General features: G+C 53.3%; 5 protein-coding genes and 1 non-coding gene across 11 annotated transcripts in view; 2 read left to right on the top strand and 4 right to left on the bottom strand.

Annotated features, from left to right (window-relative positions):
• Positions 1 to 11406, top strand: part of CNOT3 (CCR4-NOT transcription complex subunit 3) — a 23332-nt gene extending 11926 nt beyond the window's left edge. For 2 of the 3 annotated variants that reach the window (XM_038752435.1, XM_038752436.1), the window contains exons 5-18: positions 1445 to 1534; positions 1799 to 1927; positions 3164 to 3259; positions 3357 to 3576; positions 3727 to 3860; positions 4061 to 4117; positions 4242 to 4554; positions 4662 to 4785; positions 6665 to 6857; positions 7818 to 7917; positions 8016 to 8214; positions 8337 to 8562; positions 10194 to 10319; positions 11159 to 11406. In XM_038752435.1, coding sequence (XP_038608363.1) covers positions 1445 to 1534; positions 1799 to 1927; positions 3164 to 3259; positions 3357 to 3576; positions 3727 to 3860; positions 4061 to 4117; positions 4242 to 4554; positions 4662 to 4785; positions 6665 to 6857; positions 7818 to 7917; positions 8016 to 8214; positions 8337 to 8562; positions 10194 to 10319; positions 11159 to 11257 — 2106 coding nt within the window. In that variant the 3' untranslated portion in view covers positions 11258 to 11406. The remainder of the gene's footprint in view (positions 1 to 1444; positions 1535 to 1798; positions 1928 to 3163; positions 3260 to 3356; positions 3577 to 3726; positions 3861 to 4060; positions 4118 to 4241; positions 4555 to 4661; positions 4786 to 6664; positions 6858 to 7817; positions 7918 to 8015; positions 8215 to 8336; positions 8563 to 10193; positions 10320 to 11158) is intronic. The other variant, XM_038752437.1, reaches the window with a different exon arrangement.
• Positions 11407 to 11547: 141 nt separating this feature from the next.
• Positions 11548 to 21605, bottom strand: LENG1 (leukocyte receptor cluster member 1). 2 transcript variants are annotated; one of them, XM_038752809.1, is made up of 5 exons: positions 21470 to 21605; positions 14576 to 14652; positions 13460 to 13553; positions 12141 to 12394; positions 11548 to 11827 (listed from the first exon to the last, which is right to left on the bottom strand). In XM_038752809.1, the coding sequence occupies exons 1-5, from the start codon at positions 21599 to 21601 to the stop codon at positions 11614 to 11616; spliced, it is 771 nt and encodes a 256-aa protein (XP_038608737.1). In that variant the 5' UTR covers positions 21602 to 21605; the 3' UTR covers positions 11548 to 11613. The 2 variants fall into 2 exon arrangements, with proteins under 2 accessions (XP_038608737.1, XP_038608736.1); XM_038752808.1 differs by lacking the exons at positions 14576 to 14652; positions 21470 to 21605 and having other exon boundaries at positions 13460 to 14387.
• Positions 21606 to 24458: 2853 nt separating this feature from the next.
• Positions 24459 to 43785, bottom strand: TMC4 (transmembrane channel like 4). 2 transcript variants are annotated; one of them, XM_038753260.1, is made up of 15 exons: positions 43581 to 43785; positions 43094 to 43286; positions 42557 to 42711; positions 41997 to 42250; positions 40702 to 40835; positions 40377 to 40524; positions 38639 to 38806; positions 35686 to 35849; positions 35455 to 35581; positions 31219 to 31316; positions 29716 to 29899; positions 29433 to 29563; positions 27501 to 27656; positions 25738 to 25816; positions 24459 to 24733 (listed from the first exon to the last, which is right to left on the bottom strand). In XM_038753260.1, the coding sequence occupies exons 1-15, from the start codon at positions 43654 to 43656 to the stop codon at positions 24683 to 24685; spliced, it is 2118 nt and encodes a 705-aa protein (XP_038609188.1). In that variant the 5' UTR covers positions 43657 to 43785; the 3' UTR covers positions 24459 to 24682. The 2 variants fall into 2 exon arrangements, with proteins under 2 accessions (XP_038609188.1, XP_038609189.1); XM_038753261.1 differs by lacking the exon at positions 31219 to 31316.
• A 2878-nt stretch (positions 43786 to 46663) lies between these two features.
• MBOAT7 (membrane bound O-acyltransferase domain containing 7) lies at positions 46664 to 54915 on the bottom strand. 2 transcript variants are annotated; one of them, XM_038752444.1, is made up of 9 exons: positions 54881 to 54915; positions 53200 to 53279; positions 52871 to 53000; positions 51436 to 51562; positions 48785 to 48944; positions 48619 to 48703; positions 48080 to 48440; positions 47708 to 47884; positions 46664 to 47586 (listed from the first exon to the last, which is right to left on the bottom strand). In XM_038752444.1, the coding sequence occupies exons 2-9, from the start codon at positions 53273 to 53275 to the stop codon at positions 47062 to 47064; spliced, it is 1641 nt and encodes a 546-aa protein (XP_038608372.1). In that variant the 5' UTR covers positions 53276 to 53279; positions 54881 to 54915; the 3' UTR covers positions 46664 to 47061. The 2 variants fall into 2 exon arrangements, with proteins under 2 accessions (XP_038608372.1, XP_038608373.1); XM_038752445.1 differs by having other exon boundaries at positions 47116 to 47586; positions 48619 to 48658; positions 48825 to 48944.
• A 2084-nt stretch (positions 54916 to 56999) lies between these two features.
• Positions 57000 to 67316, top strand: TSEN34 (tRNA splicing endonuclease subunit 34). The gene is made up of 3 exons (XM_038753032.1): positions 57000 to 57260; positions 62099 to 62570; positions 66863 to 67316. Exons 1-3 carry the CDS (start codon positions 57000 to 57002, stop codon positions 67048 to 67050), a joined length of 921 nt encoding a protein of 306 aa, XP_038608960.1. The 3' UTR covers positions 67051 to 67316.
• Positions 59705 to 59778, bottom strand: TRNAI-AAU. The gene has a single exon. It is a non-coding gene; the product is annotated as a tRNA-Ile (tRNA).
• Positions 67317 to 68135: the final 819 nt, after the last annotated feature.

The following is a 68135-nucleotide window of genomic DNA, read 5'->3' as shown; positions in this document are numbered from 1 at the left end:
GAGGGAACTGAGGCCCAGAGGAGGGAAGTGACTTGCCCAAAGTCACACAGCTGACAGTTGGCGGAGCCGGGATTTGAACCCCTGACCTCTGACTCCAAAGCCCGGGCTCTTTCCACTGAGCCACGCTGCTTCTCGCTTAATAATAATGGCATTTATTAAGTGCTGACTATGTGCAAAGCACTGTTCTAAGCACAGGGGAGGTTACTAGGTGATCAGGTTGTCCCCCGTGGGGCTCACAGTTTTCATCCCCATTTGACAGATGAGGTAACTGAGGCCCAGAGAAGTTAAGTGATTTGCCCAAAGTCACACAGCTGACTAGTGGCAGAGCCGGGATTTGAACCCATGACCTCTGACTCCAAAGCCCGGGCACTTTCCACTGAGCCACACTGTTTACTTGTTTTGACGTCTGTCCCCCCGCCTCCTTATAGACTGCGATCCTGCTGTTGGGCAGGGATTGTCTCTGTTGCTGAATTGCACTTTTCAAGCACTTAGTACAGTGCTCTGCATTCATTCAATCGTTTTTGTTGAGCGCTTACTGTGTGCAGAGCACTGTACTAAGCGCTTGGGAAGTACAAGTTGGCAACATATAAAGACGGTCCCGACCCCAAAACGGGCTCACAGTCTAGAAGGGGGAGACTGACAAGAAAACAAAATACGTAGACAGGTGTCAAAGTCGTCAGAACAAATAGAGTTCAATCCCATTTGCTTGTATCTACCCCAGCACTTAGTACGGAGAGGCAGCGTGGCTCAGTGGAAAGAGCCCGGGCTTGGGAGTCAGAGGTCATGGGTTCAAATCCTGGCTCCGCCACTAATAATAATAATAATAATAATGGCATTTGTTAAGCGCTTACTATGTGCAAAGCACTGTTGTAAGCGCTGAGGGGGATACAGTGTGATCAAGTCGTCCCACGTGGGGCTCACAGTCTTAATCCCCATTTGACAGATGAGGTCACTGAGGCTCAGAGAAGTTAAGTGACTTGCCCAAGGTCACACAGTAGACTTGTGGTGGAGCCGGGATTCGAACCCATGACCTCTGACTCCCAAGCCCGGGCTCTTTCCACTGAGCCACGCTGCTTCTCTGCTTCGCTGCTTCTCACTTGTCAGCTGTGTGACTTTGGGCAAGTCACTTCTCTGGGCCTCAGTTGCCTCGTATTTTGCCGAGGTTCCCCTGCGGCTCCAGGCCCGGCAGCCTCCCGGTCTGCCGGCGCCAAGCGCTCAGTAAATACGATTTCTGGACTGTGAGCCCACTGTCGGGTAGGGGCCGTCTCTATATGTTGCCGGCTTGTACTTCCCAAGCGCTTAGTCCAGCGCTCTGCACACTGTAAGCGCTCAATAAATACGACTGAATGAATGAGTGAGTGAAAGGAGAAGGGCACGGGGGGTGGGGGCAGGAAGGTGGTGACCCCCCTGCCCCGCGCGACTTCATCCGCTTCTCTTTCCCCAGCGGCTGAGGGACCAGATCAAAACATGGGTGGCTTCCAATGAGATCAAGGACAAACGGCAGCTTATCGACAACCGCAAGCTCATCGAGACGGTAGGGGCCGGGGCCTTGGACCCCCCCGGGGGGCGGAGGGCAGACCCCGGGACTCGGGGGACTTGGAGGGGGGCTTGCAAGTAGCTCGTTGGGGGTGGCATTATCGTCCGTAGAACTCACCGGCCCTCTGTGACGCGCTGAGCGCGTGTAAGCAGGGAGCGGAACGGTTCCCGGCCTGTTCCCGTGATCTCTTCTTCTCCTCCTCCTCCTCCTCCTCGTCTTCCCTCCCTGCCCCCTGACTCCCCCTTCCCGTCCCCCCTACAGCAAATGGAGCGGTTCAAAGTGGTGGAGCGCGAGACCAAGACCAAAGCGTACAGCAAGGAGGGGCTGGGGCTGGCCCAGAAGGTGGACCCTGCCCAGAAGGAGAAGGAAGAGGTCGGACAGTGGCTCACGGTCAGTGGGGAGGCGTCGCCTATGCCGTCATCCTCATCAGTCGTATTTGTTGAGCGCTTACTGCGTGCAGAGCGCTGGACTGAGCGCTTGGGAAGTCCAAGTTGGCAACGTATAGAGACGGGCCCTACCCAACAGCGGGCTCATAGGCTAAAAGGGGGAGACAGAGAACAAAACCAAACATACTAACAAAGTAAAATAAATAGAATAGATATGTACAAGATAAATAAATAAATAGAGTAACAAATATGTACAAACATATATACATATATACAGGTGCTGTGGGGAAAGGAAGGAGGTAAGATGGGGGGGTGCCCTTCCTCTTCATATCAGACGATCACTCACACACGCGCACCCCCCCCACCACTTTCGGAGCCTCGTCGAAGGCCCATCTCCTCCAAGAGGCCTTCCCTGACTAAACCCTCCTTTCCCCTTCTTCCCCTCCCTGACTTGCTTCCCTAATTCACCGCCCCAGCCCCATGGCACTTAACGTACAAAGCCATAATTCAGTCATTTACGTTAATGTCTCTCTAAATCGTAAGCTCCTTGCAGGTAGAGAATATGTCTGTTAGATTAATAATAATAATAACGTTGGCGTTTGTTAAGCGCTAACTACGTGCAAAGCACTGTTCTAAGCGCTGGGGGGGCATACAAAGTGATCGGGTTGTCCCACATGGGGCTCACAGTCTTAATCCCCATTTTACAGATGAGGTAACGGAGGCACAAAGAAGTTAAGTGACTTGCCCAAGGTCACACAACAGACATGTGGCGGAGCCAGGATTCGAACCCCTGACCTCTGGCTCCAAAGTCCGTGCTCTTTCCACTGAGCCACGCTGCTTCTCAGTAGATTGTTAGATCGTTGCGTTGTACTCTCCCAAGAGTTTAGCATTCATTCGGTTGAATTTGTTGAGTGCTTACGGACCAATCAATCAATCAGTTGTATTTTTTGAGCGCTTACTGTGTGCAGAGCACTGTACTGAGCGCTTGGGAAGTCCAAGTTGGCAACATATAGAGACAGTCCCTACCCAACAGTGGGCTCACAGTCTAAAAGGAGCAGAGCGCTGTACTAAGCGCTTGGGAGAGTACAGTAGAACGGTGGACAGGCACATGGGCTGCCCACGACGAGCGCCTCACGCACCGTCAGCGCGCCGTAAGCGTGATGGATTGAGAGCGAGTTGACGGGCCGAGGCGTAGCGGATCCCGGGCGCTTCTCTCCTGACGGGCCCTTCCTCCCTCCAGAACACCATCGACACCCTCAACATGCAGGTGGACCAGTTTGAAAGCGAGGTGGAGTCGCTGTCGGTACAGACCCGCAAGAAGAAGGGGGACAAGGATGTGAGTGGGGCCGGGGGTGGGCGGGGAGGGGGCCCCGGCCGCCCGCCCGCCCGCCCTCCCGATGGATGTCTGAGCCCGGGCCCCTTGGGACCAGCAGAAGCAGGACCGGATCGAAGGGCTGAAGCGGCACATCGAGAAGCACCGCTACCACGTGCGCATGCTGGAGACCATCCTGCGCATGCTGGACAACGACTCCATCCTGGTCGACTCCATCCGCAAGATCAAGGACGACGTGGAGTACTACGTGGACTCCTCCCAGGACCCCGACTTCGAGGAGAACGAGTTCCTCTACGACGACCTCGACCTCGAGGACATTCGTAAGAGCCGGGGGAACGGGGCTGCCGGCGGAGAGGGGGGCCGGGGGGGGGTGGTCCTCGGGGCCGTAAAGGGGCTGGGAGTGGCGGGGGGTCGGGGGGCTGCTGGGGCCCTGGATTGACCCCGTCCTCCTGCTGCGGCCCCCACCCCAGCACAGGCGCTGGTCGCCACCTCCCCCCCAAGCCACAGCCACATGGAGGATGAGATCTTCAACCAGTCAAGCAGTACGCCCACCTCCACTACCTCCAGCTCCCCCATCCCCCCCAGCCCCGCCAACTGCACCACGGTGAGCTTGACGGGGCTGGACCCCGCGGGCCCGGAGGGGAGCTGGGGGCTGGAGGCGGGAGAAACGGGGGTCCGGAGCCCGAGGGTTAGGATTCTTGGGGTCTGAGGACGGCGGGGTCCGAAGGCGAGCGCGTCCGAACGACCCTGACGGTCCCCTCGTCCGCCCCCCGTCCCTCTGGGCCTCCGTGTCGCCGCTTCCAGGAAAACTCCGAAGACGATAAGAAGAGGGGCCGGTCGACGGACAGCGAAGTGAGCCAGGTGGGAGCCTGGGGAGAAGGGCGTCCCGGTGGGCGGGGACGGGGAAGGGGCCGGAGCAGCTCGGGGGCCCGGACACGTGGATCCCATCCTGATCCTCTTTCTTCCCATCCCGCCTCCCTCTCAGTCTCCGGCCAAGAACGGCTCCAAGCCCGTCCACAGCAACCACCACCCGCAGTCCCCAGCCGTGCCAGCCAGCTACCCGCCCGGCCCCGCTCCCGCCGCCGCCCCCGCCCTGGGCAACGGACCGGGCAGCAACGGAGCCCCCGCCCCCTCCGGGGGGCCGGGCCCCAAGGCCAACCCGGCCCCGGGCCACAGTGCCGGCACCCCCACTCCTTACGCCCAGGCCGTGGCCCCTCCGGCCCCCAGCGCGGGCTCCGTCCAGCCCCGACCCCCCAGCGTCCAGCCTGGCGGCGGTGCCAAGCAAAACGGGGCCACCAGTGAGTTGGGGAAGCGGAGCGCTGGGCGGCGGGGAGGGACGGCGGGACGGCGGGACGGACGGCCTCCGGCCGGGCCCGACCCCCTTCCCCGTCCAACCTCCCACCAGGTTACAGCTCGGTGGTGGCGGACAGCACGGCAGACGCGGTCCTCAGTAGCAGCGGCGGAAGCGGCAATAGCGGCCAAGCGCTGGGCCCCCTGACCGGCCCCCACAACGCCCCGCCGAATGCCACGTGAGTGTCGGAGCCCCAGAAAGGAGGCAGACCTCCCCATCCTTCTCGCCGGAATTCATTCGTTCATTCAGTCGTATTTATTGAGCGCTTACCGTGCGCACAGCACTGGACTAAGCGCTTGGGAAGTCCAAGTTGGCAGCATATAGAGACAGTCCCTACCCAACTGCGGACTCACAGTCTAGAAGAGGGAGACAGATGACAAAACCAAAAGAATTAACAAAATAAAATAAATAGAATAAATATGGACAAATAAAATAGAGTAATAAACACATACAAACACATATACAGGTGCTGTGGGGAGGGGAAGGAATGTTCCGAAGGCCTCGGAATATTCCAAAGAGCCTCCCATTATTGTCCTGTTGGTACAGTTCCCTGGAATGCCCTTCCCGTTAGTACAATCCTCTGGAACGCCCCCCCCCCCCCCCCCCCCCCAACCTCCTTTTGGTTCAGTCCTCTGGAATTCATTCATTCATTCAATCGGATGTACTGAACGCCTACTGTGTACTGGGCTCCTGGGAGATAATAATAATAATAATAATGGTATTTGTTAAGCGCTTACTATGTGCAAAGCCCTGTTCTAAGCACTGGGGAGGTTACAGGGTGATCGGGTTGTCCCACCGTCGGGGTTCACAGTTTTCATCCCCGTTTTACAGATGAGGGAATTGGGGCCCAGAGAAGTGAAGTGACTTGCCCAAAGTCACACAGCTGACCGTTGGCGGAGCCGGGATTTGAACCCATGACCTCTGACTCCAAAGCCCAAGCTCTTTCCGCTGAGCCACGCTGCTTCTCCGGGAGAGTACAATGCAATAATACTGGCTCCGCCACATGTCTGCTGTGTGACCTTGGGCAAGTCACTTAACTTCTCTGAGCCTCAGTTACCTCATCTGGAAAATGGGGGTTAAGCCCGTGAGCCCCACGTGGGACAACTTGATCATCTTTCAGACTGTGAGCCCACTGTTGGGTAGGGACTGTCTCTATATGTTGCCAGTTTGTACTTCCCAAGCGCTTAGTACAGTGCTCTGCACATAGCGCTCAATAAATACGATTGATGATGATGATCACCTTGTATCCCCTCCCAGCGCTTAGAACAGTGCTTTGCACAGAGTAAGCGCTTAACAAATGCCATCATTATTATTATTATTAATAATAAACAGATACATTTGCTGCCTACGATGAGCTTACGGTCTAGAGATGGGGAAACTGTGAGCCGCTCAGTGGAAAGAGCCTGGGCTCTGGAGTCAACCTGTACTTCCCAAGCGCTTAGTACAGTGCTCTGCACACAGTAAGCGCTCAATAAATACGATTGAATGAATGAATGAATGAAACGGCCATCAATACAAATAAATAAATTACCGATAGGTCTGTAAGTGCCGTGGGGTTGGGAGGAGGGAGGAATCGAGGGAGCGAGGAAGGGGGAGAAGAGGAAAGAGGGGGGCTTAAGTCTGGGAAGGATTATTGAGCGCTTACTGTGTGCAGAGCACTGGACTAAGCGCTTGGGAAGTACAAGTTGGCAACATATAGAGACAGTCCCTACCCAACAGTGGGCTCACAGTCTAGACTAAGGCTCTGAAGCCGGGGGAGAGTCATTGTCGGATTTGAGGAGGGAGGGCGTTCCAGGCCGGAGTCAGGACGTGGCTGGGGGTCGGCGGCGAGGTGGAGGCATGGTGTACCCCCCGCCCCCCGTCCCCCCAATCCTCCCAGTGGTCCAGTTGAGTCCTTCTCAGAGCCCCTTTCTCTCTCAGTTGGTCCCCTCTCCCTCCCTCCCCCCCTCCAGCTGTTGTTCAAGCGCTTAGTCCAGTGCTGTGCACATAGTAAGCGCTCAATAAATACGATCGATGATGATGTTGAGCGTCCCCCTCTCCTCTGCCCTTCCCCACAGGAAGGAGGCCGGTGGGGTGGCCCCAGCTGGGGGCGGAGGGGGCGGAGGAGCAGGGGTGAGCGCGGGAGGGCCCAGCCTGCTGGTGCCCCTGCCCGTCAATCCGCCCAGCTCGCCCACCCCCAGCTTCAGCGAACCCAAGGCCTCTACGAACCTTAACGGCCCCCCGCAGTTCAGCGCCGCCCCCGACAGCAAGGTAAGCTGGGGGTCCCGCCCGTGCCACGGGCGAAGCCGGAGAGGGAAGCCCACGGGGAGAAACGCTCGTACGTTAGGTCTTCGCCGCCGGGGTGGGCGCGTGGCGTCGTCATCATCATCATCAATCGTATTTATTGAGCGCTTACTATGTGCAGAGCACTGGACTAAGCGCTTGGGAAGTCCAAGATGGCAACATCTAGAGACAGCCCCTACCCAACAGTGGGCTCACAGTCTAAAAGACGGCAATCCAGGAGAGCGGGGGCCCCAGTGCCCCGTTTTCCAGAGGAGGAGCCTGGGGCCCGGAGAGGTTAAGCGACCTGCCCAGGGTCACCCAGCGGGCAAGGGGCAGAGCTGGGATTTGAACCCAGAACTCCCGACTCCCAGTCCCGTCCCGTCCCCGCCCCGTGTTCTTTCCATCAGGCCACGCTGCCTCGCTAGTAGGAATCCTGAAGGTGCGGCAGTTAGGGCCGGGGGAGAGAGAACCCAGAAAAGTCCAGGTGGACGGGAAAATGGGTGGCCAACAGATAAATTGGAGGAGCAGCGTGGCTCAACGGAAGGAGCCCGGGCTTGGGAGTCAGAAGGTCGTGGGTTCTAATCCCGGCTCCGCCGCTGGTCAGCTGGGTAACTTTGGGCAAGTCACTTCACTTCTCTGGGCCTCAGTTCCCTCATCTGTCAAACGGGGGTGAAGACCCCCGTGGGACGACCCGATCACCTTGTAAGCTCCCCAGCGCTTAGAACAGTGCTTGGCACATAGTAAGCGCTTAATAAATGCCATCGTTATTATTATAAATGCACAAAGGGGCTGAGGGAATGGTGTGCCTTGACCTCCCTCTCCCTCGGCCCCCTCCCTGTGCCAGTCAACCCGGGACTGTGCCCATTTTGCCCTCCCATCGGTCCTCCTCCGCCCCTCGCGCCAGCGCGGGGTGCCCACCGAGCCCCGGATCTTCCTTGTCCTCCGCAGGCCCCCGAGCCCCTGAGTAGCCTGAAGTCGATGGCGGAGCGGGCGGCCATCGGGTCGGGCATCGAGGATCCGGTCCCGGCCCTGCACCTGGCGGAGAGGGGTGAGGCGGAGGGCCGGGGGCCGGGGGCGGGAGGCGAGAGAAGGGGAGCCCAGCCCGGTCGGTAACCCGGGCCGCCCGCCCGCCCCCGTCTCCCCCAGACATCATCCTGAGCACCACGGCGGCGCCCCCGGCCTCTACCCAGCCCCCCTTGCAGCTGTCGGAGGTGAACATCCCCCTGTCGCTGGGCGTGTGCCCGCTGGGGCCCGTGCCCCTCACCAAGGAGCAGCTGTACCAGCAGGCCATGGAGGAGGCCGCCTGGCATCACATGCCCCACCCGTCCGACTCGGAGCGGATCCGGTGAGACCCCCCGAAGGGGAGGAACGGCGGGGGCGGGGGGGGCGTCCGCAGGGCGGAGCCGAGGGGGAGGGGGGCTCCCCCCGCCCGGCCCCTCACGGCGCCCGCTCCTCTCCCGACCGCAGGCAGTACCTCCCTCGGAACCCCTGCCCCACCCCCCCATACCACCATCAGATGCCGCCACCCCACTCGGACACTGTGGAGTTCTACCAGCGCCTGTCGACCGAGACCCTGTTCTTCATCTTCTACTATCTGGAGGTACAGAAGGGTCCCTGGTGCAGGCTCGAGCTCTCGGGCGTGCCTCCCTGCATCGCCGCCACCGCCGCCGTCCCCTCGGGCTGGAGGGGCGAGGTGGGTGACCACTGCGGCCGCCGGGCCCCGCCCCCCCCCCCCCCTCTCCCCCACGCATCCCCCACGGTGGGCCGCCCCACGTTTCCCCCTTCCTCGGCCTCTCGGCCTACACACGTGCCCGGGACCCTCCCCGCTCCTCCCGGTCTCCTTGGATACGCTCCCCCGCCCCCCGCCCCGCCTTTTGGAACAGCCCCCTTCGGTATTTATTCATTCATTCAGTCGCATTCATTCATTCAATCGTATTTATTGAGTGCTTACTGTGTGCAGAGCACTGGACTAAGCGCTTGGGAAGTCCAAGTTGGCAACATATAGAAACGGTCCCCACCCAACAGTCTAGAGTCTTCCGGACCGGTCCACGTTGGCAGCTGGCTCGTTCCATTTATATACACATATAAATATGTATATATGTTTGTACATATTTATTACTCTATTTTACTCGTACATATCTATTCTATTTATTTCATTTTGTTAGTATGTTTGGTTTTGTTCTCTGTCTCCCCCTTCTAGACTGTGAGCCCGCTGTTGGGTAGGGACTGTCTCTAGATGTTGCCAACTTGGACTTCCCAAGTGCTTAGTACAGTGCTCTGCACAGTAAGCGCTCAATAAATATGATTGATGATGATACATATAAATATGTATATATGTTTGTACATATTTATTACTCTATTTTATTCGTACATATCCATTCTATTTATTTTATTTTGTTAGTGTGTTTGGTTTTGTTCTCTGTCTCCCCCTTTTAGACTGTGAGCCCACTGTTGGGTAGGGACCGTCTCTAGATGTTGCCAACTTGGACTTCCCAGGCGCTTAGTACAGTGCTCTGCACACAGTAAGCACTCAATAAATACGATTGATGATGATACATATAAATATGTATATATGTTTGTACATATTTATTACTCTATTTTACTCGTACATATCTATTCTATTTATTTTATTTTGTTAGTATGTTTGGTTTTGTTCTCTTGTCTCCCCCTTTTAGACTGTGAGCCCACTGTTGGGTAGGGACCGTCTCTGTATGTTGCCAACTTGTACTTCCCAAGTGCTTAGTCCAGTGCTGTGCACACAGTAAGCGCTCAATAAATATGATTGATGATGATGATGATATATATAAATATGTATATATGTTTGTACATCTTTATTACTCTATTTTACTCATACATATCCATTCTATTTATTTTATTTTGTTAGTATGTTTGGTTTTGTTCTCTGTTTCCCCCTTCTAGACTGTGAGCCCACTGTTGGGTAGGGACCGTCTCTAGATGTTGCCAACTTGGACTTCCCAAGCGCTTAGTACAGTGCTCTGCACACAGTAAGCGCTCAATAAATACGATTGATTGATTGATTCCCGCGGGCCCCTTTCTCCACGAGCATCGATCTGCTCCTCGACGTTCCCCCTACGCCTCTGGGACCCCGCGAGCCCCTCAGTTGGCAGACGTTGGGTAGCCCCCTGCGGCCCCGCCTTAACCGGCCCCAAAGGGGGGGTCGGGTTGCCCAGCAACGCTCCCCGCCCCCCTTCTCCACTCCCACCCCCTTGTTGGGGGGGCCCTGGCCAGGTCCCTGGTGCCCGCTCCCCCTTGGCCCGGGGCCCGGGGCGCTCTGACACCGGCGGCCCTTCTCTGTCTCCCCAGGGCACCAAGGCCCAGTACCTGGCAGCTAAAGCCCTGAAGAAGCAATCGTGGCGCTTCCACACCAAGTACATGATGTGGTTTCAGAGACACGAGGAGCCCAAGACGATCACGGATGAATTTGAGCAGGTGAGAGGGACGCGGACTCGGGGGGGGGGCCCCCCCATCTGCCCTCCTGCTGCCATTTCCACATCTCCCCACCCACCCAGCGCCGCACGTTCGAAGCAGCGTGGCTCAGTAGAAAGAGCCCGGGCTTTGGAGTCAGAGGGCATGGGATCGAATCCCGGCCCCGCCACTTGTCGGCTGGGTGACTTTGAACAAGTCACTTCACTTCTCTGGGCCTCAGTCATCGGTTAAACGGGGGTGACGACTGTGAGCCCACCCCGTGGGACAACCTGATCACCTTGTGAGCTCCCCAGCGCTTAGAACGGTGCTTTGCACGTAGGAAGCGCTTAATAAATGCCATCATTATCGGCGCTTAGAACAGCGCTTTGCACATAGCAAGCGCTTAACAAATGCCATCATTATCGTGATTACGTCCCAGAAACAAAGCCGCAAGGGAGGCGGCATGCCCGCACCTTCCCCGAGGATCGTCCACTCCAGGGCCGGTGGGGAGTGGGGAGAGGGCGGCGATTCCCGCGGCCTATCCCCTCACCCCCACCTCAGCTTCTAACCCCCCAGGGGGTGATTGCCAGGGGGGGCTCCATCTCCCTGCCCCTTATCCGACGCACGTGGCGGCTGTATTTGAAGCACCCCGTTGCCCACGCTGCCGGGAAACGGGGGGATGGGGACCCACCCCGCCAACCCCCCAGCAGTCACGGTTGGACTTTCTAAAGCCCCGACGGCTTCGGCCCACGCCAACCGCCGCGGGCTGGCCGCATCCCTCCCTCCCACTTCTCGCCTCGGCGGGGTCCGGTCCCAGCCCTGCCCCCGCCAACCGTCCTGCCCCCGCTCCCCTCCCACCCCAGGGCACCTACATCTACTTCGACTACGAAAAGTGGGGGCAGCGCAAGAAGGAAGGCTTCACCTTTGAGTACAGATACCTGGAAGACAGGGACCTGCAGTGACCCGCGGCGGCGAACGGCGCTGCCCTTGACCCCGGCCCCTGGCCCGCATGCCGCCCTTTAGGTCAGGGCCCTGGGAGAGGGGGCCCCCCCTGCCCGGGTCCCGCCTCCCCTCCCCTCCCTCGTCATCTCTTCCCCCCCGCCCAGGGGGTGACGGGGGGGCCCTGGGGGAATCCAGGCTCCCCCCCCACCCCGGCCCCCTCCTCCTCTCAGGCAGGAGGGGCGATTTTCGTAAAACCTATTTTCATTTTGGAAAATATTTATGAATAAATAGTTTTATACGATGTCTTCCGAGCCGCGCAGCCAGCACGCAGACCCCCCCCGCCCCGCCGCCCCGTGCCTTTGTGCCGGGGCGGGCGTCAGCGCCGGGGAGCCTTGTCGTGGGCGCGCGGGGGCCGGGCCAGCTCCGGGTGGAACTGGGAGTTGTAGCGTCTCCGCCTCTCGTCCGGCTCCTCGTCCGGCTCCCGCGGCTGCGGGCCCCGTCCGCCCCCGGCCAGCAGCGCCTCCGCCCTGGCCCGCTCCGCCGCTTCCCGCTTCAGCCGCTCGGCCCGCAGCTGTTCCAGGGATGCGGGGCTGGGGAGGGACAGATTGGGGGTGGTTGGAGCAACACCTGCCCCGTCCCCGCCGGTTTCTTAGCAATAATTATCGGATTTGCTAATCGCTTACTACGTGCTAAGCACCGCGGGGGTCCCTGTCCCACCCGGGGCTCCCGCTTCGTCCCCCATTTTCCAGGTGCGGGACTGAGGCCCGGAGGAGTGACTCGGCGGAGCTGGGATTAGAACCCGGGTCCTTCTGCCGCCCAGGCCTGTGCTCTAACCTCTGTCCAACCCTCCCTCTTCCGTGGGAGCCTAAGGGCACTTTCCCTTCTCAGTGGCATCCTCCTCACCCCTGCAGCGGTCCTCCCGCGGACCCCTTCCCGTCCGGCTCCCGCTTGCGCTTCTCGCCGCCGCCCTTCTTCTTGCGCAGCTGCCGTTCCAGCTCCCGCAGCGGGTCCAGCCGCCCCTTGAGCTTGTCCTCCTTGGGGCCGGGGGCGGTCCCCCCGCGCTCCGGGGGCTTTTGGTACCAAGGTGGGTTGGTCTGGGCCTCGGCTGCGCTCTGGCCCAGGTAGGTCAGCAGCCCCAGGGCCTTCTCTTGCCGCTCCTGGGGACAGGTGGAAAAGAGAGAGGAGCTGGGGGGGGGGGCGGGCCCTACCTAGAAGCCATCGGGGCCCACGCCAAGCCGTGGATCAGTGCTCGGTTCCCACCTGGGCAGGGTTTGGAGGTTGCAGGGGTGGGATGGAAGAGCGGGAAGAGCTGCAAACACTAACCTTTTGTCGCTTTTCCTCTTCATGCTCCTTGTTCCCGCTCAGCACCCCCCGCCCGTCCTCCAGCCCCCGAAACAGGTCCACATGGCTGGAGCTGCACACACTGACCTTCTCCTGTCGCTTTTCCTCTTCCTGCTCCTTGTTAGGGCCCCCCGCCCGTCCTCCAGCCCCCGAAACAGGTCCACATGGCCGGAGCTGCACACACTGACCTTCTCCTGTCGCTTTCCCTCTTCATGCTCCTTGTTAGTGCCCCCCGCCTATTCTCCAGCCCCCGAAACAGGTCCACATGGCCGGAGCTGCACACATTGACCTTCTCCTGTCACTTTTCCTCTTCCTGCTCCTTGTTCGTGCCCCCCGCCCGTCCTCCAGCCCCCGAAACAGGTCCACGTGACCGGAGCTGCACACACTGACCACCTCCTGTCGCTTTTCCTCTTCATGCTCCTTGTTTGTTAGGGCCCCCCACCCGTTCTCCAGCCCCCGAAACAGGTCCACATGGCCAGAGCTGCAAACACTAACCTTCTCCTGTCGCTTTCCCTCTTCCTGCTCCTTGTTCGCGCCTCCAGCCCCCGAAACAGGTCCACGTGGCCGGAGCCGCACACACTGACCTTCTCCTGTCGCTTTCCCTCTTCATGCTCCTTGTTCACGCCCCCCGCCCGTCCTCCAGCCCCCGAAACAGGTCCACGTGGCCGGAGCTGCACTCACTGTCCTTCTCCTGTCGCTTTCCCTCTTCCTGCTCCTTGTTAGGGCCCCCCGCCCGTCCTCCAGCCTCGGAAACAGGTCCACGTGGCGGGAGCTGCACACACTGACCTTCTCCTGTCGCTTTTCCTGCTCCTTGTTCGCGCCCCCCGCCCGTCCTCCAGCCCCCGAAACAGGTCCACGTGGCCGGAGCCGCACACACTGACCTTCTCCTGTCGCTTTTCCTCTTCGTGCTCCTTGTTCGCGCTCAGCGCCCCCCGCCCGTCCTCCAGCCCCCGAAACAGGTCCACGTGGCCGGAGCTGCACACACTGACCTTCTCCTGTCGCTTTTCCTCTTCCTGCTCCTTGTTAGTGCCCTCCACCCATTCTCCAGCCCCCGAAACAGGTCCACATGGCCGGAGCTGCACACACTGACCTTCTCCTGTTGCTTTTCCTCTTCCTGCTCCTTGTTCGCGCCCCCCGCCCGTCCTCCAGCCCCCGAAACAGGTCCACGTGGCCAGAGCTGCACTCACTGTTGTCCTCCTGTCGCTTTCCCTCTTCTTGCTCCTTGTTAGTGCCCCCCCGCCCATCCTCCAGCCCCCGAAACAGGTCCACGTGGCCGGAGCTGCACACACTGACCTTCTCCTGTCGCTTTTCCAAACCATGCTCCTTGTTCACGCCCCCCCGCCCATCCTCCAGCCCCTGAAACAGGTCCACGTGGCCGGAGCTGCACTCACTGTCCTTCTCCTGTCGCTTTCCCTCTTCGTGCTCCTTGTTAGGGCCCCCCGCCCGTCCTCCAGCCTCGGAAACAGGTCCACGTGGCCGGAGCTGCACTCACTGTCCTTCTCCTGTCGCTTTCCCTCTTTGTGCTCCTTGTTAGGGCCCCCCGCCCGTCCTCCAGCCTCGGAAACAGGTCCACGTGGCGGGAGCTGCACTCACTGTCCTTCTCCTGTCGCTTTCCCTCTTCCTGCTCCTTGCTAGGGCCCCCCGCCCGTCCTCCAGCCCCCGAAACAGGTCCACGTGGCCGGAGCTGCACTCACTGTCCTTCTCCTGTCGCTTTCCCTCTTCCTGCTCCTTGTTCGCGCCTCCAGCCCCCGAAACAGGTCCACGTGGCCGGAGCTGCACACACTGACCTTCTCCTGTCGCTTTTCCTGCTCCTTGTTCGCGCCCCCCGCCCGTCCTCCAGCCCCCGAAACGGGTCCACGTGGCCGGAGCCGCACACACTGACCTTCTCCTGTCGCTTTTCCTCTTCGTGCTCCTTGTTCGCGCTCAGTGCCCCCCGCCCGTCCTCCAGCCCCCGAAACAGGTCCACGTGTCCGGGGTCCCGCGGTACGTCTTCTGGCCCCGGGGAGGCGGCCCCTCCGGCCTCTTCCCCCAGCAGCTCCCTCCGGGCCTTCTTCCGCAAGAAATCAGTGCGGGCCTGGGTCGGGGAAGAAACGAGGCAGGTTAACCGCTCCCTTCATCATCATCAATCGTATTTATTGAGTGCTTACTATGTGCAGAGCACTGTACTAAGCGCTTGGGAAGTACAAATTGGCAACATATAGAGACAGTCCCTACCCAACAGTGGGCTCACAGTCTAAAAGGGGGAGACAGAGAACAAAACCAAACATACTAACAAAATAAAAAATAGAATAGATATGTACAAATAAATTAAATAGAGTAAAAAAAATATGTACAAACATATATACAGGTGCTGTGGGGAAGGGAGGGAGGTAAGATGGGGGGATGGAGAGGGGGACGAGGGGGAGAGGAAGGAAGGGGCTCAGTCTGGGAAGGCCTCCTGGAGGAGGTGAGCTCTCAGCAGGGCCTTCGCCCTTGTTCATTCATTCAATCATATTTATTGAACGCTTACTGTGCGCGGAGCACCGTACTGAGCGCTTGGGAAGTCCAAGTCGGCAACATCTAGAGACGGTCCCTACCCACCAGTCTAGAAGGGGGAGATGGACAACCAAACAAAACACGTCTCTAAACTTTCAGCTCGCTGTGGGCAGGAAATCTGTTAGAGTGTTACTTGCTCTCCCGCTTAGTACAGTGCTCTGCACAAAGTAAGCGTTCAGTAAATACAGTTGGCCAGAGTCAGTCAGTCCTACTTGTGACCTGAGAGGTAGCTGAAGGCTCTGTGGGCACTGGGTGATTCTTGGTGGTTATAACCACCAAGCGATGGGATCTATTGGGTGCTTATTGTGTGCAGGGCACTGTAGTAATCAATCGATCAATCATATTTATTGAGCGCTTACTGTGTGCAGAGCACTGTACTAAGCGCTTGGGAAGTCCAAGTTGGCAACATATAGAGACGGTCCCGACCCAACAGTGGGCTCACAGTCTAGAAGGGGGAAGCACTTGTGCCAAGCTGTGGTGGAGGGCGGGGGATAGATACAGGATAATAATATTGATTTTATTTGTACGTATTTATTCTATTTATTTTATTTTGTTAGTATGTTTGGTTTTGTCCTCTGTCTCCCCCTTTTAGACTGTGAGCCCACTGTTGAGTAGGGACCGTCTCTATATGTTGCCAACTTGTACTTCCCAAGCGCTTAGTACAGTGCTCTGCACACAGTAAGCGCTCAATAAATACGACTGAATGAATGATCAGACACAGCCCTTATCCCACACAGGTCTTACCAGCACAGAGCAATCAATGAATGGTATTTACTGAGCGCTTGCTGTGTGCCAAGCCCTGTACTAGCCCTTGGGAGAACACAACATACTAGAGAGGCAGCATGATGAAGTGGCTAGAGCACTGGGGGTCAGGAGGTCATGGGTTCTAATCCTGCCTCCTCCACGGGTCTGACCTTGGGCAAGTCACTTTACTTCTCTGGGCCTCAGTTCCCTCATCTGTCAAATGGGGCTGAAGACTGTGAGCCCCCCGTGGGACCACCTGATCACCTTGTATCCTCCCCAGCGCTTAGAACAGTGCTTTGCACATAGTAAGCGCTTACCAAATGCCATTATTATGAGTATTCTCTGGGCCTCAGTTCCCTCATCTGTCAAATGGGATTTAAGACTGTGAGCCCCCCGTGGGACCACCTGATCACCTTGTATCCTCCCCAGTGCTTAGAACAGTGCTTTGCACATAGTAAGCGCTTAACAAATGCCATTATTATTATTATTGTTCTTTGGGCCTCAGTTCCCTCCCTCATCTGTCAAATGGGGATTAAGACTGAGCCCCCCATGGGACCACCTGATCTCCTTGTATCCTCCCCAGCGCTTAGAACAGTGCTTTGCACATAGTAAGCGCTTACCAAATGCCATTATTATGAGTATTCTCTGGGCCTCAGTTCCCTCATCTGTCAAATGGGGATGAAGACTGAGCCCCATGTGGGACCACCTGATCACCTTGTATCCTCCCCAATGCTTAGAACAGTGCTTTGCACATAGTAAGTGCTTAACAAATGCCATTATTATGATTATTCACTGGGCCTCAGTTCCCTCATCTGTCAAATGGGGATTAAGACTGAGCCCCCCGTGGGACCACCTGATCGCCTTGTATCCTCCCCAGCGCTTAGAACAGTGCTTTGCACATAGTAAGTGCTTAACAAATGCCATTATTATTATTATTCTCTGGGCCTCAGTTCCCTCATCTGTCAAATGGGGACTGAGACTGTGAGCCCCACACGGGACAGGGACGGTGTATCTACCCCAGCGCTTAACATAGCACCTGGCACATAGTAAGCGTTTAATAAATGCCATTGTTACTATTATCGGTAGGCACAATCCCTGCCCAGAAGGAATTTAGAGTCTAGCAGGGGAGATGGGCACTAAAATAAATTGCGGACTGGGGCAACGGCAGATTGTAGGGCAGTGTTCATTCATTCAGTTGTATTTATTGAGCGCTTACTGTGTGCACAGCACTGTACTAAGCGCTTGGGAAGTCCAAGTCGGCAACATATAGAGACGGTCCCCACCCGACAGCGGGCTCACAGTCTGGAAGGGGGAGACAGACAACAAAACAAAACATGTGGACAGGTGTCAAGTCATCTTATTTTATTTTGTTAGTATGTTTGGTTTCGTTCTCTGTCTCCCCCTTTTAGACTGTGAGCCCACTGTTGGGCAGGGACTGCCTCTATATGTTGCCAATTTGTACTTCCCAAGCGCTTAGTACAGTGCTCTGCACACAGTAAGCGCTCAATAAATACGATTGATGATGATGATGATCAGAATAAATAGAATGAAAGCGAAATGCACATCATTAACAAAATAAATAGAATAATAAATATGTACAAGTAAAATAAATAGGGTAATAAATCTGTACAAACATATATACAGGTGCTGTGGGGAGGGGAAGGAGGTAGGGTGGGAGGGGATGAGGAGGAGGAGAGGAGAAAGGGGGCTCAGTGTTCACAGTTCATAAGCACTTGTACTTAACTTGTACTTCCCAAGCGCTTAGTACAGTGCTCTGCACACAGTAAGCGCTCAATAAATACGATTGATTGATAAGCACTGTGGGGCTTAAGGTGTAAACACTAAAATATTATGAGTTGAAAGACAAAGGGGATGGCACATATTCCTTCAAGGGCTCTCAATCTTGTACTTCCCAAGCGCCTAGTACAGTGCTCTGCACAGTAAGCGCTCAATAAATACGATTGATAAGCACTGTGGGGCTTAAGGTGTAAACACTAAAATATTATGAGTTGAAAGACAAAGGGGATGGCACATAGTCCTTCAAGGGCTCTCAATCAGTGGTATTTATTGAGTGCTCACTGTGTGCGGAACACTGCACTGAGCCCTTGGGGCTGTAAAATAGACTTGGTAGACACGTTCCCGGCTACCTAATGAGCTCTCTTTTTTTGTTTGGTGGTTTTTCTACGGGCATTGGTTAAGAGCCCGGGTAGGGACCGTCTCTATATGTTGCCAACTTGTACTTCCCAAGCGCTTAGTACAGTGCTCTGCACACAGTAAGCGCTCAATAAATACGATTGATTGATAAGCACTGTGGGGCTTAAGGTGTAAACACTAAAATACTACTGAGTTGAAAGACAAAGGGGATGGCACATAGTCCTTCAAGGGCTCTCAATCAGTGGTATTTATTGAGTGCTCACTGTGTGCGGAACACTGCACTGAGCCCTTGGGGCTGTAAAACAGACTTGGTAGACACGTTCCCGGCTACCTAATGAGCTCTCTTTTTTTGTTTGGTGGTTTTTCTACGGGCATTGGTTAAGAGCCCGGGTAGGGACCGTCTCTATATGTTGCCAACTTGTGCTTCCCAAGCGATTAGTACAGTGCTCTGCACACAGTAAGCGCTCAATAAATACGATTCAGTGAATGAATGAACGAACTTCCTATGTACCAGGCACTCTTCTAAGGTGGGGGTAGATATAAGCTAATATTGGTGGACGCCGTCTGGGTCCCCCATGGGTTCTCAGTCTGAGGGAAAAGAGGCACAGAGAAGTGAAGTGACTAGCCCAAGGTCACACAGCCAACAAGTAGCGGAGTCGGGGTTAGAGTAATAATAATAATGATGGTATTTGTTCAGCGCTTATTCATTCATTCAATCGTATTTATTGAGCGCTTACTGTGTGCACAGCACTGTACTAAGCGCTTGGGAAGTACAATTTGGCAACATCTAAAGACGGTCCCTACCCAACAACGGGCTCACAGTCTAGAAGGAGGGAGATGGAGAACAAAACAAAACGTGGTCAGGTGTCAAGTCATCAGAATAAATAGAAGTAAAGCTAGATGCACATCACTGACAAATTAAATAGAATAATAAGTATGTACAAACAGATACATTTCTGACATTCAGACTCATTTTCCAAAACCACTTAAAGGAAAGCTGAGTGTGAAAAGGTGCCACTTTTGTTTCTAACAAGGGAGGTAAATAAAAGGAGTATGTCATCCAGTGTAATTAATGAGTCATTATGAGCTGACACAAACATGCCCACTTGACTACTTTTTTGTTTATGTTATGCTGATCAATTTCTTGGACACACCCCGTTGTCCTATTATCCATCAATCAATCATTTATTGAGCACTTACTATGTGCAGAGCACTGTACTAAGCGCTTGGGAAGTACAAATTGGCAACATATAGAGACAGTCCCTACCCAACATTGGGCTCACAGTCTAAAAGGGGGAGGCAGAGAACAAAACCAAACACACTAACAAAATAAAATCAATAGAATAGACATGTACAAGTAAAATAAATAGAGTAATAAACCTGTACAAACATATATACATTTATACAGGTGCTGTGGGGAAGGGAAGGAGGTAAGATGGGGGGGGATGGAGAGGGGGACGAGGGGGAGAGGAAGGAAGGGGCTGAGTGTGGGAAGGCCTCCTGGAGGAGGTGAGCTCTCAGCAGGGCTCTGAAGGGAGGAAGAGAGCGAGCTTGGCGGATGGGCAGAGCGAAGCACTGTTCTAAGCGCTGGAACACAAGTCCTTCCGACTCCCTTCACATTTTTGCTCTTGGGGGGCCCTTCTAGCTCCCCGGGGGGGAAGGAAAGTGGTTCTGATCCCCCTGGGAAAGAGGGCACGGGGTCACCACAACATGTCCGGGGGGAGGCCAAGGGGATTAGTTAGGGATGTATGTCAGTCAATCCTAACTATTGAGCACTTACTATGTGCAGGGCACTGAATAATAATAATAATAATGATGGCATTTATGAAGCGCTTACTATGCTTTGCACATAGTAAGCGCTTCATAAATGCCATCATTATTATTATTATTATTATCCCGACTCAGCCAATTGTCAGCTGTGTGACACTTTTCTGGGCCTCAGTTCCCTCATCTGGAAAATGGGGATGAAGACTGTGAGCCCCCCTATGGGACAACCTGATCACCTTGTCACCTCCCCAGCGCTTAGAACGGTGCTTTGCACTTAGTAAGCGCTTAATAAATGCCATCATCATTATTATTATTATTAGCCCGACTCGGCCAATTGTCAGCTGTGTGACACTTTTCTGGGCCTCAGTTCCCTCATCTGTCAAATGGGGATGAAGACTGTGAGCCCCCTGTGGGACAACCTGATCATCTTGTAACCTCTCCAGCGCTTATAACGGTGCCTTGCACATAGTAAGCGCTTAATAAATGCCATCGTCATTATTATTATTATTATCCCGACTCGGCCAATTGTCAGCTGTGTGACTTTGGGCAAGTCACTTCCCTTCTCTGTGCCTCAGTTCCCTCATCTGTCAAATGGGGATGAAGACTGTGAGCCCCCCGTGGGACAACCTGATCACCTTGTCACCTCCCCAGTGCTTAGAACGGTGCTCTGCACATAGTAAGCGCTTAATAAATGCCATCGTTATTATTATTATTTATTATTATCCCGACTCGGCCAATTGTCAGCTGTGTGACACTTTTCTGTGCCTCAGTTCCCTCATCTGTAAAATGGGGATGAAGACTGTCAGCCCCCCGTGGGACAACCTGATCACCCTGGAACCTCCTCAGCGCTTAGAATGGTGCTTTGCACATAGTAAGCGCTTAATAAATGCCATTATTATTATTATTACCCCGACTCGGCCAATTGTCAGCTGTGTGACACTCTTCTGGGCCTCAGTTCCCTCATCTGTCAAATGGGGATGAAGACTGTGAGCCCCCCGGGGGACAACCTGATCACCTCGTCACCTCCCCAGCGCTTAGAACGGTGCTTTGCACATAGTAAGCGCTTCATAAATGCCATTATTATTATTATTATTATTATTATTATCCCGACTCGGCCAATTGTGACACTTTTCTGTGCCTCAGTTCCCTCATCTGTAAAATGGGGATGAAGACTGTGAGCCCCCCGTGGGACAACCTGATCACCTCGTAACCTCCCCAGCGCTTAGAACGGTGCTTTGCACATAGTAAGCGCTTAATAAATCAATCAATCGTATTTATTGAGTGCTTATTGTGTGCAGAGCACTGTACTAAGCGCTTGGTAAGTACAAATTGGCAACATATAACGGAATATATACATAACATACATATAACATAGATATAACATATATGTTATATATAACATATGACATGTAACACATATGTAACATATAACATATTATATATAACATATAACGGCATATATATATATAACACATAACGGAATAACATATAATTGGCAACAATAACGATAAATGCCACCGTTATTATTATTATTATTGTTCCCCGGGGGTTGAGCCCGCCCCCCCCTTCTACCGTGCACAATGGTACAGCCCAGGGGGAGGCAATGGCCTCCTCCGCGATGCCGCGACCCCCGTCACGTGATGGGGGCGCGCAGGCGCGCGCGCGTCGCCCCCGCGCCTGCGCAGACTCACTTCCTGCTGGGCCAGGCGCGCCCGTCGCTCCCGCTCCCGTTCTTCCTCGCGGGCTTGAGCCTCGTCCCGCCGCACCCGGGCCACATTGTCCTTGTTCCGGACGTGCCAGCTCTTCTTCGGCAGGATGTTCATGGCGACGGCCGCCCCGCCCTCCCCAGCCTGGGCTCCGCGTGAGTGTCCCGCCTCCCCCCGGCCCCGATTGGCCCAAGCGCCACCCCTTCGCGACGCTGATTGGCCCAAACCCCGCCCGTCTCCGAGTCCCTTCCGCTCTGCGGGTCGCCTCCGGGCCTGAGCGTCTCGGGTCCTGATTGGCTGTTGCCCGACCCGTCAATCACTCGGGGTTGGCCCCGCCTCCTCCCTTTTGATTGGCGGGCCTCGGTGGGGGACCACTTCTGATTGGCTACGGTGCCCCACGTGAGTCTTGGAAGCTACGCCCTCTTTGCGTCATTGGAGCCCCGCCCTCCCGTCGCTACTTCGTCCTTTCATTGGTCAGGAGCAGCGGGAACTCGAGTCCCCTCCTTAATAATAATAATAATTATTGTTACTATTGTGATGATATTATATATTGTAGTACATATACTACAATATACAATATTGTATATGATATATAATATAATCATATAATGTTATATAATTATAATATAATTATAATATTATAATGTGTAATAATTATATATTATTATTGTATGTTATATAATACATAACATATTGTAGTATATATACTATAACATTATACATATACTATATATAATATAGCATATTACTATACTATAGTATATATAACTAGTATATTTACTATATATACTACAATATGTTATATATTATATACTACAATATATAATTATATATTATTATTGTATATGATATGTTGTATAATATACAACATATTGTAGTATATGTACTATAATATATAGAATATATAACATTGTAGTATATATACTATAATATATAGAATATATAACGTAGTATATATACTGTAATATTATATAGAATATACAACATATTGTAGTATATATGCTATAATATTATAATATATCATCACAAGGATATTAATATTGTGATATAATATTGTAATGTGATATTAATGGTGGCATTTATTAGTTATATGGTATATATATATGATGGCTTTTATATATTAGTTGTATATAGTATATATGCTATAATATATATTATATGTGTGACATATAATAATGATGACGGTATTTGTTAAGCACTTACTATGTGCAAAGCACTGTTCCAAACGCTGGGGAGGATACAAGGTGATTAGGTTGTCCCACGTCTTCATCCCCATTTTACAGATGAGGGAACTGAGGCCAAGAGAAGTGAAGTGACTTGCCCAAAGTCACACAGCTGACAGTTGGCAGAGCCGGGATTGGAACCCATGACCTCTGACTCCAAAGCCCAGACTCTTTCCACTGAGCTATGCTGCTTCTGTAATCATTATCATCATTATTATGGTATTTGTTAAGCACTAACTATTCTTCATTCAGTCGTATTTATTGAGCGCTTACTGTGGCGAGCATTGTACTAAGCGCTTGGGAAGTACAGGTTAGTATGTGCCAAGCACTGTTCTAAGCACTGGGGTAGATACAAGGTCAGCAGGTTGTCCCACAAGGGGCTCACAGTCTTCATCCCCATTTTACAGATGAGGTAACTGAGGCCCAGAGAAGCTAAGTGACGTGCCCAAAGTCACACAGCTGACAAGTGGCGGAGCCGGGATTAGAACCCTCTAATTTATCTGGGCCTCAGTTACCTCATCTGTAAAATAGGGATTATGTTGCCAACTTGTACTTCCCAAGTGCTTAGTACAGTGCTCTGCACACAGTAAGCGCTCAATAAATACGATTGATTGATTGATTAAGACCATGATCGCCACATGGGACAGCTTGATTACCTTGTATTTACCCTAGCGCTTTTAGAACAGTGTTTGGCATACAGTCAGTGCTTAACAAATACCATTATTATCATCATCAATCCCCATTTTACAGATGAGGTCACCGAGGCACAGAGATGTTAAGCGGCCTGCCCAAGGTCACACAGCAGACAAGTGGCGGAGCCGGGATTCGAACCCACTTCCCCCGACTCTCAAGCCCTGGCTCTTTCCACTAAGCCACAACGCTTCTTCTCTGCTTCCTTCCCCAGCACTGCAGCTGGCTCTGGGGTGGAGCCCACCCGCTTTCATTCATTCATCCAATCAGTCGTATTTATTGAGCGCTTACCGGGTGGAGAGCACTGTACTGAACGCTTGGAAAGTACAGTTAGGCAGTAGAGACAATCCCTGCTCACACCGGTCTTACAGTCTAGAATGGGGGAGACGGACATCAGAACAAGTAGGGCCCTTATGGTTGTACATATTTATTACTCTATTTATTTATTTATTTTACTTGTACATTTCTATCCTATTTATTTTATTTTGTTGGTATGTTTGGTTTTGTTCTCTGTCTCCCCCTTTTAGACCGTGAGCCCACTGTTGGGTAGGGACTGTCTCTATGTGTTGCCAATTTGTACTTCCCAAGCGCTTAGTACAGTGCTCTGCACATAGTGAGCGCTCAATAAATACGATTGATGATTGATTGATTGATTGATTCAAGGCCCTACTGAGAGCTCCCCTCCTCCAGGAGGCCTTCCCAGACTGAGCCCCTTCCTTCCTCTCCCCCTCGTCCCCCTCTCCATCCCTCCCCATCTTACCTCCTTCCCTTCCCCACAGCACCCGTATAGATGTTTGTACAGATTTATTACTCTATTTATTTATTCATTTTACTTGTCCATATCTATTCTATTTATTTTATTTTGTTAGTATGTTTGATTTTGTTCTCTGTCTCCCCCTTTTAGACTGTGAGCCCACTGTTGGGTAGGGACTGTCTCTATATGTTGCCAATTTGTACTTCCCAAGCGCTTAGTCCAGTGCTCTGCACACAGTAAGCGCTCAATAAATACGATTGATTGATTGAACAAGTAAAACGGTCCGCTTGCACAGGGAAGAGCAGGAGAGGAGGGAGGCAACTTTATTCCGGAGAAGGGTGGAGGCGGGTGGGAGTGCAGTCGGTCAAAAATACGATTGAATCCTATTTAGTGAGCGCTTACTGTGTGCAGAGCACTGTACTAAGCGCTTGGGAGAGTACAGTATAACAATACACAGGCACATTCCCTGCCCACAACAAGCTTACAGTCTAGAGGAGGGGAAAGGAGTGGATGAAGAGAGTTTCCTGCCCCTCAGCCCAGTTCCACTGTCTGCTGCACCAGTAGCCTCTTGTTTTGGCTCTCCTGCAAAAGAAGAAGCAAGTGGGAAACGACCCCTTTTAGACTGTGAGCCCACTGTTGGGTAGGGACTGTCTCTCTATGTTGCCAACTTGTACTTCCCAAGCGCTTAGTCCAGTGCTCTGCACACAGTAAGCGCTCAATAAATACGATTGAGGATGATGATGATGATGATGACCCCCTTCCACTCACACACTGCAGTCCAAGTTGGCAACATATAGAGACAGTCCCTGCCCAACAGTGGGCTCACAGTCTCTCCATCCCCCTGTCTTACCTCCTTCCCTTCCCCACAGCACCTGTATATACATATGTATGTTTGTACATATTTATTACTCTATTGATTTTACTTGGACTTATCTATTGTATTTTATTTTGTTAATATGTTTGGTTTTGTTCTCTGTCTCCCCCTTCTAGACTGTGAGCCCACTGTTGGGTAGGGACTGTCTCTATACGTTGCCACCTTGTACTTCCCAAGCGCTTAGCACAGTGCTCTGCAAACAGTCAGTGCTCAATAAATATGCTTATAAATCAATAAATACGATTGATTGATTGATTGATTAATAAGATTTGTTAAGCGCTTACCATGTGCCGACTTCTAGACTATGTTTTAGACTGTGAGCCCACTGTTGGGTAGGGACTGTCTCTATATGTTGCCAATTTGTACTTCCCAAGCGCTTAGTACAGTGCTCCGCACACAGTAAGCGCTCAATAAATACAATTGATTGATTGATTGATTGATTTAAGCACTTACTATGTGCCAGGTCCCGTACAGAGTACCGGGGCGGATGCAAGATAATCGCATTGGACACAGTCCGGGTCCCAAGTGGGGCTCACCCTCTTAATCCCCATTTGAGGGAACAGAGGCACAGGACAGTTAAGCCGCTCGCCCGGGGTCACACAGCAGACGATTGGTGGAGGCAGGATTAGAACCCAGGCCCTTCTAACTCTCAGGCCAGGCTGCTTTTCTTCTCCCCCCACTGAGCCACCACTCCCCACAACCCCGTTCTCACCAACTCGATCTGCTTCTGCAGCTTGTGAACCAGCCGGTTGTAGGAACTGGAAAGAGCCATTGTGTAGAACATTAGGAGGCTGGGGGAACAGAAGGGAAGAGAAAAGCGGTGACAATTCTGTTGAACTTCAGGCCAATCAATCAATCCATCAATCAATCGTATTTATTGAGCGCTGACTGTGTGCAGAGCACTCGACTAAGCACTTGGGAAGTCCAGGTTGGCAACATCTAGAGACGGTCCCTACCCAACAGCGGGCTCACAGTCTAGAAGGGGGAGACAGAGAACAAAACAAAGCATATTAACAAAATAAAATAAATAGAATAGATATGTACAAGTAAAATAAATAAATAGAGTAATAAATAAATGAATAGAGTAATAAATAGAGTAATGCCAATGCACTGCACCAATTAGATGCTCAAATACCTTCACTGTCATTAATAATAATAATGATGATGGCACAGTCTAGAAGGGGGAGACAAAGAACTAAACAAAACATATTAACAAAATAAAATAAATAGAATAGATATGTACAAGTAAAATAAATAAATAGAGTAATAAATAAATAAATAAATAGAGTAATGTCAATGCACTGCCCCAATTAGGTGCTCACATACCTTCACTGTTAATAATAATAATAATGATGGCATCTATTAAGCGCTTACTCTGTGCACAGCACTGTTCTAAGCACTGGGGAGGTTACAAGGTGATCAGGTTGTCCCAAGGGGGGCTCACAGGCTCCATCCCCATTTTACAGATGAGGGAACTGAGGCCCAGAGAAGTTAAGTGACTTGCCCAAAGTCACACAGCTGACAATTGAGGGAGTTGGGACTCCCTCTGTTACTGTTACTACTACTACTACTACTAATAATAATAATTGTGGTATTTAAGTGCTTATTATGAGCCAAGCGCTTCATAGATACAGTCTAGATACAGTTACAGATAAAGAAACCGAGGCCCAGAGAAGTTAAGCGACCTGACGGGGGTCACACAGCAAGCAGGCGGCAGGGCAGTCCCTTCTAGACTGTGAGCCCACTGTTGGGTAGGGACTGTCTCTATATGTTGCCAACTTGTACTTCCCAAGCGCTTAGTACAGTGCTTCGCACACAGTAAGCTCTCAATAAATACGATTGATTGAATGATTGATTGATTGATTTCAAACCAGGTCCCCGATTCTCAGGCCCGGGCTCCTTCCACCAGGCCGCATGACTTAATCAATCAATCAATCAATCAATCATTTTTATTGAGCACTTACTGTGTGCAGAGCACTGTACTAAGCGCTTGGGAAGTACAAGTTGGCAACATATAGAGACAGTCCCTACCCAACGGAGCGAATGACTGCTATGCCGGGAACATAATGGTTTTCATCATCATCATCAATCGTATTTATTGAGCGCTTACTATGTGCAGAGCACTGTACTGAGCGCTTGGGAAGTGCAAATTGGCTACATATAGAGACAGTCCCTACCCAACAGTGGGCTCACAGTCTAAAAGGGGGGAGACAGAGAACAAAACCAAACATACTAACAAAATAAAATAAATAGAATAGATATGTACAAGTAAAATAAATAGAGTAATAAATAAATAAATAGAGTAATAAATAAATAAATAGAGTAATAAATAAATAAATAGAGTAATAAATAAATAAATAGAGTAATAGTAATAGTTCTGGGGTTTTCCAGAACCCCAACGTCCTTCTGGCTTAAGCACGTTCTCCCGATTCTTCCCTTGGATTCCCCCATGAGACCCCAACCCCCGGTCCCAACCTGGCCAGGAGGAACAGCGGGACCGCAAACGCCTGAGTCCCCAGGAAGAAAAACAGATTCCGGGCGGTCGGGGGCAGTTCCTCGATGGCTCGCGGCACCACATCCCAGATGCGTGTCTGGTTTCGGAACGGCCCGCACACCTCCGAGGGTTGGATCCTGTGGCGTGGGAGTGAAGCCGGAATCAATCAATCAACCAATCAATCGTATTTATTGAGCGCTTACTGTGGGCAGAGCACTGGACTAAGCGCTTTGGAAGTCCAAGTTGGCAACATCTAGAGACGGTCCCTACCCAACAGTGGGCTCACAGTCTAAAAGGGGGGAGACAGAGAACCAAACCAAACATACTAACAAAATAAAATAAATAGAATAGATATGTACAAGTAAAATAAATAAATAAATAAATAGAGTAGACAGAGAACCAAACCAAACATACTAACAAAATAAAATAGAATAGATATGTACAAGTAAAATAAATAAAGTAAATAGAGTAATAAGAACCGAAAGAACTGGAAGAACCGGAGGGATGGGGGAGGAGACGGAGGGTGGGGAAAGGGCTCAAAGCCTAGATGAGGGGCAGGGTGGCAGGGATAATAATAATAATAATAATAATGATAGCATTTATTAAGCGCTTACTATGTGCAAAGCACTGTTCTAAGCACTGGGGAGGTTACAGAGTGATCAGGTTGTCATCAATCGTATATATTGAGCGCTTACTGTGTGCGGAGCACTGTACTAAGCGCTTGGGAAGTACAAGTTGGCAACATAGAGAGACGGTCCCTACCCAGCAGTGGGCTCACAGTCTAAAAGGGGGAGACAGAGAACAAAACCAAACAGATTAACAAAATAAAATAAATAGAATAGATATGTACAAGTAAAATTAAATAAATAAATAGTTAGATAGATGATAGATAGATAGATAGATAGATAGATAGATGATAGATAGATGATAGATAGATAGAGTAATAAGAACCGGAGGGATGGGGGAGGAGACGGAGGGTGAGGAAAGGGCTCAAAGCCTAGATGAGGGGCAGGGTGGCAGGGATAATAATAATAATAATGGCATTTATTAAGCGTTTACTATGTGCAAAGCCCTGTTCTAGGCACTGGGGAGGTTACAGAGTGATCAGGTTGTCCCACGTGGGGCTCACAGTCTTCATCCCCATTTTCCAGATGAGGGAACTGAGGCCCAGAGAAGTGAAGTGGCTTGCCCAAAGCCACACAGCTGACAATTGGTGGAGCCGGGATGTGAACCCATGAACTGTGATCCCAAAGCCCGGGCTCTTTCCACTGAGCCCCGCCGCTTCTCCAAACGAGGGGGATCTGGGATCTACTTGCAGGGGATCTCCATCCGGGAAGGGGCAGGAGAGTGGAGCCTGTATATATATGTATATATGTTTATACCTGTATATATGTATATATGGTTGTACATATTTATTACTCTATTTATTTATTTATTTCACTTGTACATATCTATTCTATTTATTTATTTTGTTAGTATGTTTGGTTTGGTTCTCTGTCTCCCCCTTTTAGACTGTGAGCCCACTGTTGGGTAGGGACTGTCTCTTTATGTTGCCAATTTATGTTGCCAAGTGCTTAGTACAGTGCTCTGCACACGGTAAGCGCTCAATAAATACAATTGATGATGATGATGATACCTGTATATATGTATATATGTTTGTACATATTTATTACTCTATTTATCTATTTATTTTACTTGTACATATCTATTCTATTTATTTTATTTTGTTAGTATGTTTGGTTTGGTTCTCTGTCCCCCCCTTTTAGACTGTGAGCCCACTGCTGGGTAGGGACCGGCTTTATATGTTGCCAGCTAGGACTTCCCAAGTGCTTAGTCCGGTGCTCTGCGCACAGTAAGCACTCAATAAATACGATTGAGGATGCTGAAGACGGAGCCGAGGGGCGGATGCTCACACAAAGACGCCGTAGAGGACGGGCACCGCCGACAGCCCCAGCCCAAGCAGCATCACCAGGGGGAAGAAGAAGTGGGCGCTGGAACCCCGGAAAGTGCGTGAGGCGGGCGAGCAGACGGAGAAGAGAGCCACCTGAGGAGAGGGGAGGGAAACTGAGGACGGCTGGGGGCCTCCCACCCCTTTTCCACCCTGCTCCCCTCAGAAAGCCAGGCCCCCCAACCCTCTCCCCCAGCCTTTTCGGGGGGTCACCCGCTGTGGGCACCGGGGGTTCACCCGCTCTGCACCTTCTTGAGGTAGAAGAGCAGGACAAACTTGGCCGTGTTGATCAGAGGCAGGAGGGGAGAGAAGAAGCTGCCAATCCAGACCACCGTCTGCGCGTAAACCAGCCCCAGCACCTCTGCGGGCACCTGGAACTCCAGGGTCCCCGCCAGCCGGCCCAACGCACCGGGGCAGCGCCCACACAGTAGCCTGGAAACGGGGGACGGGGGCAGGGATCATCTCCCAATCTCGTCATCCCACCGGGCTCTAGGGTACAACTCTTCCCAGCCCCAACCCGGGGGAATAACAGTGATAATGTTGTCATCATCAGTCGTCATCATCATCATCATCATCAATCGTATTTATTGAGCGCTGACTGTGTGCAGAGCACTGGACTAAGCGCTTGGGAAGTCCAAGTTGGCAACATAGAGAGACGGTCCCTACCCAACAGTAGGCTCACAGTCTAAAAGGGGGAGGGAGAGTGTTGTGGGGGAATAACAATAATAATGTTGGTATTTGTTAAGCACTTACTATGTGCAAAGCACCGTCCGAAGCGCCGGGGGAGATACAAGGTCATCAGGTTGTCCCACGAGGGGCTCTCGTCCCCCTCTCCATCCCCCCATCTTACCTCCTTCCCCTTCCCACAGCACCTGTATATATGTATATATGTTTGTACATATTTATTACTCTATTTATTTATTTATTTATATTTATTTATTTAATTTACTTGTACATATCAATTCTATTTATTTTATTTTGTTAGTGTGCTTGGTTTTGTTCTCTGTCTCCCCCTTTTAGACTGTGAGCCCACTGTTGGGTAGGGACCGTCTCTCTATGTTGCCAACTTGTACTTCCCAAGCGCTTAGTCCAGTGCTCTGCACACAGTAAGCGCTCAATAAATACGATTGATTGATTGATTCATCCCCATTTGACGGATGAGGGAACTGAGGCCCAGAGACGGGAAGTGGCTTGCCCAAAGTCCCACAGCTGACAAGCGGCGGGGCTGGGGTTTGAACCCGCGGCCTCCGACTCCAAAGCCCAGGCTCTTTCTACTGAGCCGGGTAGGGACCGTCTCTCTATGTTGCCAAGCGCTTAGTCCAGCGCTCTGCACACAGTAAGCGCTCAATAAATACGATTGATTGATTGATTGATTGAGCCTTCCTTCCTCTCCCCCTCGTCCCCCTCTCCATCCCCCCCATCTTACCTCCTTCCCTTCCCCACAGCACCTGTATATATGTTTGTACAGATTTATTACTCTATTTATTTATTTTACTTGTCGATATCTATTCTATTTATTTTATTTCGTTAGTATGTTTGGTTTTGTCTCCCCATTTTGGACTGTGAGCCCGCTGTTGGGCAGGGACTGTCTCTGTATGTTGCCGATTTGTACTTCCCAAGCGCTTAGTCCAGTGCCCTGCACACAGTAAGCGCTCAATAAATACGATTGATGATGATGATGATGATGATGACGACGACCCCTCCTCTTCCTTTTTTTTGGCGGGAAGGGGTCAGGCCGGGGGGCATCTCACTTGCGGGGGAACTGCACCAGAAGGACGACTGCCAGGACGGTCAGCAGGTCGAACAGCAGCAGTTTATACATCTCCTGGCCCACCAGGGTCTCCCAGCACTGTGGCGACAAAAGGCGCACCATAAACCCCCAAACCTATCACCGCATCTGCTACACTGCCATAAAAATAGAAATAATAGACTGTGAGCCCACTGTTGGGTAGGGACCGTCTCTGTACGTTGCCAACTTGGACTTCCCAAGCGCTTAGTCCAGTGCTCTGCACACAGGAAGCGCTCAATAAATATGATTGATGATGATGATGATGACTGTCTCTATATGTTGCCAACTTGGACTTCCCAAGCGCTTAGTACAGTGCTCCGCACACAGGAAGCGCTCAGTAAATACGATTGATTGATTGATGGCCTTTATTAAGCGCTTACTATGCGCAAAGCACCGCCCTAAACGCTGGGGCGGGGGTACAAGGTAATCAGGTGGTCCCACGTGGGGCTCATAGGCTTCATCCCTGTTTTACAGACGAGGGAACGGAGAAGCGAGGTGACTTGCTCCAAGTCACCCAGCTGACAGTTGGCGGAGCCGGGATTTGAACCCATGACCTCTGACTCCAAAGCCCGGGCTCTTTCCACTGAGCCACGCTGCTGCTTCACAATAATAACCGTGGTATTTAAGTGCTTACTATGTGCTTCTAGACTGTGAGCCCACTGTTGGGTAGGGACTGTCTCTATATGTTGCCAACTTGGACTTCCCAAGCGCTCAGTACAGTGCTCTGCACACAGTAAGCGCTCAATAAATGCGATTGATTGATTGATTGATGTGCTAAGCCCCGGGGTAGACACAAGCTAGTCGGGTTGGACACGGTCCCTGTCCCAAATGGGGCTCGTAGTCTTCACCCCCATTTTACAGATGAGGGAACTGAGGCACAGACAAGTGAAGTGACTTGCCCAAGGTCACACAGCAGACATGTGGCAGAACTGGGATTGGACTCCCAGGCCACTGCAGGCCTGGGGCCCACTGCAATAATAACAATAATAACAATAATAACAACAACAATAATAATAATAATAACAACGTAGTAATAGTGAACTCCATGTGGGGCAGGGACTCTGCCCAATCCGATTAATTTGTATCCACTCCAGTGTTCAGAACAGTGCTTGACACACACTATGTGCCTAACAAATACCATGACAATAAAAAACATAATAATAATAATTGTGGTATTTGTTAAGCACTTTCTAGGTGCCAAGCCCTGAACTAAGCAGCGTGGCTCAGTGGAAAGAGCCCGGGCTTGGGAGTCAGAGGTCATGGGTTCTAATCCCGGCTCCGCCGCCTGTCAGCTGGGTGACTTTGGGCAAGTCACTTCACTTCTCTGGGCCTCGGTAACCTCATCTGTAAAATGGGGATTAAGACTGTGAGCCTCATGTGGGACAACCTGATGACCGTGTATCCTCCCCGGTGCTTAGAACAGGGCTCTGCACATAGTAAGCGCTTAACAAATGCTATTATTATTATTATTATTATTATTATTATCCTCCCCGGTGCTTAGAACAGGGATTTGCACATAGTAAGTGCTTAACAAATGCTATTATTATTATTATTATTATTATTATTATTATCCTCTCCGGTGCTTAGAACAGGGCTTTGCACATAGTAAGTGCTTAACAAATGCCATTATTATTATTATTATTATTATCCTCCCTGGTGCTTAGAACAGGGCTTTGCACATAGTAAGTGCTTAACAAATGCTATTATTATTATTATTATTATTATTATTATTATTATTATTATTATCCTCCCCGGTGCTTAGAACAGGGCTTTGCACATAGTAAGTGCTTAACAAATGCCATCATTATTATTATTATTATCCTCCCCAGTGCTTAGAACAGGGCTTTGCACATAGTAAGCGCTTAACAAATGCCATCATTATTATTATTATTATCTACCCCGGTGCTTAGAACAGGGCTTTGCACATAGTAAGCGCTTAACAAATGCTATTATTATTATTATTATTATTATTATTATTATTATTATTATTATTATTATTGTTATTATTATCTACCCCGGCGCTTAGAACAGGGCTTTGCACATAGTAAGCGCTTAACAAATGCCATTATTATTATTATTATTATTATTATTATCTACCCCGGCGCTTAGAACAGGGCTTTGCACATAGTAAGCGCTTAACAAATGCCATTATTATTATTATTATTATCTACCCTGGCGCTTAGAACAGTGCCTGACACATAGTAAGCGCTTAACAAGTGCCGTGATTATTGTTACTATTAGGTACAAGATAATCAGGCCAGGCACAGTCCCCGTCCCACACAAGACTCAGAATCTAAGAGGGAGGGGCGATATGTTTTCAATCCCCATTTTCCAGATGAGGAAGCTGAGGCCCCGGGGAAGTTAGGTGACTTGCCCAAGGCCACACTGCAGGCAGGTGGCGTTTATTAAGCACTTACTATGTGCAGAGCACTGTTCTAAGCGCTGGGGAGAATACAAGGTGATCAGGTTGTCCCACGGGGGGCTCCCAGTCTTCATCCCCATTTTCCAGATGAGGAAGCTGAGGCCCCGGGAAAGTTAGGCGACTTGCCCAAGGTCACACTGCAGGCAGGTGGCATTTATTAAGCGCTTACTATGTGCAGAGCACTGTTCTAAGCGCTGAGGGGGGATACAAGGGGATCAGGTTGTCCCACGGGGGGCTCCCAGTCCTCATCCCCTTTTAGACTGTGAGCCCACTATTGGGTAGGGACTGTCTCTATATGTTGCCAATTTGTACTTCCTAAGCGCTTAGTACAGTGCTCTGCACATAGTAAGCGCTCAATAAATACAATTGATGATGATGATGATCCCCATTTTCCAGATGGGGTCACTGAGGCCCAGAGAAGTGAAGTGACTTGGCCAAAGTCACCCAGCTGACAGTTGGCAGAGCTGGGATTTGCACTTCAACTCGTACTTCCCAGGCGCTTAGTCCAGTGCTCTGCACACAGTAAGCGCTCAATAAATACGATTGATTGATTTGAACTCCAAAGCCCAGGCTCTTTCCACTGAGCCACGCTGCTTCTCTAAGGTGGCGGGGCCGGGATTTGAACCCAGCGCTTAGAGTGGCTGCTTGGTGAATGCTTTTGGTTGGTAACTTCTTTCCCCTGGGGAGCTCAGGACCCAGCCCCTCGGGGTTCAGACCCCAGGTCCCCCACCGCCGCCGGGCAGCCCTCCCACCCCCCCCAACATCATCATCGTCATCAATCGTATTTATTGAGCGCTTACTATGTGCAGAGCGCTGTACTAAGCGCTTGGGAAGTACAAATTGGCAACATATAGAGACAGTCCCTACCCAACGGTGGGCTCACAGTCTAAAACGGGGAGACAGAGAACAAAACCAAACATACTAACAAAATAAAATAAATAGAATAGATATGTACAAGTAAAATAGAGTAATCAATCAATCAATCAATCAATCAATCAATCGTATTTATTGAGCGCTTACTATGTGCAGAGCACTGTACTAAGCGCTTGGGAAGTACAAATTGGCATCACATAGAGACAGTCCCTACCCAACAGTGGGCTCACAGTCTAAAAGGGGGAGACAGAGAACAGAACCAAACATACCAACAAAATAAAATAAGTAGGATAGAAATGTACAGGTAAAATAAATAAATAAATAAATAAATAGAGTAATAAATATGTACAACCATATATCCATATATACAGGTGCTGTGGGGAAGGGAAGGAGGTAAGACGGGGGGATGGAGAGGGGGACGAGGGGGAGAGGAAAGAAGGGGCTCAGTCTGGGAAGGCCTCCTGGAGGAGGTGAGCTCTCAGCAGGGCCTTGAAGGGAGGAAGAGAGCTAGCTTGGCGGATGGGCAGAGGGATTGGGGGCATTCCAGGCCCGGGGGAGGACGTGGGCCGGGGGTCGACGGCGGGACAGGTGAGAACGAGGCCTAACGGTGAGGAGATTAGCGGCGGAGGAGCGGAGGGTGCGGGCTGGGCTGGAGAAGGACAGAAGGGAGGTGAGGTAGGAGGGGGCCAGGGGATGGATGGACAGCCTTGAAGAGAACGAGGCCTAACGGTGAGGAGATTAGCGGCGGAGGAGCGGAGGGTGCGGGCTGGGCTGGAGAAGGAGAGAAGGGAGGTGAGGTAGGAGGGGGCGAGGGGATGGACAGCCTCGAAGCCCAGGGTGAGGAGTTTCTGCCTGACGCGCAGATCGATTGGTAGCCACCGGAGATTTTTGAGGACAACTCACAGGCAGCTCTGGGCTGTTGTAGCCGCAGCCTTTGCAGCTGGGGGCATGGGGGTCCCCGTTACAGGTGATCTTGGCCCACAGAGTGAGGAGGAGGACCAGCAGGGAGGCGATGCGGAGGAACACGGTCCTGGGGGAGGGAGGAGCGGGGGCTCAGCGGCCCCGGCCCCCCTCGCCTTGGAGGGGCTCGGCCCCGGCACGGCCCCGCTCTCCCCCCCCCCCGGCCCCGCTGACCTGAGCAGGATGAACAGGACCTGCCGGCTCAGGGTGTAGCCCTCCAGCCGGGTCAGCCCGGCCAAGACGGGCGGCAGGACCAGGTTGGCCGCCGAGATGAAGATGGACGGGAGGAAGTCCACTAGGAGCTTCAGGAACGAGTCGCCGCTCACCTGTGGGTCTTTCTGTGGGGAAGCAGAGCCGGGAATCAGGTGTACGGCCCCCTCCCCGGCCCCTTCTCCCGACAGATTCCCCCCGTCAGTCCAGCAGTGGTATTTATTGAGCATTGGCTTACGGCGTGCAGAGCATCATCATCATCAATCGTATTTATTGAGCGCTTACTGTGTGCAGAGCACTGGACTAAGCGCTTGGGAAGTACAAGTTGGCAACATTTAGACTGTGAGCCCACTGCTGGGTAGGGACTGTCTCTCTATGTTACCAACTTGGACTTCCCAAGCGCTTAGTCCAGTGCTCTGCACACAGTCAGCGCTCAATAAATACGATTGATGATGATGGTGATGATGACAGTCCCTACCCAACAGTGGGCTCACAGTCTAAAAGGGGGAGACAGAGAACAAAACCAAACATACTAACAAATCTCAATCTTCCCAATCTCCCTGGGAAGCAGGGAGCACTGAACTAAGTGCTCGGGAAAGAACAATGCAATAGAGTTCGTAGATATTCATTCATTCAATCGTATTTATTGAGCACTTACTGTGTGCAGAGCACTGGACTAAGCGCTTGGGAAGTCCAAGTTGGCAACATAGGCCCTACTGAGAGCTCACCTCCTCCAGGAGGCCTTCCCAGACTGAGCCCCACTGTTGGGTAGGGACTGTCTCTCTATGTTGCCAACTTGGACTTCCCAAGCGCTTAGTACAGTGCTCTGCACACAGTAAGCGCTCAATAAATACGATTGATTGATTGATTGATTGAGCCTCCTCCTTCCTCTCCTCCTCCTCCCCCTCTCCATCCCCCCCGCCTTACCTCCTTCCCTTCCCCACAGCACCCGTATATATGTTTGTATATTTATTACTCTATTTATTTTACTTGTACATATCTATTCTATTTATTTTATTTTGTTAATATGTTTGGTTTTGTTCCCTGTCTCCCCCTTCTAGACTGTGAGCCCACTGTTGGGTAGGGACTGTCTCTATATGTTGCCAACTTGTACTTCCCAAGCGCTTAGTACAGTGCTCTGCACACAGTAAGTGCTCAATAAATACGATTGATTGATTGATTGATATAGAGACAGTCCCTACCCAACAACGGGCTCACAGTCTAGAAGGGGGAGATATGATTTCTGCCCATAAGAAGCTTTCAGTCTAAGAGGAAGATCTTGAGATACAAGGCCCCAGCAAGGATCTAACTCACAACCCCTCATTTATAAGAGAAGCAGCGTGGCTCAGTGGAAAGAGCCCGGGCTTTGGAGTCAGAGGTCATGGGTTCAAATCCCAGCTCCGCCACTTGGCAGCTGTGTGACTTTGGGCAAGTCACTTCACTTCTCTGGGCCTCAGTTACCTCATCTGTCAAATGGGGATTAAGCCTGTGAGCCCCATGTGGGACAACCTGATCACCTTGTAAACTCCCCAGTGCTTAGAACAGTGCTTTGCACATAGTAAGCACTTAATAAATGCCATCATTATCATTATTATTATTATAAGAAAAGTTTCTAGAGAAGCAGCGTGGCTCAGTGGAAAGAGCCCGGGCTTGGGAGTCAGAGGTCATTGGTTTGAATCCCGGCTCCGCCACATGTCTGCTGTGTGACCTTGGGCAAGTCACTTAACTTCTATGAGCCTCAGTCACCTCATCTGTAAAATGGGGATGAAGACTGTGAGCCCCATGTGGGACAACCTGATCACCTTGTATCCCCCCCCCCAGTGCTTAGAACAGTGTTTCACACATAGTAAGCGCTTAACAAATGCCATTATTATTATTACTATTATAAGACCAGTGCTCCAGTGAGCGAGGCGGGCTGGGTTGGAGTGGGAGAAAAGTGAGGTGAGGTAATAATAATAATAATAATGGCATTTATTAAGCGCTTACTATGTGCAAAGCACTGTTCTAAGCACTGGGGAGGTTGCAAGGTAACCGGGGAGGTAGGCGGGGGACAGCTGATCAACTGCCCTAAAATCCACGATGAGGAATCTGTGGGCTCCTTTGGAGCAGGGATCGTGTCTACCAAACCTGTTGTACCGCCCTCTCTCAAGCGCTTAGTACACGCTTGAGAAGCAGTGTGGCTCAGTGGAAAGAGCCCGGGCTTTGGAGTCAGAGGTCATGGGTTCAAATAATAATAATAATGGTATTTGTTAAGCGCTTACTATGTGCAAAGCACTGTTCTAAGCGCTGGGGTAGATACAAGGTAATCAGGTTGTCCCACGAAGGGCTCCCCGTCTTCATCCCCATTTTACAGATGAGGGAACTGAGGCCCAGAGAAGTGAAGTGACTTGCCCCAAGTCACACAGCTGACAAGTGGCGGAGCCGGGATTGGAACCCACGGCCTCTGACTCCAAAACCCGGGCTCTTTCCACTGAGCCACACTGCTTCCCAGCTCTGCCAACTGTCAGCTGGGTGACTTTGGGCAAGTCACTTCACTTCTCTGGGCCTCAGCTCCCTCACCTGTAAAACGGAGATTAAGACCGTGAGCTGCCCCCGTGGGACAACCTGGTCGCCTTGTCGCCTCCCCAGCGCTTAGAACGGTGCTCTGCACATAGTAAGCGCTTAACAAATGCCGTCATTATTATTATTGCAGTGCCCTGCAGACGGCCAGCGCTCGATAGACACTCGATGGACTGGCACAGAGTCAGAGGTTTTTGAGGATGATGATCAATCATCATCATCAATCGTATTTATTGAGCGCTTACTGTGTGCAGAGCACTGGACTAAGCGCTTGGGAAGTACAAATTGGCAACATATAGAGACGGTCCCTACCCAACGGTCAGAACGATTGCCGCGGCCCCCCGCCGCCGTCGGTCACCTGCAGCTGGATGGACATCTGCGTGGCCCAGTAGACCCCATAGAAGGCGGCCCCCAGCAGCCCCAGGACCAGCAGGTTGAGCAGCGCCCGCACGCCCCAGACCCCCATGCGCTTCGTCAGCGTCCGGGCCGCCTCCCGCTGCCGCACGGTCTCCTCCTCCAGCTCCACCTGGGCCGCCGAGGAGACAATCAATCAATCAATCAATCGTATTGATTGAGCGCTTACTGTGTGCAGAGCGCTGGACTAAGCACTTGGGAAGTACAAGTTGGCAACACATAGAGACAGTCCCTACCCAACAGTGGGCTCACAGTCTAGAAGGGGGAGACAGAGAACAAAACCAAACAGACTAACAGAATAAAATAAATAGAATAGATATGTACAGGTAAAATAAATAGAGTAATAAATCTGTACAAACATATATACATATATACAGGTGCTGTGGGGAAGGGAAGGAGGTAAGATGGGGAGGATCGAGAGGGGGTCGAGGGGGAAAGTTGGCAACATATAGAGACGGTCCCTACCCAACAGTGGGCTCACAGTCTAGAAAGACCATCACCGCTACTGTGAGAATCAATCAATCGTATTTATTGAGCGCTTACTGTGTGCAGAGCACTGTACTAAGCGCTTGGGAAGTACAAGTTGGCAACATATAGAGACAGTCCCTACCCAACAGTGGGGCTCACAGTCTATAAGGGGGAAACAGAGAACAAAACCAAACATACTAACAAAATAAAATAAATAGAACAGATATGTACAAGTAAAATAAATAGAGTAATAAATATGTACAAACGTATATACATATATACAGGTGCTGTGGGGAAGGGAAGGAGGTAAGATGAGGGAGATAGAGAGGGGGAGAGGAAGGAAGGGGCTGAGTGTGGGAAGGCCTCCTGGAGGAGGTGAGCTCTCAGTAGGGCCTTGAAGGGAGGAAGAGAGCTAGCTTGGCGGATGGGCAGAGGGACTGGGGGCATTCCAGGCCCGGGGGAGGACGTGGGCCGGGGGTCGATGGCGGGACAGGCGAGGACGAGGCCTAACGGGGAGAAGATTAGCGGCAGAAGAGCGGAGGACGCGGGCTGGGCTGGAGAAGGAGAGAAGGGAGGTGAGGTAGGAGGGGGCGAGGGGATGGATGGACAGCCTTGAAGCCCAGGGTGAGGAGTTTCTGCCTGATGCGCAGATTGATCGGTAGCCACTGGAGATTTTTGAGGAGCGGAGTAACATGCCCAGAGCGTTTCTGGACAAAGACAATCCGGGCAGCAGCATGAAGTATGGATTGAAGTGGAGAGAGACACGAGGATGGGAGATCGGAGAGAAGGCTGATACAGTAGTCCAGATGGGATAGGATGAGAGCTTGAACGAGCAGGGTAGCGGTTGGGATGGAGAGGAAAGGGCGGATCTTGGCAATGTTGCGGAGCTGAGACCGGCAGGTTTTGGCGACGGCTTGGATGTGAGGGGTGAACGAGAGAGCGGAGTCGAGGGTGACACCAAGACACCGCGTGCAGTGAGAGCCGCCCGCCGGGGAACCTCCGCGCCGGGCCTCGCCAGGGACGGAGCCCGTGGCGGCCGGGGGCCGGGAGGACCGAGCCAAGGAAAGGGGAGGCCGGGAGGACCAAGATGGCAGTGCGGGGGACGGAAGGACCGAACCAGGGGCAGGGCGGGCCGGGAGTCCCGAGCGGAGGGCCGAGGCGGCAGCGGGTGGGGTGGGGGGGACTGGGAGGACTGGGATGGCAGCGAGGAGGACCTGGATCTCGAAGCGCACGGTGTTGTGTCGCAGCCGGACGGCCTTGGGGTCCGCCAGGCAGAAGTCCCAACCGCAGAAGACGCGGTCACTGTAGCGGATGAGCACCCCCGACTCGGCCAGCAGCGTCTGCCGCAGGCCCCCCACCGACCTGGGGACAGGCCGGAGGAGGGGGACGCCGGGGTCAGGGGGCACCCGCGGGCGGAGAGAGGGTGAGAAGGGGGGGGCGACAGGGGCGGGCAGAGGTTGGGGCAGGCACGGGGAGCAGGAGGTGGGAGGGTTTCGGGGGGCCGGGCCTTAGGGGCGAACGGGGGCTGGGGGTGCAGACCGGTGCAGGATGAGCAGGAGACAGAGCAGGCCGGCGCCCGCGGCCGAGAGCAGATAAGCCAGGGGCAGCCGGTAGCCCCCGGGGTCCGTCTTCGGGTAGAAACCGTAAAACAGCACCGACCACTCCAGGTAGCCCTGCGGGAGGCAGAGGGTTAAGTCTTGGGGGACGGAGCCGAGGAGGGGGACCCCCGAGTCCTCGTCGGAGCCCGGGCCTCGGAGCCGGACGACCCGGGTTCTCATCCCGGCCCCACCCCTCGCCTGCTGCAAGGGACCTGGGGCAAGTCGCTTCGCTACTCTGGGACTCAGTTTCCCCATCTGGAAAACCCCCGGTGTCCCTCTCCCCTAGGCTGCGGCCGACCTCATCATTCTGGAGGAAGAAGCGTGGCTCAGTGGAAGGAGCCCGGGCTTTGCAGTGAGAGGTCATGGGTTCAAATCCCGGCTCCACCACTTGTCAGCTGTGTGACTTTGGGGAAGCCATTTCGCTTCTCTGGGCCTCAGTGACCTCATCTGTAGAATGGGGATGAGGACTGTGAGCCCCTTGTGACCTCCCCAGTGCTTTGCACATCGTAAGCGCTGGGCAAGTCAGCGTGGCTCAGTGGAAAGGGCCCGGACTTTGGAGTCAGAGGTCATGGGTTCAAATCCCGGCTCTGCCACTTGTCCACTGTGTGACTTTGGGCAAGTCACTTCACTTCTCTGGGCCTCAGTTCCCTCACCTGGAAAATGGGGATAAAGACTGTGAGCCCCACGTGGGGCATCCTGATTACCTTGTATCCACCCCAGCGCTTAGAACAGTGCTTGGCACATAGTAAGCACTTAACAAATACCTCCCCCTTTTAGACTGCGAACCCAATCTTGGGTAGGGACTGTCTCTATGTGTTGCCAATTTGTACTTCCCAAGCGCTTAGTACAGTGCTCTGCACACAGTAAACGCTCGATAAATACGATTGATGATGATGATGATTCTGGATCGTTACGGGCGGGGAATGTGGCTACTGATTCTGTCGCCCTCTCCCACGAGCTTAGTAGTCTGCGCGGAGTAAGCGCCCAGTAAATGCTATAGAGAAGCAGCGTGGTTCAGTGGAAAGAGCCCGGGCTTTGGAGTCAGAGGTCATGGGTTCAAATGCCGGCTCCACCACGTCCACGTGGGACAACCTGATCCCCTTATATCCTCCCCAGCGCTTAGTACAGTGCTTTGCACATAGTAAGCGCTTAACAAATGCCATTATTATTATTATTATTGATTGAGGGATGAGGGCTGGGTTAGAGGTGATGGTGGGGGCCGGTTGAGGGCCTCACCTGTCCGGACAAAAGGTTGAAGAGCTGCTCGGTGTAGCTGACCAGCCCGGTGGGCAGCGGATTGTAGGGGCCGCAGAGGGAAGAGTTGGGGGAGGGAGGGCTAGGGGACGGGCTCCCCTGGGAGCCCCCGCCGGTGCCCAGCAGGAGGGTGGGCAGCGTCACCAGGGTGACGGGCAGCAGAGCCCCCAGCACGTTCAGCAGCAGCAGGAAGCGCAGGAGGGAGAAGTAGGCCTGCGTCCCGGAGCCAAAGTGACCTGGAGGGCGGACGGGGTGGGGAGAGGCAGGGTCACGGGTAAGCTGGCCGCCCGTCCGGACCCGGTGTCAGTCCTCCGTCTCCAGGCTACTTGGGAGACGTTTGTGACCCAGGGCACCGGAAGGGAAAGCAGTCGAGCCGAGGAACCCACCACCACCACCACCACCACCACGGTCCCGGCCAAGACTGGCGGCCACCCGGGTCCAGCTGGAAGGGGATTCCCTCCCCTAACCCCGTCTCGCCCCCGTAGGCAGAGTTTGGGTCCCCTCGGTCCCTCCCCGGGTCCCTCACGGCCTGGCCCCCGTACCCCCGATTTTCAGCAGGTCTCCCCTCCAGGGCTGAACTCCCTGTAGGATGTCTGTGGTCCAAACCTGAGCCTTTCTGAACTGGTGGAGCCCCCAGCCCCCTCGCTGGCCCCCAGCCGGAGCCTGGCCTCCAGCCTGTTCTGCCTTTAGCCGCCTCCTGCAGTTTGGAGAGGAGAGAGAAAACCACATATACGCCCCCCACCTTCACCCCGACTGTTTCCCTCAGCTCCCTCAGATGCCCTTCGTCCAGCCCCTTCTCTTTTCACCCACCTCCCTGGGACACCTGCGTTAACCTGCAGCCCGGGAGGGAAAACCGTGAACCGGTTTGGGGGGCTGCGGTACCGGGGTCCCGTTCTGGCCAGGAGAAGGGAAGGGCGGGCCAGACTCCGTTCCTCTAAAATCAGCGGAGTCGGGGGCCCGTCCCAGCTAAGCGGGCCGGACTGGGGCAGGGGCCAGGTCACCCCCTCTTCCTCTTGGAGACCCAGAAGCCCTCCGCACCCGGGACCCTGGAGGTCAAGGGTCAGGGGTCAGCCTCTCACCAGAACATTCGTTTCGCCTCCATGGGCCATGGCAGCTCGCGGGGATTTTGGAGCGCGGGGGCTTCCTCGACGAGTCCCCCGGCCCAGCCCCCGGCTTCCCACTCCTCCTCCCGGGGTCCCCCCGGCACGGGTCCCCGATATCGGACGCTGGCGACACTGGGCAGCTGGCTCAGCAGGGTGGAGAGGGACTGACCTGGGGCAGAGAGGAGGACCGCTCAGGGACACTCGGCCATCCCCCATTAGGACCCGGGCAGGCCCAACTCTTCGAGGAAGGGAGGGAATCCATTCCCTATCCAGACGGCTCCTTCCTGGAACTTCCCGCACTTTGTCCCCTCTCACGGCTTCCTCGTTAACCCCGTAGAGGCCAGGGGACCAAGCCCGATCCTCCGAAACGCTACCCACTGAGCAGTCCCCACCAAGTGCTGTTGGAGGGGAGGGGAGGGGAGCCTTTGGGGGCCCGTCTCCCCAACTGGCCCCGGCCCCTCACCTGGCCTGGGTCCCCGGGCCACCGGCTCCCAGCTCACGGCCCTGGCCTCCCCTCCCCGGCCGGATTCCTCCTCCATGGTGACCCGACTCCCGTTTCCGGAAGGGCCGACTCGCCTTCCAAGGCCAAGGCAGGGGAGGAGCCGGTTTAATCATTCGCCACGGGGTGACACGGGCGGGGGCCCCTCAAGGGCCCCCCAACATACACCTGCCTCCCCACAAGGCGAGAGGGCGGACACAGCGACTTCTAGACCGACCGTGAGCCCGCTGTCGGGTAGGGACCGCCTCTCTACGTTGCCAACTTGTACCTCCCAAGCGCCTAGTACAGTGCCCTGCACACAGTAAGCGCTCACTAAATACGATTGAATACAGTTAAAGGGATGGACAGTGAAGCGGGCAAAGGGGATGTTTCCGCTTCTCCCTGAGCAGGGCGGAGTGGATGCGGCAAGAGCCGGGGCTTTGGAGCCAGAGGTCACGGGTTCAAAGCCCGGCTCCGCCAATTGTCAGCTGTGTGACTTTGGGCAAGTCACTTCACTTCTCTGGGCCTCAGTGACCTCATCTGGGAAATGGGGATTAAGACTGTGAGCCCCCCGTGGGACAACCTGATCACCTTGTAACCTCCCCAGCTCTTAGAACAGCCCCCTCCTTCCTCTCCCTCCCCGCCTTACCTCCTTCCCCTCCCCACAGCACCTGTATATATGTACGTATGTACATACAGATTTATTACTCTATTTATTTTACTTGTACATATTTATTCTATTTTATTTTGTTAATATGTTTGGTTTTGTTGCCTGTCTCCCCCTTCTAGACTGTGAGCCCGCTGTTAGGTAGGGACCGTCTCTAGACGTTGCCAACTTGGACTTCCCAAGCGCTTAGTACAGTGCTCTGCACACAGTAAGCGCTCAAGAAATATGACTGAATGAATGAATAGAACAGTGCTTTGCACATAGTAAGCGCTTAATAAATGCCATTATTATTATTATTATTATTATTATTATTATTATTACTACTACTACAGCACGGGCCTTGGAGTCAGAAGGTCATGGATTCTAATCCCGGCTCCGCCACTTGTCTGCTGTGTGACCTTGGGCAAGTCACTTCACTTCCCCGGGCCTCAGTTACTTCATCTGTAAAATGGGGATTGAGACGGTGAGCCCCACGTGGGACAGGGGACTGTGTCCAACCCGATTTGCTTGTCTCCACCCCAGGGCTTAGTACAGTGCCTGGTACATAATAATAATAATAATAATAATAATAATAATAGCATTTATTAAGCGCTTACTATGTGCAAAGCACTGTTCTAAGCACTGGGGAGGTTACAAGGTGACCAGGTTGTCCCACGGGGGGCTCACAGTCTTTAATCCCCATTTGACAGATGAGGGAACTGAGGCCCAGAGAAGTGAGGTGACTTGCCCCAAGTCACACAGCTGATAATTGGCAGAGCCGGGATTTGAACCCGTGACCTCTGACTCCAAAGCCCGGGCTCTTTCCACTGAGCCACGCTGCTTCTCTTAGCCACGCTTCTTCTCTGCTTCTCCGGTTCATTTTGAACCAGAGTCCGAGGGCCACTGGAGCCCTCCAGGGAAGGCCGCGCCAGCCTCGGCCCAGCCCCTCTCAGGGGCTGATGGAAGTCCGCAAGAAATAAAACCACCACCCGGGCCAACTGGGGACTCCGGAGGCTCACACACCAACATCCATAACCAATATCCACATCCACAACAACCATGCACCGACATCCTTAAACCAAGAGTTTAAGGCCCTTCAAGGCCCTACTGAGAGCTCACCTCCTCCAGGAGGCCTTCCCAGACTGAGCCCCTTCCTTCCTCTCCCCCTCGTCCCCCTCTCCATCACCCCATCTTACCTCCCTCCCTTCCCCACAGCACCTGTATGTATGTATATATGTTTGTACATGTTTTTTTTTTACTCTATTTATTTATTTATTTATTTCTACATATCTATTCTATTTTATTTTGTTAGTATGTTTGGTTTTGTTCTCTGTCTCCCCCTTTTAGACTGTGAGCCCACTGTTGGGTAGGGACTGTCTCTATATGTTGCTAATTTGTACTTCCCAAGCGCTTAGTACAGTGCTCTGCACATAGTAAGCGCTCAATAAATACGATTGATGATGATGATGACGATGTCTGTACATATTTATTACTCTATTTATTTATTTTACTTGTACACATCTATTCTATTTATTTTATTTTGTTAGTATGTTTGGTTTTGTTCTCTGTCTCCCCCTTTTAGACTGTGAGCCCACTGCTGGGTAGGGACTGTCTCTATATGTTACCAACTTGGACTTCCCAAGCGCTTAGTCCAGTGCTCTGCACACAGTAAGCGCTCAATAAATACGATTGATGATGATGATGATGATGAAGGATAGTGCAGGGGGACTGACTTTGAAATCTCTTCAGCCAACCAGGCGCTACCAGCGTCCTTTTGGAAGAGGAAAGGGCATTATAAAGGAGTTAGCTTCAAGTCAACTTCATGCATTGATCCCTCCTCAGTCCTTCTTGTCCCCTCTTTAGGAATTAAAGGGTAGGACTGACACTTTTTAGTTCCTTTGCCACTCACTTTTAAGAAGGAAACGCAGTAAGCAATTCTGTATGCCATACGCCGAAGGAAAGCATTTGACCGCCAGGTTCTTTGAGAAAAACATTCTCGAATAGTCTTATTCTGTTCCTCCAGCTGTTTTGTGTGTTACTAGATAACACTGCGACTTCTTTCTTCATTCAAGCGCTTAGCACAGTGCTCTGCACACAGTAAGCGCTCAAATACGATTGAATGAACTCTCCCCATCCCCTTCTCTCCCTGCCTCCCCTTTCCCTCCTCCTTCCTCTCCTCCCACCACTACACTCCTACTCTTTACCCCTTCTGTCCCCTCTCCCTTCCTCCTCCTCCTCCTCCTCACTGCAACACCCGTCTCCATGTTTTATTTTGTTGTCCGTCTCCCCCTTCTAGACTGTGAGCCCGTTGTTGGGTAGGGACCGTCACTATATGTTGCCGACTTGTACTTCCCAAGCACTTAGTACAGTGCTCTGCACACAGTCAGCGCTCAATAAATACGATTGAATGAACACGCACGGATAGGTCGGCACTAGGCTCTTTATTGGGAAAAACACTGTTCAGAGTAATAAAAAAAAAAAAGCCTCCATTTCCTCTCCCCTATCTCTTCTTCTCCCTGGCCAGTCACCCTGACCCCCGCCAATTGTGACGGGCTCCACCCGCCCCCGCTCCTTGCCCCTCTCCTCCCGGGACGGGGGCATCCGGCCCCGGATCGGGGGGGGGGGGGTGGGGATGGGGAAGAGTTCGGGTTTGAGGGGGCCTAGGTCACCCCGGAGTGGGGATCATACAGCCCTGGGAGCGGGGAAGGAGGGAGAAGCGGAGGAGAGGGAGCCGTGGCCACCAGGGTCCGGCCCTCCCTTCCTCTAGAGGCCTTCAGGGAGCAGGCTCCCGGTCCCCTCTCCCGCCCCGGGAAGAGGGGATCAAATCCCAGGAGGCTGTGGGGCTCCCGCTGCCTCCACTGCGTGGGGGTCCCGCCCCAGGAGCTGACGGGAGTCGCAGTCCCGAGGAGGCGGGACGCCTCGGCCGTCTCCCGGGGGACGGGGAGGGCTGGCAGGAGGCGGCCCCGGGCCCCTCACTCTTCGTGGGACTTTTCCGGGGGCGGGGGGCGGTTTCCCCGGCGGCCCGGCCCCCCGCCCAGGGCCAGCCCCAGGCCCAGCAGGGCCAGGGCCAGCAGGTGGATGCAGAAGCCCACGGAGGCCCAGTAGCGCACCGTGGCCCCCAGGGACAGCAGCACGAAGCCCATGCACATGTAGTCGTAGGCCCGCATCTTCAGGAACCAGTGCACCCAATCCCAGCCCCGCCGGGCCCCGGGCCCCAGCCGGGCCCGCAGCCCGGACTCCAGGGTCCCCTCCGCCGCCAGGCACAGCGGGATGGTCAGGAAGCTCAGGTAGTAGCCGGGGTGGATGCCGTGCCAGTAGGCGCTGAGCAGCATGGTCCACGCGCTCCTGCGGGGGAAGGCCCAGCGGCTCTCCTCCCACCCACGGGCCGCGCTTCCCCCGCCCTCTCCCAAGCGCTCAGGACAGTGCTCTGCACACAGTCTAAGCGCTCGATCGACCCCGCCCTCACCGCAGCACGTAGGAGCGGGCCGGAGCGCTCTTGTAGATGTACTGGGCCAGCCACCACTGCACCGTCATGTTCCAGTAGCGCATCCCGTCCCGCACGCGGACGCAGAAGTCGGTGCCGTGGCAGTTGATGTTCCGGATCGTCTCGTAGTCGTACTCCACGGCCCCGGCCTGCTCCGGACTGAGGAGGGGAGGTTGGGAATGCAGGGGGGGCGGCTCGGATGGGACCGCCACCCCGGGGGTCCAGAGGCCCCCGTCCCTCCCCGTCCCCGGGGGCCGCCCCGGCTGGAGCCCCGCGACCCCGCGGTAGCCGGGGTGGGGGGGAGACGCTCCCCGAGGGCGGCCCCCTGCCCGCATCGAGCCCCCGGCCCCTGACCTGTCGGGGGGAGGGCATTCGACGGTCGGGCCGCCCCCGGCCCTGGCCTTGGCCCCAACGGGGTAGGCCCCGAAGCCGGCCGCGATGCAGCCGCACTCGGCCACGATCCAGGCCACGTAGAAGCGCATGCGGAAGGTGAAGAAGACGGGGGTCATGTAGAAGAGCCGGAAGGCGAAGGAGCGGCCGTAGAAGGCCTCCTCCCGCACGTAGTCCAGGGGGAAGAAGTGGGACGACAGGAGGAAGAGGAGGCCGAAGAGCGGGGCCAGCCGGGCCCGCTGCAGCAGGGGCTGCCAGGTGGGCACGGAGCCCGCGTGAGGCTGCCACAGCCAGTCCTGGTACGTGCGGTACCGGTAGAAGGGGCCTGGGAGAAGGGACGGACCGGGACGGGGGACGGAAAGAGAGACAGACACGTTGGCGGTAATAGTGATCACTCTGGGGATCGTTCGGCCGAGCACCGTGTTAAGCGCTGGGGTGGATTGGAGCTAATCGGGCCCACCCCTGCTCCTGTCCCGCCACTCCCCCGGCCCCCTTCCCCTCACCTGTCATGATGCCCACGTAGCAGTAGCTGTAGCTCAGGATCTCGGGCAGCGTGGGCACCCCGAGCAGCAGCCCCACGGCCGGCGTCTTGGCAAAGGCCCGGATTCGAGCTAATCGGGCCCACCCCCCGCTCCTGTCCCGCCACTCCCCCGGCCCCCTCCCCCTCACCTGTCATGATGCCCACGTAGCAGTAGCTGTAGCTCAGGATCTCGGGCAGCGTGGGCACCCCCAGCAGCAGCCCCACGGCCGGCGTCTTGGCAAAGGCCCCCGTGACCTCCTCCCGCCGGGCCCGGTTGAATTCCTGCACCTCACTGGCTAGGCTGACCAGCTGGGGACGAAGGGAGGGCACGGAGTGGGCATGCCTTCCTGAAGGCATACGGGCCTTCAGGCCTGTCCTGATACGGGCCTGTCCTGAAGTGGTTACATGTTCAGGCCAAGGGAAGCTTGTCGGCTCACGCGTGCCTTCCTGCTAGACTCGCGGGCTAATAGGGGAGACCACGGGGTGAATCGGGGAGCCAGTCTGCTCTGGAAAAACACAGCTCCTCTTAGAGGCCCTCCCTGACTAAGCCCTCATTTCCTCTTCTCCCACTTCCTTCTGCATCACTCATGCATTTAGGATTTTCATCCTTTATTCACCCCTCTCTCAGCACCAGAGCACTTAGTACGTATACATATATATGTATATGTATGCATACGTTCTATTTATTGTACATATCCAATATATTACAGTTGGGTAGGGACTGTCTCTATGTGATGCCAATTTGTACTTCCCAAGCGCTTAGTACAGTGCTCTGCACATAGTAAGCGCTCAATAAATACGATTGATTGATTGATTGATTGATTACAGTCCATATCCTCCTCTTGACTGTAAGATCCTTGTGGGCCGGGAATGTGCCTATCAATGTTGTTGTTGTTGTTCCCCTTCCTTCCTCTCCCCCTCGTCCCCCTCTCCATCCCCCCCCATCTTACCTCCTTCCCTTCCCCACAGCACCTGTATATATGTATATATGTTTGTACATATTTATTACTCTATTTATTCATTTATTTATTTTACTTGTACATATCTATTCTATTTATTTTATTTTGTTAGTATGTTTGGTTTTGTTCTCTGTCTCCCCCTTTTAGACTGTGATCCCACTGTTGGGTAGGGACTGTCTCTATATGTTGCCAATTTGTACTTCCCAAGTGCTTAGTACAGTGCTCTGCACACAGTAAGCGCTCAATAAATACGATTGATGATGGTGATGCCTGTCTCGCCAGCTAGACCGGAAGCTCCTCGAGGGCAGGAGAGGTGTCTTCTAATGGAACCGTTCATTCCACCAACCCTATTTAATCAATCAATCGTATTTATTGAGCGCTTACTGTGTGCAGAGCACTGGACTAAGCGCTTGGGAAGCTGGCAACATATAGAGACGGTCCCTACCCGACTGTGGGCTCACAGTCTAGAAGGGGGGAGTACTGAGCACTGTGTGCAGAACACTGTACTAAGCGCTTGGGACAGTACAATATAAACAAAAACCGGACACGTTCCCTGCCCACAACGAGCTTATGGCTCAGTGGAAAGAGCAGGGGCTTGGGAGTCAGAGGTCACGGGTTCTAATCCCGGCTCCGCCACATGTCTGCTGCGTGACCTTGGGCATGTCGCTTCACTTCTCTGAGCCTCAGTTACCTCATCTGTAAAATGGGGATTAAGACCGTGAGCCCCCCGTGGGACTACCTGATCACCTTGTATTCCCCCCCAGCGCTTAGCACATAGTAAGTGCTTAGCAAATACCATCGTTATTATTATTATTATTGTTCTGCCCCGAGTGCTTAGTACGTTGCTCTGCACCCAGTAGGCGCTCAACAAGTACCACGGAGTGATTGGGGTTGGCGGTGGGGGGGGGGGGGTGAAGGACCCTCCACAAACACCAGAGAAGCAGCGTGGCTCAGTGGGAAGAGCATGGGATTTGGAGTCAGAGGTCATGGGTTCAAATCCCGGCTCTGCCAATTGTCAGCTGGGTGACTTTGGGCAAATCACTTCACTTCTCTGGGCCTCAGCGACCTCATCTGTAAAATGAGGATTAAGACTGTGAGCCCCCCGTGGGACAACCTGATCACCTTGTAACCTCCCCAGTGCTTAGCACATAGTAAGCGCTTAATAAATGCCATTATTAAACACCTCAATCCCCTCAGGGATCCTGGATTCCACCACCGCCCCGGGGCTGTCGTGCCTCCAAACCCTACTGTAGACTCCCGAGTGCTTCGCCCAGTGCTTGGCACATAGGAAGTGCTCACTAAATAACACCCATTGACCCGATTCAACTCCCACCAGCTCCTGAGGCAGAAGACCCGCGAGGGAGAGAAGCAGGCTGCCCCAAGAGCTGACGGGACCTGCCATTCTGCCTCGCAAGGAGGCTGGAAGGGGATCATCATCATCATCAATCGTATTTATTGAGCGCTTACTGTGTGCAGAGCACTGTACTAAGCGCTTGGGAAGTCCAAGTTGGCAACATCTAGAGACGGTCCCTACCCAGCAGCGGGCTCACAGTCTAAAAGGGGGAGACAGAGAACAAAACCAAACATCCTAACAAAATAAAATAAATAAAATAGATGTGTACAAGTAAAATAGAGTAATAAATATGTATAAAATATATATACAGGTGCTGTGGGGAAGGGAAGGAGGTAAGATGAGGGGGATGGAGGGGAGACGAGGGGGAGAGGAAGGAAGGGGCTCAGTCTGGGAAGGCCTCCTGGAGGAGGTGAGCTCTCAGCAGGGCCTTGAAGGGATCAGGGGGAAGGAGATTGGGGGGAAGGAGAAAGAACGGGGGGCGTCTGACCTTGAGCGTGAGCAGCAGCTGAATGGCGTTGGTGAAAGGCGTGGGGGCCGGCAGGCCGAAGGCCGTGACCGTGCGGAAGAACAGCAGATAAGAAAACGTCCAGCCCAAGGCCAGGAAGTGGCAGGACCTGGAGGAGGCCGTGGGACGTTCGTTTCTCAGCGGCCACGGGCCATCCGCCCACCCTCCCTCATCATCATCATCATCATCATCAATCGTATTTATTGAGCGCTTACTGTGTGCAGAGCACTGTACTAAGCGCTTGGGAAGTCCAAGTTGGCAACATATAGAGACAGTCCCTACCCAACAATGGGCTCACAGTCTAAACAGTGGGCTCCCCTCTCTCACTCCCTTCCTTTAGAGAAGCAGCGTGGCTCAGCGGAAAGAGCCCGGGCCTTGGAGTCAGGGGTCACGGGTTCAAATCCCGGCTCGGCCGCTGGTCAGCTGGGTGACTTTGGGCAAGTCACTTCACTTCTCTGGGCCTCAGTTACGTCATCTGTAAAATCTGTGAGCCCCACGTGGGACAACCTGATCACCTTGTATCCCCCCAGTGCTTAGAACAGCGCTTGGCACATGGTAAACGCTTAACAAATATTATTATTATTATCATCATCATCATCAATCGTATTTATTGAGTGCTTACTGTGTGCAGAGCACTGTACTAAGCGCTTGGGAAGTACAAGTTGGCAACATAGAGAGATGGTCCCTACCCAACAGTGGGCTCCCCTCTCTCACTCCCTTCCTTTAGAGAAGCAGTGCGGCTCAGTGGAAAGAGCCCGGGCTTTGGAGTCAGGGGTCACGGGTTCAAATCCCGGCTCTGCCGCTGGTCAGCTGGGTGACTTTGGGCAAGTCACTTCACTTCTCTGGGCCTCAGTTACCTCATCTGTAAAATCTGTGAGCCCCACGTGGGACAACCTGATCACCTTGTATCCCCCCAGTGCTTAGAACAGCGCTTGGCACATAGTAAGCGCTTAACAAATATTATTATTATCATCATCATCATCAATCGTATTTATTGAGCGCTTACTGTGTGCAGAGCACTGTACTAAGCTCTTGGGAAGTACAAGTTGGCAACATAGAGAGACGGTCCCTACCCAACAGTGGGCTCCCCCCCTCACTCCCTTCCTTCAGAGAAGCAGCGCGGCTCACCGGAAAGAGCCCGGGCTTTGGAGTCAGGGGTCACGGGTTCAAATCCCGGCTCTGCCGCTTGTCAGCTGGGTGACTTTGGGCCAGTCACTTCACTTCTCTGGGCCTCAGTTCCCTCATCTGTCCCATGTGGGACAACCCGATCACCTTGTATCCCCCCAGTGCTCAGAACAGCGCTTGGCACATAGTAAGCGCTTAACAAATATTATTATTATTATTATTATCCCTCCACTCCCCTCCTGCCCCAGCCCCCTTAGCCCGAGAAGGACGACCGATGGGGCCGGGATCTCACCTGGGCTGGGCCTTCATGATGCCCCATGTCACCAGGATGGTGACCAAGGAGTGCAGGACGTGAGGGCCACAGGTCAGCAATGTCAAGCCCAGCCCGACGGCCGCCGCACCCACCTGCTTCACCCGGGGGACTGAAGGAGGAGGAGGAGGAGGAGAAGGGGAAGGAAGAAGAACAGATAAAAAGAAGTTTCCGCACTGGGCCAGGAAGTGGCCAAGGTTAGGAGGGGAGGGAGGGGCAGGAGAGTCCGCCTTCCTCTTATCATCACCCTCTGAAGCCCCCCACGGTCGAAGGCGACACCCCTCCGAGAGGCTCCGGGACAGGTCACTCACCTGCTGTCTTGAAGGCAAAGCCGGTGGGGATGGCGGCCAGGAGCACGGCCAGATAGGTCCACTCGTCGGGAGCCATCGCTCTGCAGCAGAGAGAGAGGAGCTGATAAACCCAACCGCCCGGCCTCTCCCCCCAAGGACATAGGGGTCCCCCGCCTCCAGCCCCGCTCCCCGGCCGCAGCTGGTTGCGGCACCCCCAGCTTCAGGGGAGGGGACGCGGGAGGGGGTGGGAGAGGAAAGGGGGGCAAGAGGAGGAGAGAAGAGGGGGCTGACACCACACCCTTTTTGGATGCCTTCTCCTTCCAACCCCTCTCCAGCGTCCCCCAAATCTCGATGCCCCGCACCCCCTCCCCTCTCCAAGGTCCCCCAAACCTCGACCCCTCACCCCCCCTCCTCTCTCCAAGGTCCCCCAAACCTCGACCCCTCACCCCCCCCTCCTCTCTCCAGGGTCCCCCAAACCTCGACCCCTCAAACCCCCTCCTCTCTCCAGGGTCCCCCAAACCTCGAAGCCCCTCCCTTTTCCAGCATCCCATAAACCTTGATGCCCCGCACCCCCTCCCCTCTCCAGAGTCCCCCAAACGTCGATGCCCCGCACCCCCTCCCCTCTCCAGGGTCGCCCAAACCTCGACACTTCACACCCCCTCCCCTCTCCAGGGTCCCCCAAACCTCGAAGCCCCTCCCTTTTCCAGCGTCCCCTAAACCTCGATGCCCCACACCCCCTCCCCTCTCCAGAGTCCCCCAAACCTCAATGCCCCACACCCCCTCCCTTTTTCAGGGTCCCCCAAACCTCGAAGCCCCGCACCCCCTCCCCGTCCATCGTCCCCCAAACCTCGACATCCCACGCCCCCTCCCCACTCCAGGGTCCCCCAAACCTCGAAGCCCCACACCCCCTCCCCTCTCGAGGGTGCCCCAAACCTCGACATCCCACATCCCCTCCCCTCTCCAGGGTCCCCCAAACCTCGACACCTCACACCCCCCCTCCCCACTCCAGGATCCTCCAAACCTCGATGCCCCGCACCCCCTCCTCTCTCCAGAGTCCCCCAAACCTCAATGCCCCGCACCCCCTCCCTTTTCCAGGGTCCCCCAAACCTCGAAGCCCCGCACCCCCTCCCCTGTCCAGCGCCCCCCAAACCTCGAAGCCCCGCACCCCCGCCCCTCTCCAGAGTCCCCCAAACCTCAATGCCCCGCACCCCCTCCCTTTTCCAGGGTCCCCCAAACCTCGATGCCCCGCATGCCCTCCCCTGTCCAGAGTCCCCCAAACCTCGACATCCCACGCCCCCTCCCCACTCCAGGGTCCCCCAAACCTCGAAGCCCGGCACCCCCTCCCCTCTCCAGGGTCCCCCAAACCTCGACACATCACACCCCCTCCCCTCTCGAGGGTCCCCCAAAGCTCGACATCCCACATCCCCTCCCCTCTCCAGGGTCCCCCAAACCTCGACACCTCACGCCCCCTCCCCTCTCCAGGGTCCCCCAAACCGCGACATCCCAGGCCCCCTCCCCTGTCCAGGGTCCCCCAAACCTCGACACCTCACCCCCCCCCCCCATGCAGGGTCCCCCCAACCTCGACATCCCAGGCCCCCCTCTCCTCTCCAGGGTCCCCCAAACCTCGAAGCCCCGCACCCCCTCCCCACTCCAGGGTCCCCCCAACCTCGACCCCCACCCCTCCGTCCCCTGGCCGTCCCACCTCTCGGGCCGCAGGGGCCCCGGCACCGGGCCCTCCCCTCCCCTCCCCTCCCCTCCGCCCCCCCAAACCGATCTTCCTCTTCCGGCCCCGCCCCCTCCCCGCTCCCGGAAGCAACGGCGTGGGGAAGGGGGCAGGGCTTCGTCATCATCATCATCATAATGTCATTTATTAAGCGCTTACTACGTGCAAAGCACTGCTCTGAGCGCTGGAGAGGTTACAAGGTGATCCGGTTGCGCCACGGGGGGGCGCTCACGGTCTTCATCCCCATTTGACAGATGAGGAAACTGAGGCCCGGAGAATCATCATCATCAATTGTATTTATTGAGCGCTTACTATGTGCAGAGCACTGTACTAAGCGCTTGGGAAGTACAAATTGGGCAACATATAGAGACAGTCCCTACCCAACAGTGGGATAATAGTAATAATAATGTTGGTATTTGTTCAGCGCTTACTCTGTGCAAAGCACCGTTCTAATCGCCGGGGTAGGTACAAGGTGATCAGGCGGTCCCACGAGGGGCGCCCAGTCATCATCCCCATTTGACAGATGAGGGAACTGAGGCCCAGAGAAGCGAAGTGGCTTGCCCGACGTCACCCAGCTGACAAGCGGCGGAGCCGGGATTTGAACCCACGACCTCTGACTCCAAAGCCCGGGCTCTCTCCACTGAGCCACGTGAAGGGACTTGCCCAAAGTCACCCAGCTGACGATTGGCGGAGCCGGGATTTGAACCCATGACCTCTGACTCAATCAATCAATCGTATTTATTGAGCGCTTACTGTGCGCAGAGCGCTGGACTAAGCGCTTGGGAAGTCCAAGTTGGCAACATCTAGAGACGGTCCCTCCCCAACAGCGGGCTCACAGTCTAGAAGGGGGAGACGGACAACAAAACAAAACATATTAACAAAATAAAATAAATAGAATAGATATGTACAAGTAAAATAAATAAATAGAGTAATAAATAGGTACAAACATTTATACATAGATACTCCCAAGCCCAGCCTCTTCCCAGCGAGCCACGCGGCTTCCCACGCTGCTTGATGACGGACAGGCGGGGAGGAAGGCGCGCTCCCGCGGAGGGGGCGGGGCGCTGGGAGAGAGGCGCGCTCCCGCGGAGGGGGCGGAGCTTGGGGAAAGGGGCGTGGCCTCCTTGGAGCCTGAGCGGGAGGGCGCGGCGCTGGGATTGGGGCAAGCACGCGTACGGGGGCGGGGCTTGGGGAGAAGGGCGTGGCCTCCCGGGAGCCCGTGGGGCGCGCACGCGCGGAGGGGCGGGGGTGGGGGAAAGGGGCGTGGCATCCGGTAGCCGTCGCGGGAAGGCGGGGCGCGCACGCGCGAAGGGGCGGGGATAGGGAAAGGGGCGGGGCCTCCGAGAGCCGTCGCGGGAGGGCGGGGCGCTGGGATTGGGGCACGCACGCGCGGAGGGGCGGGGCTCGGGTTAAAGGGGCGTGGTCGTGCGGGAGCCTCCGCGGGTGGGCGGGGCTCTGGGACGGGGACGCGAACACGCGGAGGGGCGAGGGTGGGGGCAGAAAGGGGCGTGGCCTCCGGGAGCCTTGGCGGGAGCGTGGGGCGTGCACGCGCAGTGGGGCGGGGGTTTGGGGAGAAAGGCGTGGCCTCTGTGACCCGTGGCAGGAGAACGGGGCGCGCACGCGCGGAGGGGCGGTGTTTGGGGGAGGGGCTTAGCCTCCGGGATCCATCGCGGGAGGTGGGGCTTGAGGGAAAGGGGCGTGGCGTCCGGGAGCCGTGCCGGGAAGGTGGGGCGTGCACGCGTAGCGGGGCGGGGCTTGTGAAAGGGGGCGTGGCCTCCGGGAGACGTGACGGGAGGGCTGGGCGCGCACGCGCAGCGGGGCGGGGCTTGGTGGGGAGGGGCGTGGCCTCCGGGAACCGCGGCGGGAGGGCTGGCCGCGCACGCGCAGTGGGGCGGGGCTTGGCGGAAAGGGGCATGGCATCCGAGAGCCTTGATGGGCGGGGCTTGAGGGGAAAGGGGCGTGGCCTCCGGGGGCCGTGGCGCGCACGCGCTGAGGGGCGGGGCTTGGGGAAAGAGGCGTGGCCGCGCGGGAGCGTCGTCTCTCGCGCAGCAGGCCCTGAGGCGGCGGTGGTCGTGCGGTGCGGGGCGGTGCGATGGCGATGGTGGTGGTGGAAGTGTGTCACGGGCGTGCGCTGGTGTGGGGGCCGGAGGCCGCGCGAGCGGCGCGGGAGCGGCTGTGGGTGTGCGGGCGGCCCGTGGGCGGGGGCGGGGGCGGGGCCGGGGGCGGGGGCGTCCCGTCCCGGGCCGCGGGCCGCCTGCCCCTGCTGCTGCTGCCCGAGGAGGCCCGCCTCATGGCCGACATCGGCGCCGCGCGGCTCGTCCGCGCGAGGCACCGCCAGGACCCGGCGACGGACCCCGAGGTCAGAAACACGCGGACCCGCAAATATCACCATAACAACCAGAACGATCATAACGGCATGCAGTCATTCATTCATTCAACTTGGACATCCCAACACAGACCCCAAAATAACAATAACGGCATTCATTCATTCATTCATTCAACTTGGACTTCCCAACACAGACCCCAAAATAACAATAACAATAATGGCATTCATTCATTCAACTTGGACATCCCAACACAGCCCCCAAAATAACAATAACAATAATGGCATTCATTCATTCATTCATTCAACTTGGACTTCCCAACACAGCCCCCAAAATAACAACAACGGCATTCATTCGTTCATTCATTCATTCATTCAACTTGGACTTCTCAACACAGCCCTCGAAATAACAATAACGGCATTCATTCATTCATTCAACTTGGACTTCCCAACACAGCCCCCCAAATAACAATAACAGTAATGGCATTCATTCATTCAACTTGGACTTCCCAACACAGCCCCCGAAATAACAATAATGGCATTCATTCATTCGTTCAACTTGGACTTCCCAACACAGCCCCCAAAATAACAATAATGACATTCATTCATTCATTCAACTTGGACTTCCCAACACAGCCCCCAAAATAACAATAACAATAATGGCATTCGTTCATTCATTCAACTTGGACTTCCCAACACAGCCCCCAAAATAACAATAACGGCATTCATTCATTCAACTTGTACTTCCCAAGCACTTCGTATGGTGCTCTGCACACGGTACTATCCGTTCTATTTATTTTATTTTGTTAGTGTGTTTTGTTTTGTTCTCTGTCTCCCCCTTTTAGACTGTGAGCCCACTGTTGGGTAGGAACCGTCTCTAGATGTTGCCAACTTGTACTTCCCAAGCGCTTAGTACAGTGCTCTGCACACAGTAAGCGCTCAATAAATACGATTGATTGATAGTAAGCGCTCAATAAATACGATTGATTCATTCATTCATTCAATCGTATTTATCGAGCACTTCTAGACTGTGAGCCCACTGTTGGGTCGGGACCGTCTCTATATGTTGCCAACTTGGACTTCCCAAGCGCCTAGTACAGTGCTCTGCACATAGTAAGTGCTCAGTAAATACGATTGATTGATTCATTCAAACAACAATAATAAGAATGGCATTCATTCATTCAACTTGTACTTCCCAAGCACTTTGTACAGTGCTCTGCACACAGTAAGCGCTCAGTAAATACGATTGATTGATTCATTCATTCAATCATATTAATTGAGCGCTTCTAGACTGTGAGCCCACTGTTGGGTCGGGACCGTCTCTCTATGTTGCCAAGACTTCCCAAGCGCTTAGTACAGTGCTCTGCACACAGGAAGCGCTCAATAAATACGATTGATTGATTACTGCGTGCAGAGCACTGAGAAGTGCCCAGAGGCCCAGAGAAGTGAAATGACTTGCCCAAGGTCATAGCAGATGAGTGGCCAAAGGGGGATTAGAGCCCATGACCTTCTGACTCCCTTCCTCCCTTCAAGGCCCTTCTGAGAGCTCACCTCCTCCAGGAGGCCTTCCCAGACTGAGCCCCTTCCTTCCTCTCCCCCTCGTCCCCCTCTCCATCCCCCCATCTTACCTCCTTCCCTTCCCCACAGCACCTGTAGATATGTTTGTACATATTTATTACTCTGTTTATTTATTTATTTATTTTGCCTGTACATATCTATTCTATTTTATTTTGTTAGTATGTTTGGTTTTGTTCTCTGTCTCCCCCTTTTAGACTGTGAGACCACTGTTGGGTAGGCACTGTCTCTATATGTTGCCAACTTGTACTTCCCAAGCGCTTAGTACAGTGCTCTGCACACAGTAAGCGCTCAATAAATACGATTGTTGATGATGATCCGTGCTGCTTCTCATAATCCCACCTCCACCAGTTGTCTGCTGTGAGACCTTGGGCAAGTCACTTCTCTGGGCCTCAGTTCCCTCATCTGGAAAATGGGGATGAAGACTGTGAGCCCCACGTGGGACAACCTGATCACCTTGTATCCCTCCAGCCTTAGAACAGTGCCTGGCACATAGTAAGCGCTTAACAAATACCATCGTCATTATTATTATTATTACAAGCAAATCGGGTTGGACCTGGTCCCTACCCCACGTGGGGCTCACAGCCTCCATCCCCATTTTACGGGTGAGGGAACCGAGGCACAGAGAATAATCAATCAATCAATCATATTTATTGAGCACTTACTGGGTGCAGAGCACTGTGCTAAGCGCTTGGGAAGGACAAGTTGGCAACATATAGAGACGGTCCATACCCAACAGTGGACTCAAAGTCTAGAAGGGGGAGAAGAAAACCAAACATATTAACAAAATAAAATAAATAGAATAGATATGTACAAGTAAAATAAATAAGTAGAGTAATAAATACGTACAAACATATATACAGGTGCTGTGGGGAAGGGAAGGAGGTAAGGCGGGGGGACATAGCTGGCCCGTTCGGGGATCAAACCCGTGGCCCTGGCGTTATTAGCACCATGCTCTAACCAACTGAGCTAACCGGTCAATAATCAATCAATCAATTGTATTTATTGAGCGCTTACTGTGTGCACAGCAGTGGACTAAGGGTTTGGGAAGAACAAGTTGGCAACATATAGAGACAGTCCCTACCCAACAGTGGGCTCACAGTCTAGAAGGGGGAGACAGAGAACAAAGCCAAACATATTAACAAAATAAAATAAATAGAATAGATATGGACAAGTTAAATAAATAAATAGAGTAATAAATATGTACAAACTTATATGCATATATACAAGTGCTGTGGGGAAGGGAAGGAGGTAAGATGGGGGGATGGAGAGGGGGATGAGGGGGAGAGGAAGGAGGGGGCTGAGTGTGGGAAGGCCTCCTGGAGGAGGGGAGCTCTCAGCAGGGCCTTGAAGGGAGGAAGAGAGCTAGCTTGGCGGATGGGCAGAGGGATTGGGGGCATTCCAGGCCCGGGGGAGGACGTGGGCCGGGGGTCGACGGCGGGACAGGCGAGAACAAGGCATGGTGAGGAGATTAGCGGCGGAGGAGCGGAGGGTGCGGGCTGGGCTGGAGAAGGAGCCCAGAAGGAACTGTGCCTCAGTTCCTTCATCTGTAAAATGGGCATTAAGACTGTGAGCCCCACGTGGGGCAACCTGATTACCTTGTATCTACCCCAGTGCTTAGAACAGTGTTTGGCACATAGCAAGTGCTTAACAAATATCATTATCAAGTGCTTAATACAGTGCTTTGCACATAGTAAGCGCTTAACAAATGCCATTATTATTATCTGCTGTGTGACCTCGGGCCAGCCACTGCACTTCTCTGTGCCTCAGTTCCCTCATCTGTAAAATGGGGATTGACTGTGAGCCCCACATGGGGCATCCTGATTACCTTGTATCTACCCCAGCGCTTAGAACAGTGCTTGGCACGTAGTAAGTGCTTAACTAATAGCATTATCAGGCACTTAGGACAGTGCTCTGCACACAGTAAGCGCTCAATAAATACAGTTGAATGAAATACGATTGACTGAGTGAATGAGAGGTGAGAGCGGGGAGCATGGCCAGGTGAGAAGAGAAGCAGCGTGGCTCAGTGGAAAGAGCCCGGGCTTTGGAGTCAGAGGTCATGGGTTCAAATCCCAGCTCCGCCAATTGTCAGCTGTGTAACTTTGGGCAAGTCACTTAACTTTTCTGGGCCTCGGTTCCCTCATCTGTAAAATGGGGATGAAGACTGTGAGCCCCCCGTGGGACAACCTGATCACCTTGTATCTGCCCCCCCCCAATCAATCAATCGTATTTATTGAGCGCTTACTGTGTGCAGAGCACTGTACTAAGCACTTGGGAAGTACAAGTTGGCAACATCTAGAGACAGTCCCTACCCAACAGTGGGCTCACAGTCTAGAAGGGGGAGACAGACAACAAAACAAAACACATTAACAAAATAAAATGAATAGAATATCATCATCAGCATCAATCGTATTTATTGAGCGCTTACTATGTGCAGAGCACTGTACTAAGCTCTTGGGAAGTACAAATTGGCAACATACAGAGACAGTCCCTACCCAATGTAGAATAGATATGTACAAGTAAAATAAATGAATAAATAGAGCAATAAATAGGTACAAACGGGAAGGGTCAGGCTGAGGCCGGGACCCCTCTCCATCCCACCCGCCACCATCTCGTTCCCCTCCTCCCTCACCATCATCATCATCATCATCAATCGTATTTATTGAGCGCTTACTGTGTGCAGAGCACTGGACTAAGTGCTTGGGAAGTCCAAGCTGGTAGCATATAGAGACAGTCCCTCCCCAGCAGTGGGCTCACAGTCTAAAAGGGGGAGACAGAGGGTCTCACAGTCTTCCTCCCCATTTTACAGATGAGGAAACTGAGGCCCAGAGTAGTGAAATGGCTCGCCCAAGGTCACAGCAGATGAGTGGCCAAAGGGGGATTAGAACCCATGACCTTCTGACTCCCAAGCCTGTGCTCTATCCATGCTGCTTCTCATAATCCCGCCCCCGCCGTTCGTCTGCTGTGAGACCCTGGGCAAGTCACTTCTCTGGGCCTCAGCTCCCTCATCTGGAAAATGGGGATAAAGATATTTGGTTATGCTAACAAAATAAAATAAATAGGATAGATATGTACAAGTAGAATAAATAGAGTAATAAATATGCACAAACATATATACATATATAAACATATACGCATATATAGGCTGTGTATAGGTGTATATATCCATATATATACACCAGCTCTTAGAACAGTGCTTTGCACATAGTAAATGCCATTATTATTATTATTATTATTAAGAGGGTGGGGGGCAGGACCGGGGACTCCGGCTGAACCCCCCACCATGTATTCCCCCCCAGGCTGTGGCGGCCTACCTACAGGCGCAGGAGGAGAGCTTCCGGGAGCAGCAGGCGCTGGCCCTGGCGGAGCGGAGGTCCCGGCTGCAGGGCTTGGCCCAGAAGATCGCCCAAGGCCGGGCCCGGAAGAGACAGAGGCAGCGGGAGGAGGCCATGGACCAGTCGGGACCGGCGGCCGAGGTGATGGAGGCTGAGGAGGAAGAGGAGGAGGTGGTGGTGGTGGTCGGTGAGCCCTCCACGGAGCGCCCCTCGACCCCACCGCTGCCCCGGACGGCCATGCTGCTGCAGCTGCCCACCGCCCGGCCCCGGCCCCGCCGCGCCCCGCTGCTGGACTGGCGCGTCCCTTCCCCGGACTGGCCCCACGCCGGCCGCCCTTCCCACGAGCTCCGGTACCGCGTCTACCGCGACCTGTGGCAACGTGGCTACTTCCTCACGGCCGGGGGCAAGTTCGGCGGCGACTTCCTCGTCTACCCCGGTGAGTCGCGTCGGTCGCTGGATGTATGGAGCGCTTCCTAGGTTCTGAGCACTGTGCCAAGCGTTTAAGACCGTGAGCTCAATCAATCAATCAGTCGTATTTATTGAGCGCTTACTGTGTGCAGAGCACTGTACTAAGCGCTTGGGAAGTACAAGTTGGCAACATATAGAGACAGTCCCTACCCAGCAGTGGGCTCAGAGTCTAAAAGGGGGAGACAGAGAACAAAACCAAACATACTAACAAAATAAAATAAATAGAAGAGATATGGACAGGTAAAATAAATAAATAAATAGAGTAATAAGTAGGTACAAACATATATACATATATACAGGTGCTGTGGGGAAGGGAAGGAGGTAAGATGGGGGATGGAGAGGGGGACGAGGGGGAGAGGAAGGAAGGGGCTCAGTCTGGGAAAGCTCGTCGTGGATAGGGAATGGGTCTGTTGTAAAATAATAATAATAATGATGGCATTTATTAAGCGCTTACTATGTGCAACGTACTGTTCTAAGCGCTGGGGAGGTTACAGAGTGATCTGGTTGTCCCATTGTGTGTGTGTGGGGGGGTCTCACAGTCTTAATCCCCATTTTACAGATGAAAGAACTGAGGCCCAGAGAAGTTAATCAATCAATCGTATTTATTGAGCGCTTACTGTGTGCAGAGCACTGTACTAAGCGCTTGGGAAGTACAAGTTGGCAACATATAGAGGCGGTCCCTACCCAACAGTGGGCTCACAGTCTGGAAGATGACTTGCACAGAGGCACACAGCTGACATCATCATCATCATCATCATCAATCGTATTTATTGAGCGCTTACTGTGTGCAGAGCACTGGACTAAGCACTTGGGAAGTACAAGTTGGCAACATATAGAGACAGTCCCTACTCAGCAGGGGGCTCACAGTCTAAAAGGGGGAGACAGAGAACAAAACCAAACATACTAACAAAATAAAATTAATAGAATAGATATGTACAGGTAAAATAAATAAATAAATATGTACAAACATATATACATATATACATGTGCTGTGGGGAAGGGAAGGAGGTAAGATGGGGGGATGGAGAGGGGGACGAGGGGGAGAGGAAGGAAGGGGCTCAGTCTGGGAAAGCTCGTCGTGGATAGGGAATGGGTCTGTTGTAAAATAATAATAATGATGGCATTTATTAAGCGCTTACTATGTGCAAAGTACTGTTCTAAGCGCTGGGGAGGTTACAGAGTGATCCGGTTGTCCCACAGAGGGGGGGCTCACAGTCTTAATCCCCATTTTACGGATGAGAGAACTGGGGCCCAGAGAAGTTAATCAATCAGTCGTATTTATTGAGCGCTTACTGTGTGCAGAGCACTGCACTAAGCGCTTGGGAAGTACAAGTTGGCAACATATAGAGACGGTCCCTACCCAACAGTGGGCTCACAGTCTAGAAGATGACTTGCCCAGAGTCACACAGCTGACAGTTGGCGGAGCCGAGGTTTGAACCCACGACCTCTGACTCCAAAGCTGTTGTACTGTCCCAAGTGCTTAGTACAGTGCTTTGCACACAGTAAGCGTTCAATAAGTACGACTGAATGAATGCTTGAGAAGTACAAGTCGGCCACAGGTAGAGACGGTCCCTAGCCAACAATGGGCTCGCAGTCTAGAAGGGGGAGACAGACAACAAAACAAAATATGTAGGCAGGCGTCAAAACCGTCAGAACAAATAGAATCGTAACTATGTGCGCATCATTAACAAAATAAATACAATAGTAAATATGTACAAGTAAAATAAATAGAGTAATACGCTTACTGGGTGCAGAACACTGTACTAAGTGTTATTCTGATGGCACATGTCCACTTGTCCCCTCCTTCCTCTCCCCCTCCCCCCACCTTACCTCCTTCCCCTCCCCACAGCACCTGTATATATGTATATATGTTTGTACGTATTTATTACTCTCTTTTATTTGTACATATTTATTCTATTTATTTTATTTTGTTAATATGTTTGGTTTTGTTGTCTGTCTCCCCCTTCTAGACTGTGAGCCCGCTGTTGGGTTGGGCCCGTCTCTAGATGTTGCCAACTTGTACTTCCCAAGCGCTTAGTACAGTGCACACAGTAAGCGCTCAATAAATACGATTGAATGAATGAGTGAATGTTTTGTTTTGTTGTCTGTCTCCCCCCCTAGACTGTGAGCCCGCTGTTGGGTAGGGACCGGCTCTAGATGTTGCCAACTTGTACTTCCCAAGCGCTTAGTCCAGTGCTCCGCACACAATAAGCGCTCAGTAAATACGATTGAATGAATGAAGGAGTGAAAAGTGTTTAGGAGAGTACAACACCACAGACACATTCCCTGCTCTAATTCATTCATTCATTCAATCGTATTTATTGAGCGCTTCCTGTGTGCAGAGCACTGGACTAAGCGCTTGGGAAGTACAAATTGGCATCATGCGGAGGCGGTCCCTACCCAACAACGGGCTAGAAGAGGGAGACATTCATTCATTCAATCGTATTTATGGAAACTTACAGTCTAGAGGAAGAGACAGACAGTATAAATAAATTACGGATATGGACATAAGCGCCGTGGGGGCCGAGGGCGGTGAATAAAGGGAGAAAGTCAAGGTGACGCAGAAGGGAGTGGGAGAAAAGGAAATGGGGGTTTAGTTAGGGAAGACCTTGGAGAAGATGTGCCTTCAGTAAGGCTTTGAAGATGGGGAAACTAATTTTTTGTTGGACATGACGAGGGGCAGGATGTGGGCAGGAGGTCATCATCATCATCATCAATCATATTTATTGAGCGCTTACTATGTGCAGAGCACTGTACTAAGCACTTGGGAAGTACAAATTGGCAACACATAGAGACAGTCCCTACCCAACAGTGGGCTCACAGTCTAAAAGGGGGAGACAGAGAACAAAACCAAACATACCAACAAAATAAAATAAATAGGATAGATATGTACAAGTAAAATAAATAAATAAATAGAGTAATAAATATGTACAACCATATATCCATATATACAGGTGCTGTGGAGAAGGGAAGGAGGTAAGATGGGGGGATGGAGACGGGGACGAGGGTCGGCGGCGAGATGGAGGTACGGTGAGGTGGTTGGCATTAAGGAGCAAAGTACGCGGGCTGGGTTGGAGTCAGGGAGTAGCCAAGTGAGGTGAGAAGCAGCGTGGCTCAGTGGAAAGAGCCCAGGCTTGGGAGTCAGAGGTCATGGGTTCAAATCCCGGCTCCGCCAGCCGTCAGCCGTGTGACTTTGGGCAACCCACTTCACTTCTCTGTGCCTCAGTGACCTCATCTGTCAAATGGGGATGAAGACTGTGAGCCCCCTGTGGGGCAACCGGATCACCTTGTATCTCCCCCAGCCCTTAGAACGGTGCTTCGCACACAGTAAGCGCTTAACAAATGCCGTCGTTAAGGTGGGTGGGGGCGAGGCGATTGAGTACTTTGAAGCCGACTGAGAGGCCTTTTGGAGTTTCTCAGGGGGCAGAGGCAGAATCAGTCAATCAATCGTATTTATTGAGCGCTTACTGTGTGCAAGCCGTGTGCTGTGTCCCCCTTCTAGACTGTGAGCCCACTGTTGGGTAGGGACCGTCTCTATGTGTGGCCAACTTGGACTTCCCAAGCGCTTAGTACAGTGCTGTGCACACAGTAAGCGCTCAGTAAATACGATTGATTGATTGATTGCAAGCTGTACTGTGTACAGGATAACTTGACCTGCCTTTGGAGTTTCTCAGGGGGCAGAGGCAGAATCAATCAATCAGTCGTATTGAGCGCTTACTGTGTGCAAGCCGTGTGCTGTGTCCCCCTTCTAGCTGTGAGCCCACTGTTGGGTAGGGACTGTCTCTATGTGTTGCCAACTTGGACTTCCCAAGCGCTTAGTACAGTGCTGTGCACACAGTAAGCGCTCAATAAATACGATTGATTGATTGATTGCAAGCTGTACTATGTACAGGATAACTTGACCTGCCTTCTCCCTCCCACTCATCTCCCCCGGACCCCAGGCCGCCGCCATCACCGCCCTTAATAATAATAATAATAATGGCATGTATTAAGCGCTTACTATGTGCAAAGCACTGTTCTAAGCGCTGGGGAGTTTACAAGGCGATCAGGTTGTCCCATGGGGGGCTCACAGTCTTCATCCCCATTTTCCATATGAGGGAACTGAGGCCCAGCGAAGTGACGTGACTCGCCCAAAGTCACCCAGCTGACAGTTGGCGGAGCCGGGATTTGAACCCGTGACCTCTGACTGCAAAGCCCGGGCTCTTTCCAGGGAGCCACGCCGCTTCTCTAAGCACGCCGCCCTTCTTTGCTTCTCCTCAGGCGACCCCCTGCGCTTCCACGCTCACTTTGTCGCCCTGTGCTGGCAGCCCGAGGAGCCCCTTCCGCTCCGGGACCTGGTCTCCGCCGGACGCTTGGGCACCAACGTCCGCAAGACCGTGCTGCTCTGCTCGGCCCGCCCCGACGGCTCCGTCTGCTACACCTCGCTGGAGTGGGCCGGGCTGGCCTGACCCCGGCTCGGGGGTCCGGGACCATGACCCCGGGGCCTTTCTCTCCGTTCCCGGGCTGGGGAATAAAGGGGCAGGGGAGAGTTTGCCACGGGCCGGGCGGTTAGGGGCTCCTTCTCCCCCTACCCCGCTCCATTCCGGGCTCGGACGACAGTCCCCTTTAGGCCCTGCCTGCGGTCCGTGTTGGAGAGCCGGGAGAGCTCAAGAGAGAAGCAGTGAGGCCTGGTGGAAAGAGCAAGGGCCTGGGCGACAAAAGACCCGGGTTCTAATCATCATCAATCGTATTTATTGAGCGCTTACTATGTGCAGAGCACTGCACTAAGCTCTTGGGAAGTACAAATTGGCAACATATAGAGACAGTCCCTACCCAAAAGTGGGCTCACAGTCTAAAAGGGATCCCAGGTCTGCTGCAGACCACTTTGCCTCAGTTAGTTACATCATCTGTAAAGTGGGGGTTAAGACCGAGAGCCCCATGTGGAACAGAGATCATGTCCAACCCGATTATCTGTTATCTACCTCAGCACTTAGTACAGTGCCTGGCATGTAGTGCTTAAAAATTGCCATTTAAAAACAACCCAAAAACCGTAGTTGCTTTTGGCATTTGGCTTTCCCTCGAATCCCAGCCCAAACTTTGGTCCTCCTCCTCCTCATCATCATCATCAATTGTATTTATTGAGCGCTTACTATGTGCAGAGCACTGTACTAAGCGCTTGGGAAGTACAAATTGGCAACGTACAGAGACGGTCCCTACCCAACAGTGGGCTCACAGTCTAAAAGGGATCCCAGCTCCTCCCCAGGTCTGCTGCAGACCACTTTGCCTCAGTTAGTTACAGCATCTGTAAAATGGGGGGTTAAGACCGAGAGCCCCGTGTGGAACAGAGATCGTGTCCAACCCGATTATCTGTTATCTACCTCAGCACTCAGTACGGTGCCTGGCGTGTAGCAAGTGCTTAAAAATTGCCATTTAAAAACAACCCAAAAACCGTGGTTGCTTTTGGCATTTGGCTTTCCCTCGAATCCCAGCCCAAACTTTGGTCCTCCTCCTCATCATCATCAATCGTATTTATTGAGCGCTTACTGTGTGCAGA

The sequence above is a fragment of the Tachyglossus aculeatus genome, chromosome 10, assembly GCF_015852505.1.
Source record: "Tachyglossus aculeatus isolate mTacAcu1 chromosome 10, mTacAcu1.pri, whole genome shotgun sequence".
Classification (NCBI taxonomy): Eukaryota; Metazoa; Chordata; class Mammalia; order Monotremata; family Tachyglossidae; genus Tachyglossus; species Tachyglossus aculeatus.
Note: the sequence above shows the minus strand (reverse complement) of the source record. Positions and strands in the feature narration are given on the sequence as shown.

Bases quoted from the DNA above. Each gene is read 5' to 3' on its own strand.
- TMC4 (XM_038753260.1), bottom strand. From the start codon at position 43,656: ATGGAGGAGGAATCCGGCCGGGGAGGGGAGGCCAGGGCCGTGAGCTGG. The intron at 38,807-40,376 runs GTCCTCCTCGCT...TCGGCGGCCCAG, and splicing joins CCGTGCGCTTCGAGATCCAG to GTGGAGCTGGAGGAGGAGAC. The intron at 29,564-29,715 runs GTGCAGAGCGGG...CCCTCTCCTCAG, and splicing joins TGCTCTTCTACCTCAAGAAG to GTGGCTCTCTTCTCCGTCTG.
- TSEN34 (XM_038753032.1), top strand. From the start codon at position 57,000: ATGGTGGTGGTGGAAGTGTGTCACGGGCGTGCGCTGGTGTGGGGGCCG. The intron at 57,261-62,098 runs GTCAGAAACACG...ATTCCCCCCCAG, and splicing joins ACCCGGCGACGGACCCCGAG to GCTGTGGCGGCCTACCTACA. The intron at 62,571-66,862 runs GTGAGTCGCGTC...GCTTCTCCTCAG, and splicing joins CGACTTCCTCGTCTACCCCG to GCGACCCCCTGCGCTTCCAC.
- LENG1 (XM_038752808.1), bottom strand. From the start codon at position 13,897: ATGGTTTGGAAAAGCGACAGGAGAAGGTCAGTGTGTGCAGCTCCGGCC. The intron at 12,395-13,459 runs GTCAGTGTGTGC...ACCTGTCCCCAG, and splicing joins AGGAAAAGCGACAGGAGAAG to GAGCGGCAAGAGAAGGCCCT. The intron at 11,828-12,140 runs GTGAGGAGGATG...GTCCCTCCCCAG, and splicing joins GCGGGAGGACCGCTGCAGGG to CCCCGCATCCCTGGAACAGC.
- MBOAT7 (XM_038752444.1), bottom strand. From the start codon at position 53,275: ATGGCTCCCGACGAGTGGACCTATCTGGCCGTGCTCCTGGCCGCCATC. The intron at 48,704-48,784 runs GTGAGGGGGAGG...GCCTTTGCCAAG, and splicing joins CTACGTGGGCATCATGACAG to ACGCCGGCCGTGGGGCTGCT. The intron at 47,587-47,707 runs GTGAGGGCGGGG...CTTCCCCCGCAG, and splicing joins GCCCGCTCCTACGTGCTGCG to GAGCGCGTGGACCATGCTGC.